The following is a 72,089-nucleotide window of genomic DNA, read 5'->3' as shown; positions in this document are numbered from 1 at the left end:
CAGGAAGGGCTTCTGCACCCCATCCTTGTCTCCCAGCTGTGAAGAGAATGCGGGTGCCTTTTGGAGACCACTGCGTTCCTGATGGCACACGAAGGGCAGGGAAGTCTGAAGTAGCTGCTGAAGCCAGATTAGTGCTGATGGGTTAGAGAGTGGGACCCCTCTGTGTGCTGGAATCCTATAGGATACATTAATCTCCTTGGGGGACAAATGAAATTAATCCTCTCTCTAGATGGCAGCAAAGTGACAAGAGTGCAGAGATTAAAAGAGATTGTGAGGTTGTACGGGTGACAGCACCATCAATCGGGTTAGGAAACCCAGCGCTCTATTCTCACCGAAGGGAAGTGGCACCATCTCAGTTTTGCAAGTCTGATGGGTTTGAGGTGCTGGAGAAAAGCTCATTCCTACTAACATTCCTCAGATTTAACTCCTTTAAATTTCAGGATTTCTGTTTATAAGAAACTATTCTCATTCGTCTGTTAAATACTGTTTATATATTGATCTCCTTGTGTCAAACTCTTCCCTGATGTTATCATTATAATTTGTATTGACTTTCATAATACAGCACAGCCGTTGGGTTCCGGGGGAAGCAGACGGTGAGATGGAGATTAGCATGCAGGAGGTTTCCTGCGAGCACGGGCAGCATCAACACCTGGGTGGGGAAGAGAAGGAAGCAGGATTGGGTCCGGGAGAGGCTGGGCAGCAATGCAGCCTCAATGCTAGCCTCAGCTGATTCTCTGGCGCCCTCCGAAGCTGAGACGAGGCTTCTGAGTTGTCCCTTTTTGTGTAAAAGGACTGGTCTTTATACCCCCCAGGTCAACCAGTCATTGATGCAAAGCTGCCCAAGGTAGGGGCAGGACCTGAACACCGTGACCGTCCTCAGCTGAGGCAACTGGGAGCTGTCAGCCTACAACTTTCTCTGGGGAATAAAACCTTGGTTTCTGAAGGGGAAATGTGGGTGGCACAGCAGAGTATTCATGGTTGACACTTAGCAGAGGCCTTCAGGATAACCTGCACCTTTGAAACTTCCACGACTCCATCAATGACTTCATTAATACCTCATCCAAAGGCATCCTTATCTCTTACTAGCACTTAACAGTAGCTTCTCCATCTTTCTCAATAATTTGCTTCTCTTCCTAAACTTCTAACTCTTCCCTCTCTTTCGTTGGCCTCTCTCCTAATCCATAACTATCGTCATGTCTCCTGAGATTCATTCTTACAGCTCTTCTTCCAGCCACTTCCCTCTTGGTTGTCTCCCTGGCTTCATGGATGATCCTCACAGGAGGGGATTCCAGACCCACACAGGTACGCTTCTCTCCCTTCTGAGTTCTAGCCTGGTGTCCCTAATTGCCTGTCCACTTCGCACTCAGCAGGCCTCAAATCAATCTTGCCTTGGCTCTCAAACCAACTCCCCTTCCTGATTTCTCATCTTCTCCCTATTTTGCTGTTTTCCTAATTGTTATGTTTGAGATTTCATATTCATTTTGAACTCCTTCATACAGCTCATTTACCATCTTGTTGTCACCAAACATTGTTCGTCAGTCAGAAATTGCTGCCCTTTATATTCCATTTCCACAACTGATATTTGTTCAAGTCATTATCACATTGCATCTGGATGACTGCAATAATAGAGATAATAACTGTGTGACTTTGGAGACATTCCTTCCATTTACGTAGCATTTATAAAGTGCCTGGCACTGATCTAAGCACTTTGTAGATAACATGAACACATTTATCCCTCATAACAACCCTATGAGGTACGTGCTATTATTAGACTCATTCTACAGATGAGAAACCTGAGGAACAGAGAGGTTAGCAACATGGCTGACATCACACAGCTAGTAAGTGGTAGCACCCAAATTATGAGCCTCAGCAGCCTGGCTCTAGAACTTGTGTTTTTAACCATTAAGCTGATGGTTGGCTGCTGGGGATATCATCTTCATCATCTTCATCATTATTTTTGCCTACGCCGCTTAGCAATCACTCGTTGCTTCCTATCTCTTGTAAGTTTAATCTGAGGTGTGTCCATCTTTTTTCCCCAAGTTGATTGAAAGCTCTCTGAGGGTGGAGATCACATCTAATTCTTTGAACCTCATTCATGTAGTAAAATTCATTGACTGAATTGTTTGAAATACCATGTCAATAGCCTCCTAATGGGCCTCTGAGATTTCACACGTGCAGTTCATTCGCCCTGTTGCACACCGAATGACCTGTTTAAAATGGAAAGTAGATTTACTTAATTCTCTATTCAAAACTCTCGAGTGGATTCCTGTAAAATCCAAAATTCCTACCATGCCAGGCTCTGCATCACCGGGCTCCTAACTCTGGGCCTCCTCTCCTGACCCCCTCGGCCTCCCTCCCTCTGGCCGCCTGGCCTTCTGGCTGTACTGATGACGCGCCAGTGCAGGCCCCCCGCAGCCCTCAAGATGCTCTGCGCTCGCCCGGAGTGCTCCTCCACACATCTTCCTCCCTCACTTCATTCAGCTCAACTGTCAATCTTCTGTCTAAAATAGTACTCTGCCCGTCATTCTCTCTCCCTCCCTCTGCTCTGTTGTGATACACAGCTCTTCTGATAGTATCGATCCCTATTGACATTATATTGCATGTTTATTTGTGTATTTTCTGTCTTGCCTTTTACCTTGTAAGGGCTCCAAGAAGCTAAAGACCTTGTCTGTCTGGTTTGACCTGTTATCCCTAGAGCCTAGGACAGCCTGGCAGATGGCAAGCCTCAACAAATATTAGTTGCACGAATGAACGGAGAGGGGGAAATGGGGCGTCTCAAAATGACCGCCTTTGGGCCCGCTGGGCTCTTCCTCCTTCAGCCAGCAGGGGGCTCTTGCACTCTCTCCAGAATTCAGCATCGTCTACAAGGACCACCCGAGGAGTTTACCTGAAATTCTGCTGCCTCTGGAACCAGAAATACCCACCTCCTCCTTTTTTCCCTCCGAATAGGATTTTTCCAACCCAGGCAAATATTGAACTTTGTGTTAGCAAACAGGTTCTGCTTTTTATGGGTGGTTCTTCAAGGATTTTTTGGTTTGGGTTTTTGAAGGGTGTAAGATCTGCTGCGAGAAATTCCACTTTTTTATCCACTCACAAAGACACATTGTCATAAGCAAAATGTATGGAGCCACTGGGACAATAGCACAGCAGTAATGAAAGTTTATGTAAATGCTTGAGCCCCGCAAAGTAAACAGCCAACTGAATGAAGCAGATCACTTATAATGTGCGTTTATATCCTTGTGAAAGGGGGTCCCTCACTGTGTTTTCTGACCACCTTCTCCCCAATAACCTGGCAATATAATATACCTTGTTGCGAACAGACTTCAGAAATATATTGGTAAATATAGCATAAATAAATCTTCTCTTACTTAAAATAGGGTGGTTTTAAAGTTTGTGTCAATTTAAAAGTTGAAAAATCCCAACTGGACAACACTGCTAATGCGCTTGAATGAGCTTATTGTCTCTTGCTCATTTCCTTTCGGGTCGATTCTGGCAGAAACGCCAACCTCATTGCCAAGACAAAAAGAACTATATATTACCACGTATGCTGTGCCAACACAAAGTAAAGCTAGTTTGGCAAGACTTAACCGTTGTTGGGAAGGTCCAGGTATCGTAAGGTTATTCATATGGCTAATATTCTGTTACTCATGTCTGTTTCTGTACAAATGGTCCTTAATTTTGTACACAAGAAAATTTGCCTCCCTCGTCAGGCAGTAGTTTCCTGGAAAAACCACAGTAACCTTCTGTAAATGAAAGAGTAAATGGATTCTTGTAGAGGAAGGAGCAAAGAAGAACTCACAGAGAAGGATAGCTTACCTCGATGGAGAAGGCTGCCTATCAGGGTATTTTTAACAAACAGAATCCCTCATTGCAATCTTCAGTTTCCAAACTGTGAATCGATTTCAGTCCAGATACTTTTTTTTCTTTCTGGGAAAAAAAAGGATTGGAACTGCTGACTCTAGGCAGGAGGAAATGAGCCTTATGACTCGTGTGGGCTGAGGAAGCAGGTAAAGGTGTGTGTTGAGTCTGATGACCTAACTCAGCAGCTCTTGTCTGAAGGATTCCTTGGAATGGAGTGCTTCTTACTCAACTGTGTTCAAATAAAATGACGTGATCTGTCAATCAGTAACGTTTCCCCAGTGTGGGCAGAGATCCTTCCAGGCAGGTAGTGTGTGGGGGCAAAATTACATCAGTGAAATAGAAACAGTTCCTGTCCTTGGAGAGCTTATGAAACTGTGCCTATAGAATAGGCACATTTGAAAAAGGCTTAAGATCATTACAAACCATGATATTAATGACCGCGACCTGGATTCATCCATTTCCAGAAAGTGTGGCCTTGATCCCATTTTTTAAAACTGAAATTGGGCTGAAGTTCAGGTATATCTGGTCTCCAGAAAGGACGTCACAGTAGATTCAGAAGTATTTAGCGATGTGGCAGCTCTCCCAAGCACGAAGGCACCACCTTACAAGTTAGACCTTAGAGGTGGTTGGGGTGGAAGTTTAGAGCATTTTAGTAAGTGGTAAATGGAAGTTCATTCATTCCAAGGCATTTACTGAGCACCTACCATGTGTAAGGCACAGTGCTAGGGGCCTCAAGTTACTTATGATAGGAAAGGGGATATGACATATACATAAATTGCTAAAATAGAGTGGACACAGAGATGAGTGTCTTGAGGGAGGTACATATGAAATGTTGAGGGAGTTCAGAGGAAGGAGGACTACACAGAGTAGCCCAGTGCAGGGGCCATGGCACGTGGATCTTGTAGAACAAACAGGACTTAAACACTTTGGAGAGAGGCGTGGCCCTAGAGCTGAATCCAGAGTAGTGACAGGTTTGTGTATCAGCCGCCCAACGAGAACTCCATATTGATAAGTCAAATGTGGGACATGGTTGAAACCTCACTCAGTATCTTCCCCCATTCATAGTCCTCTTCCTGTCTAACCTTCAGTAGTATTTCTTCAGGTTATTTTAGTTCACTCGCTTGAAAGTCATTTCTTCTAGTAGGAATGAATGAATAAACAGTGTCTATTTTCCTGATTCTTTCGTGGCCTCTTTATATACAAGGACAGTTTTCACTCAAGCTCACAAGGTCCCGGGCCTTTTTACAGATGTGGCACAGCCCTGTTCTGAACAGAATGATGGTCAAGGTGCTTGATGCTTTTGCACCGCTTGTTCACATGAGGTCCTGGGCTGTCATCTAGAAAATTAGGGACAGAAAGCTTTCTCCATGCCCTCCTGCCTAAACAGAAAGCTGATGGACACGTCTTGAAAGAAAAGAAGAAAATGGAGGAAGCAAATGAGATTTGGGTTTAGGGGCTGAAACTTCCTGTCTGAACCCTGAAGCCTCGCAGCAGGCCTGTTACCTTCCCTGGGAGACCAGGGCTCCCTGCAGACACCCCAGGTTTTGAGTGGATTCAACAGTATCACAAGGAACCTCATTTTAAATAAAATGGTGAGATGACAAGATGCTGAAGCATACTGAGAGCACCAACCAGGAATAGAGGCTTGCTCCAACACAGCTAGAAATGGACTTCTGGGGCTTGGATGTGGAAGTGACACAATAAATACAGAGTTTTAAGATGCAGAAGCAATCCAATAATAATACTGCAAAACCAGAAAAGGGTTTGACACATGTTGGATGCTTTACAAATGTCATTAGGTCATCTTTGAATGTAAAGGGTGACTTTACAGAGAGCTTGCCTCTACTGTCCACCTACTGATGATGCCCTTTGATGATCAGGATTTTCAAATAGATCAAACTGTTGCTACACTTCAACAGAATGCTAACTCAGCTGTTCCCCAAATCATATGGGTTTGTACCCATGTCATGTATTTGGAATCCCTGCAGAATTTTCCTGAATAATTTGATGGAAAACAGAAACAATTCCATTTGCTAATTGCCAGTAGACTTTAGACATCACCCTACAACCTGATTGCTGTACATTTTTATTACTGTTTCTGCATTGATAAAAATACACCCCCACTTTCATTGTCCATCAGTTGTGCAGCAATAAGACATGTTCACACCTGAATTCTTCCCAAATCTGTTTCCTAGATGTAGAGTCATAGACCGACTTGTGTTCCCCCTTGGTAAACCTATAACTACTGCTTCTACATACCTTGACTGAGGTCCCTTCCTTGCCTCCATCAGTTCTGCTCCTGACCAGCAGGTTGCTTCCTGTCACTCATGGCAGTTTTCCATCTGGATTGTGTCTATCCATCAGTTCCCCTAAACTCCACCTGGGCTAGAACTGCTGCCTCTTTTCAGGGATGCAGAAAGAAATGTGGGCTACACTCTGCATTTCCTTAGACTCAGCTAATTATGAATTTAGAAACTTGGAAACAATTACAAAACATTCTTCAAAAGAAATTAGCATCCAGGTTTACACTCCTTTATCTGTGAGAGCATTTTGTGCTACTTGTGCTGAAGGGCATGAAATCCATATTTTTGCTCAAAAAATTGAATCTATGTTTATGCAGCACCCGAATTTAATTACTCTTAAAGCTTTTTAGGATCCCAGATGAAAGATGCTACTGCAGTGTAAAGTCCGAATACTATTTATTTCCCTAGTCATCAACATTAGTTGGTTTCTCCTTTCTTGAAACCTATTTATCACTTGTATAAATATAGTATTTGGGGAGCTTCCTGCATTACATCATCTCCCGCCCTTTTAGTGCCCTTGGTGTTCATTGCACTTTCCCGGTGAGGCTGGCTGAGACTTTAATGGAGTGGCCGCTCCTGTTTTAATACCATTGGAAGCTCTTTAATGTTACTTATTGCTATCAAGATGAGAAATGACAATTATTTTTCTTGTTTTTGTCCTGTGTAGAACACTATCTTCTTTATTACCAGGGTGACCAGACTTTTCTCCTGATGTCAATATTCATTCACAAACCTTTATTACTGACTCCTGTGGTGCTAGACACTGTGCTAGGTTCTGGGACTGCTAAGCAATTCCTGGGCCCGTAACCTTCTTCAAAAGTCAGCTCAGATTGTATCTCCTCTGGGAAGTTGCATCTGGCCTATTCTCTTCCACCCGCCTGCCTTGTTAGTGTGGTGGACAGATGCTGAGGTAGCTCCCGTGATTCTGTCTCCTGGTATTCATGTCCTTCTGTAATTCCCTCCCTTTGTGTGTAGGAAGAACCTGTGACTTGCTTAACCAATAAAATATGGCAAAGAGGATGGGATGTCACTCCCATGATCACGTTCAAAAGATTGTGATGTCTGTCTTGCTGAGAGGTTCTCTCCCCTGCTGGCTTTGAGGAAGCAAGCAGCCATATTGGGGAGGTACATGTGGCAAGAAACTGAGGTTAGCCTCTGGCTGATAGTCAGCAAGAAATTAAGGCCCTCAGTCCAACACCCAACAAGGATGTAATGTGGCCGAGAAACATGTAAGCTTACATGTGGACCTTCCGCAGTTGAGTCTTTGGACGAGGACCCATCGCTGGCTGACACTTTGATTGAAGTCTTACAGAGGACCCAACTAAACCATGCTCTGACTCCTCAGCTACAGAAACTGTGAGGTAATAAACGTGTATTGGGTTTTTTTTCAATTTTATTTTTTTCAATTTTGTTTACTAATTTTTTGAGGAAGATTAGCCCTGAGCTAACATCTGCTGCCAATCCTCCTCTTTTTGCTGAGGAAGGCTGGCCCTGAGCTAACATCTGTGCCCATCTTTCTCTACTTTATATATGGGACGCCTGCCACAGCATGGCTTGCCACACGGTGCCATGTCCACTCCCGGGATCCAAACCAGTGAATCCCGGGCTGCCAAAGCGGAACATGTGAATTTAACCACTGTGCCACTGGGCTGGCCCCTTAAGTGTGTATTGTTTTAAGCTGTTTGGTTTGTGGTAATGTTGTTGCACGACAACAGGAAACTAATATACGTAGTAATTTTTCCCGCCTCTGTGGACTCCGTGTATATGCTGCATAGCTTTCTTACTGCATTTAGATTGCTTTGTTTTCTTTTTTTGCATGTCTGGCTTCCCCACATATAGTCAGGACCATAATAATAATTACCACTGAAGCACAGTAGAATTATACATTGTTATCTTTCAAATGTACAGAAACAAAAAAGGTAGCTTTCTATTATTTTCTCTAACTGCTCTCATCTCAATCTCAAGGCCCCATCCTGCTGATGGTTGTGTGCGTGGGGGAGGAAGCGTTACTTAAACTTGCCAATGAAATACAACTCTTCAAACTGTGTCCAGTTGACTTGGTCTTTAGTCAGTCAAATTCAAGAATCAATTCCCTTAACAGAGCTGTTTCTCTCCTTTCAAAGCTTTCCTCGCTTCCCGCTCTCCAAAACTGTGTCAGGTGTGGGGAAGGCTTACATGTCCTCATGGCAATGGGGGAGGATGGCTAGTTCACATGATGGTCCTGTGCTGTCGGCTGCATATGTGCTGGCCTCTGCAGAATTGCGCCTCATTCCACCCTGTCACCAGGCATCCTGCTGGCACCTGCAGGATGTGGAAGTTTGCAGCTGACATAACTCATGGCCTATCTCAGTCTCATCATGAGCTGGTAGAGTTCTTTTTTGCTGACTAAGCTCCTCATTGGCTCTCACTGGCTCTGCAGATACTCTGATTCTCTTCCATGTTCTCCAACCAATACTGGCCTGGAGTGTCTATTCTGTGGTCTCTGCAGTGGATCACTTTGAACCAGCCATGCCAGCACTATGGCAGTCCTGTTGACCCTCAGTGGTCAACTAGCTTCTGTGTTGCCCATTGGAGAGCCCACTGGATCATGTGAATTCTTTTCACGTTATGAGGGAGCAAGGAGAGCTCAGAACTCTTTCTGCCCTATCTTGGCAAGGGACTACCCTGTGAAATGGCTTTCTCCCACACTCCTGTAAAGGAAGTGGCACAAGCCTCATCTATTTTCAGCTTCTCTCTCACTCTGAATTCTAATCTTATGGCCAGTGTAAGGTCCAGGGAGGAGGCAGAGCTGAGGCTCTGAGAGATTCAGGTATAATCTTCTCTTTACCTCCTTCTCTCCAAATCTCTCTCCATATCATCACCTCTCCTGGAAGGGCTTCAGATTTCTCATTCTGTCTGGTGGGAACTCTTCCATATGTCATTTACTTTCTTTCCCTACCCTAAGTGGGACTCGTCTTTTTCTTCCCTGGGACACTAAGTGTCATGGCTTAGCCTTGATGCTACTGAGGCTGCAGGAAAAGAAATTGCTTACCAGTTAAGAAAGATGCATCAGGGGGCTGGCCTCGTGGCTGAGTGGTTAAGTTCGCGCGCTCTGCTGCAGCAGCCCAGGGTTTCACTGGTTCGGATCCTGGGCGCAGACATGGCACTGCTCATCAGGCCACGTTGAGGCAGCGTCCCACGAGCCACAACTAGAAGGACCCACAACTAAAATATACAACTACGTACTGGGGGGATTTGGGGAGAAAAAGCAGAAAGGAAAAAAAATAGATTGGGAACAGTTGTTAGCTCAGGTGTCAATCTTTAAAAAAAAAAAGAAAGACGCATCAGGAGTTTTTATTAAAAAATCATGCTGTCATGGAAAAGATGAATATATTTTGCTCCACTGAAATTAAGAACTTATGCTCATGAAAAGTTCCCATAAGAGACTGAAAAGACAGGTTGCAAATTTGGAGAAGAAATTTGCATACATATGACTGAAAAAAGGTTGGCATCCAGAATACAGAGTGTGCCTAAGAACAGAGCAGAAAAAGACAAATTATCCAATAGAAAAATAGGTACAGGGCACAAACAGAAATGCTACAGAAGAAGCATGAATGGCCTATAGACATGTAAACCGATGTTAACCTTCTTAGTAATCAGTGAGATGGAAATTAAAACCACAGTAAGATACTATTTATACCTACCAAATTGCTAAAAATTTGAAAGTCTGACAATGTTTAGTGTTGGGCACAATGGAGACTCTCATTGTGGGGTGGGAGTTCAGACTGGTACAACCACTTCAGAAAACGAGTTGGCATTGCCTAAGTAAAGTTGAATGTGTATACACCCCGTAATTCTACCCCTGGATAGAGCCTGAGAAACTCTGGCACCTGTGCATCAGAAGCCATGCAAAAGAGTGTCCACAGCAAAGATCTGGAAACAATTCAAATGGCCATTAACATGAGGATGGATAAATAAATATATGGTGGTATGTTCATACAATAGAATACCATTCAGCTGTGAAATGAAGGAGCTACCGCTACACAGGTCAATATGGATGCATCTCAAAAACACATTGTTGAGTGAAAAAAGGAAAGTCACTGCATGAAAGAGAAAAGGCAAGCACGAGTTCCTTCATCGGAAGGTCAAAAACAGGCAAAACCAAGTGCTATTTCATTTAGGATATAGACATTAATGCTGAAAAGGAGAACCAAATAATAAGACGTGGTTCAGGATAAAGAGGACCTCTTTAAGGGGAAGGAAGGAGGGAGGGAGGGAGAGGCAATCCAGGATGAGCCCCCAAGGCTTCAAAGGTAATGGTAACTTTCCATGTCTGAAGTCAGGGGTTGGCAAAGTTTTCCAGTTTCCCCGGGCCATAAGGTAACCATTTTAGGCTTTGCGGGCCATATAGCCCCTGTCACAACTACTCAACTCTGCCATCGTAGCGTGAAAGTGGCCATAGACAATAGGTAAAGAATGCACGAGGCTACGTTCCAATAAAACTTTTTTTTATGGACACAAATTTGAATTATGTATAATTTTCACATATTATGAAATTTTATTCTTCTTTGATTTTTTTCAGCCATTAAAAAATGTAAAACCATTAACCTGTGAGTCATGTAAAAATCTGCAGGGGACCATTAGAGTTTGTATATATGTATATTGTGCACGTGTGTGTATATCTATCTATCTATCTGTCTGTATACTTTTGTGTATGTTTGATATTATTTATAAGAAGATCTGTTTTAAGAATAAAAAGTTGTTATCCATCTAATCCTATCATTTATTTAACATCTGCTGTGTGCCTGGCACCGTGGTAGGGGCTGTGTGTATTATTTTTAATTTTGTTAATGGGCATGAAAGGTAGGTATTTTTACTTCTTTTAGATGATGAAACTAAGCCACATGGGGGTTAAGTGACTTGAACAAGGGCCCAGAGGAAGGAAGAGCAGACTGGAGGGGTGAACCCAGGTCTGTGCCAAGCCCACGTTCTATGTGTTCTATTACTCCATGTCCTGAAAGTGCAGTCTATGTGGTATTCCTCTCTGCACCCTTATACCCAGCTCAGGGCCTGGCACATAGCAGGCATTCTTAAACATGAGTGATACGTTGATTCCTTATGCCTCATTCTTTCTTTTAGCTAATTCCAACCATTTCGCTTGGTTAGAAATCGGCACAGATGAGGCTGGGGTTTTAGTATCTTTTTTCCAGATGTACCACCTGGGGATCTGGTTTCAAGCTACCCAAACATCTCTGGCTAACTCCAGAAAAAAGGAATTTTTTTGTAAAGACATTAAATATCCTTGTATATAGAACTGAATAGTTAGATTTTGGGAAGAATGAGGTAGTAGGAAAGAAAAGACCTTTTCTTTGTAGCACCTTCACTAGAATGACTCATTCTTGTCCTTTTCACCTCTGTGTTCCTTTGTTGGGGAGGGAGGCTGCCAGTGGTTGGCCTCTCCGGGGTCTCATGCTCACCCTTTGGATGAGAAGAGGCACCGTGATTGGTCGTCCCACCAAGGCCACATGGGATGGAGGAGGGATTAGCTCCTCAAAGGGAAGGCAGCTGTCCATTACTGCTTGGAAAGAGATGAGCCCATGTCCCTGTTACTGGGATGGAGCCTTGACAATTAGAAGGAGCAGCATTTACCCTTCACCACTCTTATAGGAGCGGCGTAGAGCACTGGCAGCAGGTTAGCAACAGCAGCCTCAGGACAGAAGGAAACTTAAAAAATTTTTTTTTATTAATAGAGTTTATTTTTTAGAATAGTTTTAGATTCAAGGAAAAATTGAGCAAATAATACAGAGAGATCCCATCTATCCCCTCCCAGTTTCCCTTATTACTAGCATCTTGCATTAGTGTGGTATATTTGTTATAATTAATGAACCAATATTGATACATTATTATTAACTAACGTGCATAGTTCATGTAAAGGGTCACTGGTGTACAGTCCTACGGGTTTTGACAAAGCGTAACGTCGTGTCCACTATTACAGTACCATACAGAATAGTCTCACGCTTTCAAAGTCCTCTTCCTAGTCTTTGTTCTCCCGTCCCTCCAGAAGCCCTAATGACTGCTCTTTTTACTCTGTCTCTATAATTTTGCCTCCATAGAATGTTATATAGCTGGAATCACACACTATGGGGCCTTTAAAAAATTATTATTAATAGACTTTATTTTTGAGGGCAGTTTTAGGTTCACAGCAAAATTAAGAAGAAAATACAGTGTTCCCATATATCCCACCCATCCCTGCCCGCACATGCACTGCCTCCCCTACTGTCCACATCTAGAGTGGTACATTTATTATGATCGATGAACCGGTGATGGCACATCATTATCACCCAGAGTCTGTAGTTGGGGTTCACTCTTATTGCACATTCTATGGGTTTGAACAAAAGTATAATGACATGTATCCACCACTTTAGTATCATACAGAATAGTTTCACTGCCCTAAAGATCCTCCGTGCTCCACCTGCTCATCTCCCCCTCCCCACCACTCCTTTTTACTGTCTCCATAGTTTTGTCTTTTCCAGAATGTCATATGGTTGGAATCATACAGTATGTAACCTTTTCAGATGGGCTTCTTTCACTTAGTAACGTGCATTTGTTTCCTCCACATCTTTTTATGGCTTGATAGCTCATTTCCTTTTAGCATTCAACAATATTCCATTGTCTGGATGTACTACAGTTTATTTATTCTCTCACCAACTGAAGGACATTTTGGTTGCTTCCAAGTTTTGACAATCATGAATAAAGCTGTGATAAATATCTGTGTGCAGGTTTTTGTGTGAACATAAGTTTTCAACTCCTTTGGGTAAATATTAAGGAACCCAATTGCTGGATTGTTTGGTAAGAGTATGTTTAGTTTTGTAAGAAACTGTCAAACTGTCTTCCAGAGTGGCTGTACCATTTTGCATTCCATCAGCAATGAAGAAGAGTGCTTGTGGCTCCACACCCTTGCTAGCATTTGGTCTTGTCAGTGATTTGGATTTTTGCCATTCTAATAGGTATATAGAAGTACCTCATTGTTTTCACTTGCGAACCCTAATGACATGTGTCATTGAGCATCTTTTTACATGCTTATTTGCCATCTGTATATCTTCTTTGGTGAGGTATCTGTTCAGATGTTTTGCCCATTTTTAAACTGGGTTGTTTATTTTCTTATGGTTGGATTTAAAAAGAGTTCTTTGTATATTTTGGACAATAGTCCTTTATCAGATATGTCTTTTGCAAAAATTCTCTCTCAGTCTCTGGCTTGTCTTCTCATTCTCTTGATGACATCTTTCATAGAACAGTTTTTAATTTTGATCAAGTCCAGCTTATCAACTCTTTTGTTCATGGATCATGCATTTGGTGTTGTATCTAAAAGGTCATCAACCACACCCAAGGTCATTTAGATTTTCTCCTGTGTTATCTTGTAGGAGTTTTGCATTTTACATTTAGGTCTATGATCCATTTTGAGTTAATTTTTTGTGAAGAGTGTAAGGTCTGTGTCTAGATTCATTTTTTTGCATGTGGATGTCCAGTTGTTCCAGCACTATTTGTTGAAAAGATTATCCTTTCTCCATTGTATTGCCTTTGCTCCTTTGTCAAAGATCAATCCACTATTAATTATGTGGGTCTATTTCTGGGTTTTCTATTCTCTTCCACTGATCCATTTGTCTCTTCTTTCACCAGTACCACACTGTCTTCATCATCGTACCTTTACAGTAAGTCTTGAAGTTGGGTCGTGTCAGTCCTTCAATCCCATGTTCCTCTCCTTCAGTGTCATGGTAGCTATTCTGGATCTTTTGCCGCGCCGTATAAAGTTTGTTGATATCTTCAAAATATTGAAACACTTTTAAACGTAAATTCTCTAGTTAGAGACAGATTCCTGCTGTCTGTTCACAGGCGCCTTTCTGTATCATACTCATTTTCACACTTTGTTGCATACTAAGAAATATTTTCTTTGGGAATCCACGTGGTTAATGTGACTTTTAAAAAAATGTAGATTCTACACCCTATAGTGTAAATAACACATTTGTACAATTGTAGTAGTTCACTGGAAAAAAATCTTATGGGTTTTTAATTGTGGTAAAATGTACATAACATAAAATCGACCATCGTAACCATTTTTAAGTGTCCAGTTCAGTAATGTTAAGTACGTTCACATTGTTGCACAACTAATCTCAATAACTCTTTTCATCCTGCAAAACCGAAATTCTAAACCTATTAAACAATGACTTTCCACTCCCCTCCCCCCGCCCCTGGCAACCACCATTCCACTTCCTGTCTCTCTGAATTTGACTACTTTAGGGTCTTCATATAAGTGGAATCACGCAGTATTTGTCTTTTTGTGACTGGCTCATTTCACTTAGCATAATGTCCTTGAGCTTCCTTCATGTTGTAGCACGTGTCAGAATTTCCTTCCTTTTGAAGGCTGAAAATATTCCACTGTATGTAAATACCACATTTTGTTTCTCCGTTCGTCTGTGGACGGGGTCAGTTTGAGTACATTTTAAAGTGGGGTTTAAGAGCTATTTGTTCACCGCACTTCACCTCGGACGCAGTGGGCACGGAGGAAGGGGGCACCGGATGAACGAACAGATCCAACTCCAGCGCCCAGAGGTGCTGCTCCTTATTGGGGGCTGTAACAAAGATGACAGACAAAATTTTAGTTTAAGAAATTGTATATTAAGAATTCAGACAGAATCAAAATAAACAAAAAAAGAAATCTTAAAGTGACAGTGTTTTGTTTTATTTCTATATTTTGAAAAAGACAGTGACATTTTGAGGGGCCGTGGGGAGGGGAGTGAGTGGTGGGCTCTTGTCCTCCTTGTGACCTCACCAGCGGTGTCTCTATATCTCTACGTAGTTTACTAACATAATTATACTGACTTACTATACGAATACATCTGAATGTATAATTAATTCTACTAGTACATCCAGGATATAATCACTTAGTCAATGACAGTTCCAGGCATGGTTTTGGAGACATGGATTTACCCAAGACTAGATTATGTCTAAATAAACAAAAACTGAATATAAAATAAAGTGTAGCCTGAATCCTTAGGATGATGATATTGTTAACTCTGATATGCTCAGTTTCGAGAGTAGCTTTTGAAAATACAACCAATAAGTAAAAATACTCAAGAGAAGAACAACTGAAAGTCACAAGATCTGCTGAATACCAAATAGGAGGACCATTGGCAATGCGATGGAGGAAATAAGATGTCGTCTGAAGTAATGACACAAGAGCAAATTCAAATAGCTCAAAACAATCTATTTTGAAAAAAGAAATCTAAACCCAAAGCACAAAATTTAAAATATTAGAAACGAAGTCTTGTTGCTCTCAGGGAATGGAAAAGGAATAAAAAAATAATCATAAATGTGGCATTGAGTCATGCCGGTGGCCCGTGGCCCCAAATTCTGTCTCTACAGTGACTCTGTGGGGTGTTTTGTAGCAGGTCGGGCCTGGTCCTGGGCTCCCAGATTATACAGTTATTGAGCTATGCTTTCTGAATTGATACAAACGTCTATTATTTCTATTTTCATTTTGTGTCGGTTTTGGTCTAATGCATACTACGCATAGTACTTAGCTTGTATTTAACCAAAAGCTAGTATTTTCAAACTTAAATCATATCCTCAGATTTAGAGAACAGAGCTCTGATCTACACATCTGTTTCTTCCATGGTTTTTAAATTTTAGTCTTAGCCACTCTCGGCTTTAACATCCAAGCCCTCTCTCTCCGTCCGCTATATAGAAATCGTCCCACTCCTTCACTGTTTGATTTCTTCTCTCTGGCTTGTCTCCAACTCTTTTACCTCTTGAAGTCTAACAGAAATCTTACGCCGTTTTTCAGTAAAGAGGAATCATGACTTTGTACCAGGGTGGGCTAACCCTACGGTTGCAAGTTCGATTCAGGGACGCAGAATGCTGCAGCACTGACGGGAGTCAGATATACTGGACTGGATTACTGGGGCATTCTTTTGACAGCTGGGTGACCTTGGGCAAGTCCTTTGGCCTCTCTGAGCCTCAATTTCTTCTCTAGTTTATGCATCATCCAGCGGAGTCACAGGATCAAATGAGACAAAGTATAGGCAAGCATACACATATGTATCTTTATTTTTTCTCATTTAAAAATCAGTATATGCTTCTTGTAAAAAAATAAAGTATAAAAGTAACATGTAATGAACAGCAAAATTTCTAGAAATAACAACTGAGGCTAGCTTGGTTATAGTCTTCTAGATCCCCCTCCACCCCTTTCTGGCAAATAACATACAATACAATTGCAAAAACAGGACCATTCCACAGCCTGTATTTTCTCTTGCTTCGTTCATGTCATACATTGTGACAGCTTTCCAGGTCAGTGCATAGAGAACTACCACATTCTTTTTCACGCCTCCATAGGATCCTCTTGGCATGGGGGCCCCATGAACTATTTAATCCATTTCATGGTGGTGGCTGTTTTAGCTTGTTTCCAATTTTTTAGCTTTTTGAAATAAAGCTGCAACAAATTGCATTGTGTTATGATAGTTTTACATTCTTGAGTGATTATTTCTGTATATTCCTAGGAAAGGAATTGCTGGGTCAAAGGTATGAACATTTAAAATTTGATGGCTATTGCTAACTTCACAAGTGTTTTAAAGCCGTGGGCCTCTCTGGAAATATTCATTACTAGACTAGGTTCTAGAAAACAAACAGCACCTGGAGGTCAGAGAACTAGACTGAGAACAGAGTAGGTTTAGGCACAAGTCACTTAACCTCTCTGTGCCTCAGTTTCTTCACCTGTAAAGTGGAGATAAGAATAGTTTCCTTCTTGTAGCATTGTTGTGAGGATTAAATGAGATAATATATGTTAAATGCTGAGAATCCTGCCTGGTGTAGAGAAAGCACTATCCAATGAGAGATGTTGCATATTATGACTATTTTAGGCCAGAACTGCGACCCTGGCGTGGGCTGTTCATCACCCCCTAGAGCAGGGCCAGACTCAGCAGGTGGCCAGGTGTCCTTGGGGACCCTCCCGGCATGAACTCTGGTGGCCTACACCTGCCTTCTTTCCATATAATCTGATTCTTTTCTTCCCTTCCGTGGCCTTATGAGTCAGGGGACAGTTTATCCAGAGTTGGGCACGTGGGGAGCCAACGAGCTTTGATCACTGGCCTCTTTCAGACCATTTAAAGCTGAGTCCAGCCCTGATCCCCATGAAGGAAGAGAGAAGGGGACTACTATTTACTGGACCCCTGCTGTGGGCTAGGCCTTATCACACTTAAAAAAAAAAAAATATATATATATATAAAACTTTTAATCCTCACTATACCCTGTGAGGTCATTATTACTATCACCATTTTAGAGATGAGCAATTGGAGGCGTGGTCATCTTAAGGAACTTGAGCAAAGCCACACCACTAATAAGTGGCAGAACTGGGATTTGGCACAGGATTGGCCTCAAAGTCCCTAGTTGTCCCAGGGTGCCCCAACTCTCCGCCCATGGGTGTACTGAGCCACATCTACAGTCTGTGTCCTGATTCAGAGTCACTTGTCGGTCTGTAATTTTTAATAGCCTTTGAGGGAGAATCTTGTCTAATATATACATATATATATATATATATTTTTTTTTTGAGGCAGATTGGCCCTGAGCTAACTACTGCCAATCCTCCTCTTTTTGCTTAGGAAGACTGGCCCTGAGCTAACATCTGTGCCCATCTTCCTCTACTTTATATGTGGGATGCCTACCACAGCATGGCTTGCCAAGTGGTGCCATGTCTGCACCCAGGATCCGAACCAGCGAACCCCGAGCCGCCGAAGTGGAACATGTGCACACTTAGCCGCTGCACCACTGGGCCGGCCCCTAATATTTTTTAAAGTTAAAAACCATCACAGATCATTTGGGGCGGTTAACAAGTGCGCTTATTCATTCGGCATCTATGGGATCACAGGAGCCATGGTGCCACTGGCCCAAGGGGCTCCTCCACCTGCGCTCAGGCCGCCCCTTTGCACGCTCAGCACCATGCAGCGGGGAGCTGTAGTGCCCTCACCAGTCTTCTTCGGACAAATGGACTTCGTCCTTCGTCATGGTGGTCATTGTTGGAGTTACATACTTCCACCAGACTGTTTGGAAATAGAACCACTCCACCTTCCTCCTTAGACCAAAGCAGAAAATTCTGATTCTCTTCCTGCTTTCCTTTACGTCATCCTGAGCAACTTTTTTGCACTGTCACAGTCAAATGGTCATAGACGCCGATGGAAGCTGTTAGGTGCCTTGGACACATTTAAAGGATCGTTTTGTATCGCCTTCTTCAATTCTTGTTTACCTTTGAAGGGAGACACTTTCTCTTGCTTCCTTTGCATGAATTGCAGTTTTTAAGCTGCTCCCCACCCCCACCTTAGCAGCCCAAAGTAACTCCAGTCCAATGAGTTGTGTCTGGTCTTTGAATGGGGGGATTTGGCCCTGTTGATCTGCACCACCCTCTTTTCTAGGCCTTTCCATAAGTAATGTTAAAACAAGCTCCAAACTTCCTGATGATGATTTTCCAAACTCTTCCTTTCGGTGCATTGAAAGAAGTATCCGGATCTTGTTGATGCTTCTCTCAAATGGAGGGAGGTCCTGGTGATCTTTTTCTTTCCTTTTCTATCTAGAACCGTGACTGCGATCATCCTTTCACACTAAACTTCCTGCATGCCTTCCTGTTTATTACCTGGAACTGTGTCTAGTGTATTGTCTTTCCTTGTAGTTTCTAAAACTCCCTATACTTGGAAGCTATCATTTAAATCTCTCTTCCACACAGGGCTGGCTGAGCTTGCCCATTAGGGGAACGGATTGCCATGATAGGTTTGGTTTAAAAGGTGCTAGGAAAGATTTCTCTCCTGAACCTTTTATCTTGCATCTTCAATCAGTCAATAAATATTTATTAAACCTGTTCTTTGTGCTTAATATAAACTGAGATGTAACAACGAACAAGAGAGGTGAGATCCTCGCCTGCCTAGAGCTTGCATTCTAGGGGGTGTTTATTGGAGAATGGGGCACGTGGGGAGATGGGTAAGCAGGCCAGGGTTCTAGATGATGCCAAGTGTGATGAAGGTACTGGAAAGGGTGCTGTGGCTCAGCATGATTGGGAGGAGTGCTTTTCTTCAGCAAAGGACTCTCTGAGGAGGTGACATTTGGGCTGACATGTAAATGATACAAAGAAACCAGCCATGTGGCCTGACCAGGTAAGGTCATTCCAGGCAAAGGGAACAGCAAGTACAAAGGCCCCAAGGCAGGACAAATTTGGTCTACTCAGTGAACTGAAAGGAAAACAGTGTGGCTGGAGAAGAGTAAGCCAGGGCAAGAAAGCCAGGAGACGAGATCAGAGAGGTGGTGGGGCCAGGTCATGTAAAGCCTTGAGGTCAAGAAAAGTTCAGATTTTACATCCAGTGCAACGGGAAGTCATTAGGGGAGAGGGCCAAATGTCTTTAAGAGGCTGCTCTGGCTGCTGTGTAGAGAATAGATTGTAGAGGGGCAATCAGGGAATCAGGGACCAGTTGAGAGGACATTTCTAGTCCAGATGTAAGCTGATGGTGGCTTAGACTAGGAGAGAGAAAGAAGGATATGGGCTTGGGGTATACTTTGGAGGCAGAGCAGGCAGACTTATTGATGGATTACACGTAGAGGATGAGTCAAGAGAAGAATCACGAAGACCACCTAGGTTTTTTGTTTGAGTGCCTGCCTGGAGCTAGATGTTACTTAGTGAGATGGAGGAGGAGGCACCGGTTGTGGGGAGAAGATTAAGAGTTTTGTTCAGGTCAGAAGGATCAAGCAGGCTATGGGTCTGGAGCTCAGCCCAACTTGATGTCCCATGAGCCAGGAGCAGGGCTGTATCATATAGAGCTCACAGCAGTAACATAATGCTCGGTCATAGAAGACACATCCTAAGAGCTTAATGAATTGAACTATCCTCATTAAAATGTAAATATGCCCCAAAAGTGAGAACTCAGTGGGTGTTGTTAGTCATTCTCACCTTAGTACGAATTTACATGTTTATTTTATAGTAACTATTTGAAAGCTGCTATTTAAAAAGGGATAGTAGAAGGATTTTAGGACAATTAGTTTCCTTTGAGGGTACAGGCTGAGCCTTGTGGGTATCCTCAGGAGGGAGGGAAGGAAGGGTACTAAAGACAAGGCAAGAAAACACAAATTATAGACATATAATTTTGCTTATGGCTGCTACAATTTCTTCATTTACAAACAAGGCATAGTCTTTTTGAAATATATAATTGCTGTCTGCTTTGTTAAAAAATACTAATTTTACATAACATTTCCAGTTTAGCCTCTTATTCTAGTAAGGTGTTCTATTGCACAGTTGCATTATGATGTTTTTAATAATGTATAGAATTTCTGCCTACAGAGATTCATAGAATGCTTTGCTAGCTTGGGGACATTGTTGTGTAATATGACAATTAAAACCTGACTAACTAGTCCTCCACGAGCTAGTGGTATAGGTCTCCATCTCAGATTTTGAGGAAATAATCTTCGATCAGCACTGAATACTCTCTCAGTGACAGGTGGGGTATTTAGCACTCAGTTCTGAGTTCTTTGAAGATGACAACTGGGCTTCATCTCAGAGCCTCTCCAGGGCTGGCCCAGAAGAGACTTAATGAATGGATGAAAAAGGCAAATTTAAAGTAAGGCCAATAATAACTGTGAAACTGTTCTGTAGGAATCAAAACTAAATAAAACGAACCAACGGCTTCCAATTTAGGCTTCTGGGTAACTGTCTACCCACGGCACCCGGGTTCTCCAGGCTGTAAGTGTGAATCTGCGCCTCCACGTTGGGTGCCGTCATTGTTACATTGCTTTGATTTTCTGAGCGGAATTAAATCTGACTCCGCCTTCCTATGAGCATGGTAAGGAGGAGTTTAATCTTGGGGATGTTTTGAGAGTCCTGCTCCCTGTTAAAAGAGAGTTTTTAAATAAAGATAAAATCACGACTTTCAAATAAATATAAAATGAACAATGTGAAGGATTTTATTTAACTCATTAATTCCTAAAGAAACAAGTAGGATTGGTTACTATCGGTTCAAAGGAAAATTCAAAAATAGCACACGTGTATAGGCCATCAGGAAGCCTGAAGTAAATTTAGAAAAAGATGCAAACCTGGTCAATAATCCACAGGACAATAATTGATTGTGTTCCACTGAATAAATTCATTTGCATTTCAGTGGACAAGAGTCATTGGCTTTACTACCTGTGTCAGTTTCCTTGGGCTGCTATAAGACAGTACCTAAGCTGCGGGGCTTAAAACCACAGAAATTTCTTGTCTCACAGCTCTGGAGGCTGGAAGTCCAAGATCAAGGTGTTGGCAGGACCAAGCTCCCTCTGTTCCCTGCGGGGACAATCCTTCCTTGTCTCTCCCCAGCTTCTGGGGGTTTGCTGGCAATCCTTGGCTTGCAGCTGGAGCATTTCAGTCTCTGCCTCTGTCATCATATGCCATTCTCCCTATGTGTCTGTGTCTCTCCTCTTCTTCTAAGGACACCGGCCATATTGGATTAAGGGCCCACTGTCCTGCAGTATGACCTCATCTTAACTAATTACATCTGCAGTGACCCTAGTTCCCAGGAAGGTCACATTCTGAGGTCCTGGGGGTTATGACTTGAACATATCTTCTGAGGGGACACAATTCAACCCACAACATTACCCATTTTCTACAGCTGCAGAGTTGTAAAATAGCTCAAAGGCGATGAAAGACACGACACCCAATAACTGTCTCTTTGCCCATTTCAGTCTTTCTCAATTTTTTCTAACACCTTTTCTAGAGTTGCTCCCAAATTTTGGGATCTTCAGTCCATGCTTGGCCCCACTGCTACGCTTGCTTAAAGGCAAGAAGCTTTCCTGTTTCTGGGCTGGCCAGGTCTTGCTAAGACTCAGAGGCCCAGTGCTCAATTCCAACGCTGCCCTAAGGTTGCCAGGTAACCAGGGGCACACTTTTGAGGTGGTGCCCCAGCCAAGGGTGCCGCAAGGGTTAGGCTAGTGTCTGCTCCTCCTGAAATGGCCGAATTCCACCCCCACCCAAGCCTCAGGGCATCTGCTGCCTGCCACATGCTCCAAGCATCTCCTACTGTTGCTTTCCTGGCAAATCTCTCAAGGTGCCCACGGGAACTCCCAGCCTCTCTCTCCTCCGGGGTGAGAGTCAGAGGGTGAGCTTCTCTTTCGAACTCATCCCTGCCACATACATTCCCAGCACCTGGACAGTGAAAACCGCGACGGGCTTTGGCCGTTGGAAGATTCTGAATCAACAGCTGAACTGCATTTGGAGCCTGGAGAACAGACTGACGAGTTTGAGAAGGTTGGTGTTGAAATGAAAAGGAGTTTCCAGTTCACCTTGGATTAAGAGCAGAGCACTCCAGTCCCAAACAGTCTCATAATAACAGTTTTATGATGTTGTCGCTTAAACTGCTCCCCTCATAGGAGCTGCCTCCTCTTCTCTCCCTCCTGCTTGCCCTTCCTCTGGGAGGCGATGGCATCCAGTTGGTGGGCAAAGGAGTCCAGTGCCACCACTTCTGAGGTTTTTTCCAACTTCTGGAGGAAGCCTTCTGGGCCTGGCTGTGCTTCTCAGCCTGTTTGCTCTTGTCTGCAGTGGGCTGTTCCGTAACCCCTGGTCGTCCTGTCAGCTAAGGCAATTGGAGTGAGTGTAGTTGGACATTTGTTGTTTAGAAATGCCTCGTCCTCTTTAGCATATTTAATCTTAGCAGCTTGGTGACATTTTTTCCCAGCTAATATGGTACTTGTTTATCTAAATAGCTTCCAACACCCCTCAAAGACCCCAAACCTCTATAGTTTAAAACAGTGGATTTTAAATAAGTGATTTTGCCTCCTTCCCCGACAAGGGACATTTGGCAATGTCTAGAGACATTTTTTATTGTCACAACTGTGTGGCTGCTACTGGCATCTAGTGGGTAGAGGCGAGGGAAGCTGCTAGACATCCTACAGTGCACCACACATGTCCCTCCCCCCAACAAAGAATTACCAAGTCTAAAATGTCAATAGCACCGAGGTAATTGAAAAACCTTGGTTTCAAAGAAAGAAAAAAGACAACTACACTTTAAATATTACAAAATAATTCCTGATCCTCATGGAAAAAGTTGAAAATACAGACATGCTAAAAAGAAAAATGTAAACGTCTTGAAATCCCAGAAACATATATTTTCTGCTAAGGGTAAGCTTTTTTTTTTCTTAAAGGTACATTAAGAATAATTTGAACCCTTTCTCATTCCCAGGAAAACTTGGAAGCAAAATATTTATTCCTGTTTGTTTGCAAAATTCAGGGGATTGAGCAAGTTGGCCCAAGTTTTTATGGACTGGTAGGAAGGAAAAGCCAAGTGACAAATAAGGACCGAAGCTCTTTCTTTAATGCCCTGGACTGATTCCAGATGCATTTCTAGATATGACATGCCCACAAAATGCAGAGCAGAGAATCTTCTCGTAGGAGTCACCAACTCCTCAGCCTCCCCCTCCCCAGCGAGCACATTCGCGGTGGAGACAGGGCTTCAGCAGAAGGAGACTGGCTACTGGCTATTTTTAAAACGGAAGGCTTCTAAAATAGTAAGATGTTAAAATAATGACCTGTGAAAGGAGAGAAGCCCTTTTGTGGATTAAAACGCCGGAGACAATGTGGCACCAACTGCGGAGTGTGTCTGAGTGACATCTTGGCCATGTGGGGACACAGGAAAGTGGGCGGCCGAGTGTACCAGGAGACTCTGTGCTGGGCAGCAGCTGAAAAGTCTAGATGAGCGTGAGCTGACGAGTGTGGTTACAGGGAGAAGCCAGCCTCTGTGAGCTCCTTTCTGCTCTGGAGGAAGTTGGAGAAAGGGGAGTACTGAGGGGACCAGACACATCTCCTCCCCAGGAACTTCTTGAGCTCCCAGTCTGTGGCAGCCTTTGTGCCGGGCTGGGTGTCAGGGGCTCAAAGATGAATCAGGTTTTTGTCTAAGGAAAGAGGACATAGAGTTCCTTGAGGCTGGGGCCACTTCTTTAGTTTCCTAAACAGGAAGTTGCCTGCTCTTGAAATTTAGGGCTGGTCCAGAAATTTTAGAGTGGCTTTTGTTGGAGTAGGTTGTATCAACATAATCAATTGAGAGTGAATCGAGGCAGAAGCCCTTGGAAGTTAATCAAAAGGGCTTTTTTGCTTGTAAAGGAAGCATGATGGGAGAGGGCAGTGCTCCTTGGGGAGTTAACGCCTCTCAGCTGAAAACGTCTCAAGCTGTGTAAATGGAAGTGGCTGCAGACAGCGATGCAGATGTGGACAAAGGCAAGTCAGCAAAGAAGGAGGGAGAAGCCGAGGCCTGAGATCAAGGATGGGAGTAGAACTAGAGCAATAGCTTGTTTAAATTAGAAATGTAGGTGACATCAGTGTGGTTTGTAACAGGACACTCTATACTTGTAATTTACCCAACGGCTATGTAATTAAACAAATTATTAAGGAAAATTTGAAACATAAGTAAAGTCCTGCCCCAGAAAGAATGGTATCAAAAACCTGATATACTCATCACCCAGTTTTAACAATTTTTAATAAATGGTCTATTTTGTTCCAGCTCTCCCTGCACCTACCCAACCCCCCAGGAATTTTGAAGCAGACTCCAGACATCGTATCATTTCATTGGTAAATATTTCTGTATGTATCTTTAAAAAGAAGTAGTATATACTTTGAGTTTGCGGTCTCGTGTAGTGCAGAGCTCTGCTCTAAACGTCTGATGCCGTCGATCTGAAAGCATACCTGCACCATCTCCTCAGAAAAGCCTTGACCTGCCCCTTCCCAGGTTGAGGTGAAGGCCCTCCATCTGTGCTTCCTTAGTGCCCTCCACACATTGTGTAGAAATTATTGTTTCTTGTCTGTGTCCTTTGCTAGTGTGATATTGACATTAAAGGCTCAGTAAATATCCATGTGCTCCCCACATTTCCCAGCCTCCCTTGCAGTTAGGTTGGGGCCTTGTGGCTACTGCAGGCCAATGACCTGAGAGTGGGACTAATCCATCACTTCTGGGCTTATGGTCAGGAAAGCCCAGCGTGCTGCCTCCATGCTTGTTCTTCCTTTCTTGTGGCCCTGGAAGCCACGTGTGAGAGGGTGATGCTCCAACATAGAGGGAGCCTGAATCCCTGGGTTATTGGAGGGATGAGAGTCTTTTTGGTCTATATAGGACTTTGTAGGAGTGAGAAACAAAGTTCTGTTGTGCTCAGCCATTGAGATTTCAGGGTGTATCTGTTACTTCAGTGTAAGACAGCATATGCTCACTAATGCAAACTAGTCTGCAGCTTCCTCTAGTCCTGGGGCTGTATTCTCCATCACTATGTCCTTGGTACCTCTCTTTGTGCTTGGCACATGCTGGATTCTCAAGAAATATTTGGAAGGAAGGAAAGAAAGATAAAAAGGAGGAAGGAAGAAAGAAAAGAAGAAAGGATGGAAAGAAAGAAGGGAAACAAGCAGGCTTGCTCTGAGGCCCCAAGATTTAATTTATAAGTTCAAAATTTCTGACCCTTTGGGAATGACAGTAGTAAAAACAAACCAACCAACCCAGAGAGCTCTCTTTTAGAAGTTTTCTGAAACTCTATCCTAAGAAGTGTATCTTACAATATTGCTTTGCTTTGCCTACTGATAAATATACAAAACTAAGCTTTACAAGCAGGCGCCTCATCAGTTCTGCACTCCTAGATTCGGGAACTTCGCTTGCATCCTCTTGTGCCCATGGCATCACCTCCTTCAGCCCTTCGTTTGCCTCTCTGGCGCCCTGCTCACTGTGTGCTTCGTCTACACCAGACACTGTTTCCAGGTGCTGGATACAGAAGTGAGCAAGAAAGGACATGATGCTTGTTCTCGGGTGGACAGTGTGGCATGTGCTTCCCGTGCACGGGAGGGCCCCATCTCGTCTAGGGGTAAGAGGGAGGGCTTTCCAGAGAAAGCATCTCCAGCAGATCCTAGAGTAGAAGTTAGTCAGCGTTGGAGTTGGAGTTGTATCTTCAGTACCTTCGTGATTGCATCTTCCGTATCATGTCATCTCAGTTCTTTTCAGTCTTGCTCTCCTCTCTACTTAGATTTTTCTCCATAGTCCTCCTGCGCTTGTGGAGCAACCGATGATCATCCCAAGTGTATTTGGTGAAAAAGTTCACAGTCTAGTTCCCAGCGTTAGTTACAGATCTCCGGGACGCGTGCCTGCAGGGGTGGTGCATGCATGTGCTGTATTAACAGCCATCAGGGTACACTGACTGCAGCAGATTCAGGAGACCCGTGCTCAAAGATGTCGCCCCTGTGCCTGGAAAGGGAATTGCTGGGAGACAGGCAGGAAGGAAGTTTCATCATAACCACTTTGTCATCTTCATTTCTCATCATCTTAGTACATGTTTCCCCAAAAACTTCACAGTGATAGAATATCTTGGACTTCTTTGTGGTCCATTTAGAAAAGATGAACGCATAGCTCCAGAAGGTGTGTCTGTGTACTTAGAGCACTGAAGATAACATCCTAAAGCGGTTACCTGGCTAGGTTTGGGTTTAGGAGATGGTTTTAAATTTTGTTAAAATGCAATGTGGTTTGCAAAATCCTGCAGCTCCCCTTTAGCGTCAGCCCGACCCCTTCAGCATGTGAGGATGAGTCTGACCAGCTGGGAGCCTCCTCCCAGATTGGACCTCAAACACTTTGACACTAGGCTGGGTGTTGTCCAATGGATTTGCACTTTTTCCTTCTTAGCTGGCTCATTCCCTGTGGCTAGAGGTAGAGATTTAATCTTAGCAAATGCCAGGAGCAAGGTGGCCTTCTCCTGGTTAAAAGAAACTGTCTTCTGGTTACCTGTGGCAGAAATAGGAGCACTTTTAAAGAACTGTCTTTTGCCTCTGGCCTGTGTTTGGGAGAAGAGGCCTATTACGTTTGGATATGTTTAGGGCTGTGGGGGAAATTCCTCCCTGGCTCCTCCCATTTAAATCCAGTGATGCTATAAAGGAACCCAGTTTCATTTCCCAACAGAGAGAGAATTTCCAGAAAGAAGGATACCTACTTCTTCTTCTTCTTTTTTTAGGAAGACTGGCCCTGAGCTAACATCCATGCCTATCTTCCTCTGCTTTATATGTGGGACGCCTACCACAGCATGGCTTGCCAAGTGGTGCCATGTCCACACCCAGGATCTGAACTGGCGAACCCTGGGCTGCAGAAGCAGAACATGCGCTCTTAACTGCTGTGCTACCGGGCCGGCTCATACTTCTTCGTTTAAAATACCTCTTACTGTGACACTGATCCTGCCCCAGTGCCGAGCACAGAGCAGCAGTGAACACTTAGTGGAAGAAAAGGAAAACACTGAGCATCATTTTTTCTCTTCAAAATTGAGTTTCTCCCAGCTACCCATTTCTACAATCTAGAATGGGAATTAGCAATGTAATAAAGTTATTTCTAGAAGAGAGAAATAAGTAATTTGCTTTATAGTGGTCTTAAATCTTTAATGGCAACATATTTTTATTTAAGAAGCATATCACTATGAATCTATTCTACAGAAACAAAATGTCCCAGTAAATGAGGATAGATGTGTGAAAAACAGCGAAAATTTGAAAACAAAATATCAATGTCTGTTGATAGAGGACAGCTGAATAACTTGTGATTCATCCATGCAATGGAATATTGTGCACCTATTGATAAAGTGAATTTGATCTATGGATATTGCCTGGGACGATGTTTGTGACGTTTTTACAAAAAAAAAAGTTTGCAGAGTACGTTGTATGATACGATCCCCTCATTTTTAAAGGGGCAAATTCCACGTCTGTGAACATATGTTTGTGTGAACCTAGTGAAGGATGGAAGGATATATCCCAGACTTTAAGTCTGGTTTCCTCTTGTGATGGTGGTGGAAGCAGAGCTGGAAGGAAGTTTATTTTTCTACAAACCACTTCTGTGTTGATTTGTTTCAATGAGCATGTTACAGCAAAAAATAGTCATGGAAAGACAGCTTAAAATTTGAATATAAGTATTAATATATGGATTGAGATAAAAATGCAACATGAATCTTCTCATTGTTTATCAATTTTTGTTTACAAATAATTTTTACTCTAATAGCTTGTGGATGTCATGAGTCGGCTTCTGAGAAGGGGAGTGGGCAGGTAGACAATTGTCCACAGCGTCAGGTACTTCTCATGCCTCTTCCCTGACCACATCCTTTCACCGGTTTTCTCTTCAAACCTCTGTTCATCCTCGAACACTTAATTTCTTCTCAAGCCTCTCAAGATGTTTGTGCAGCCTGGCGTATGCTTCCTCCCTTCTTTGCCTCTCGTACATTCAGACCTCGTTTAAATATCGTCTCCAGTATGTAACATGCCTGGATATCTCAATTCAAAATGAATTCTTTCTTCCTTTGGGGCTGCCACAATTTGTGTTTATACTTTATACACCCTGCTTGTGTATCTCTGTGCATTTACTTCTTCTCCTTCCCCCAAATGGGGCATGTCCTGTTTATCCCTGACCCTCTAAACCTCTCCCAGCACCGGCAGGAGGTGCTCATAGATGTTTCCTGAATTCAGGCTCCCTATAGCTCATTAAATCATGAGTGTCTGTATTTACATACATATGTATTTACATACATATTCTCATTTGCATCGTCATAAAATGGCAGAAAAGATTTTACCATTCTCTGTTAAGTTCGGAGAAATCACCTCGTATATGTGAAATGATTTTTCCTCATCAAATCACGAAAAGATATAAGGACAACCATGTATTTGCGCTTTTGTCTTCCAGAGAAAATAAGCATAAAAATTAAACTTGTTTTTCCATGATTTCTCAATAAATCAGAATTATGTTAAAAATAGTCTCCTGATGCCCAGTTGGGGGTCCTAGCGTTAGGTCTAAAGTCTCTCAAAGGTTCACTTGGGCCGTGTAAACCATGGTACTTTACTTCTTCAGTGTCTGCAGTGTGTTTTTGTTCATTGGTCCGGTGTGGTTTGGTTTTTCTGTGCTGCCTGCCTGAGTGATAATAGTGCCAAGCCAGCTAAGATGAGGCACTCTTTCTGTAACGTCATCCTCAGCTAATGTCATCATCCTTGATCTTCTTTTTGTCTCACACCCTACATTCAACCCATCCAGAAATCCTACCTTCAAAATACATGGGGAGGGGCTGGCCCCGTGGCCTAGTGGTTAGGTTCGCGCACTCCGCTGCAGGCGGCCCAGTGTTCCGTTGGTTCGAATCCTGGGCGCGGACATGGCACTGCTCGTCAGGCCACGCTGAGGCAGCGTCCCACATGCCACAACTAGAAGGACCCACAACGAAGAATATACAACTATGTACAGGGGTCTTTGGGGAGAAAAAGGAAAAAAATAAAATCTTAAAAAAAAAAATGCATGGAGAGTCCAGTCATTTCTTGTTCGTTTCACTGTGACCATGGACTCCTCTTATCAAGGTTTCTGCAAAATCCTCCTAACTTGTCTCCTTGCGACTATCCAGTCTATTCTTTGCGCAGCAGCAACACTGAGAGACCTTGGAAAACACATCAGGTCTTGCCCCTCCTATGCCCACAATTTCATTTCACTAGAATAAAATCCAAGTCCTCACCTTGACGGGGTGCTGCCCCACACTTGTCCCCCAACTTGTGCCCCTCCACTTGTCTCCCTGACCTTATCTCCTGTTCTTGGCCTCACTTTCCTCCTGGCCACACTGGCTCCGTCTGTGCCCTGAACACTGGATTAGTTCCCTGGATTAGTGGCTGCCGTAACAGAGTATCCCACACTGGGGGCTTAGAACAGTACAAATCTATTCTCTCATGCTTCTGGAGGCCAGAGGTCTGAAATCAAGGTAGTGGCAGGGCCGTGCTCCCTCCTCTCCTCCAGGAGAGTCTTCCTCCTGCCCCTTTCAGCCTTGGAGGCCCGGGCATTCCTTGGCTGTGGCAGCACCACTCCCATCTCTGCCTCCATCTTTACGCAGCTGTCTTCCCTCTGTGTCTGCATGTCTCTGTGTCCCCACATGGTATTCTCCTGAGTGTCTGTGTCCAAATTTCCCTCTTCTTATGAAGACATCAGTCCTTGAAGTACAGCCCATCCTAATGCCCTCATCTTAACATGATTACATCAGCAAAGACCCTATTCCCAAATAAGTCACATTCACAGGGCTTGGGGGGTTAGGACATCAACATATCATTTTTCATCAGGGAGAGGAGGACACAATTCAACCCATAACAAACACCCAGGCAGCGTCCTATTCCCCCCAGGGATCTGTTTGGCCCATTCACTCACCTTCTTGAGGGCTTTGCTTAAACTTTATCTTCTCATAAGCTTGTCTTCTCAATGAAGCAACACCTTCCAGTACTTTTAAGCTACTCTTACACCTGAGCAGCTATGGGGGGACCCCATTGCGCATACTACCTTTTAATATACTAGATAATTTACCTGTTGATTATGCACATAGTTAACTGTCTGCCCCAGCCCCACCACACCCCTCCGGCCTCCAGGAGTGGAGGAGTAAATCTTGGGCTGTTATTCACTGACATATCGCATCTCCTATCACAGTGCCTAGTACACAGACACTCAATACCTATTTGTAGAACTAATTGACTGCTCTGTGTTTTTTTAAAGAAAAAGGTAAATCTGTATTTTTGGCAGTTCACTATTTTCTAGCAGCATTGCCTATTAAAAAATAGAAAGGAAAATTTTAGGCTGATGCCTTATTGAAGCACAGTCCATGATTAAGACTTACGTAAACCTTTTCTTAGTCCTCTTTTCCATACATTTATTATTTGTTCTGCGTACTTTAAGAAATGGCAACCCACGTAGTTACATTTCTCAATCCCATACTTAGGACAAAGTATATAATAATCTTGGGTTGTGGTTTCAATTAGCATAGCAAACCCAGTACATACTTTCTTCCTGGCATCCAGATTAAAGATGCCGTTTTCACTTTCTAGCCCAGTTTTTCTTTCTGCTTTCTCTTTTTCTCACTAAAAACATCTATGGTATTTACAATATATTGGTAGGTTAAAAAAATAAGCCATCAGACAGAATCTACATTATTATTCCATGTTGGCAGTTTAAAAAGCAATGTAGGTATAGCTCATATATGTTTTTACATGAAAAGGAAAGAGTCTGGAACCATACACATCAAACTTGGGATGGAGGAGATTTTATACATTTTTATATTGTTGGGATGTTTTTTTTTAAATGCAAAGGTATTACCTTGGCAATAAAAAGATTGAGGCAAATAAAAACGAAAAAAGCCTTCCTTGAGAGAGTGAGTTTTCCATGGCAGAAGGAACAAAAGCTGTTGCATATTGAACATGTTCTTCCACGAGGAGACCTTACGAGGGAACTTTGTGCTTCTCTATTTACTGCCCTGGAAACTAGTCATCAACAGGAACACGGATCTCAGCCATGTTTCTGAAATGGGGACTGAGAGACTGGAAGGAAATATAAATCCAGCACCACCTGTGGCCATCGTGGTGGGACTGTGGATGATTTTTGTTGTGTACTTTGCTTTTGCTTTTATTTTTCCTTTTTACTGTACTAAAAACATACCCCCAGGTAGACAATGTTGACGGAGGACAGGAACGTCTGCGGCCCTGCTCTCTAGGCCCAGGGAGGAGATGGGGGTCTATGTCACGGGCTCCCACACAGGGGGTTCGTCCCTGGGCGTTCCTCCACGGAGGGACAGCCACTTTAAGGCTCCAGACACGAGCCCCCACTTTAGCCATATGGAAGTTCTGCCATCTCAGGGCTGGAGAGGGTCTTCCTAACCCAGAGAGGATTTGGGAATGGACTTAATCAAGGGATTCACCTCTCTTCGTGTTGGCTTCACAGAATTCTCCCTGCCTTGCCCAAGGAGTTATGTAGAAGGGGGTCGTGTGGGCTGGCCTGACCAAAGTGATTCTTGAAATGGCAGGGCTCAAACTCTAGAAGCGTCTGTTTCTCAGCCTCTCCAGGTAGACAGTACAGTTGGCAAGCTGGTTAATTGCCAGAGTCTGGAGCCTGGTGCCTTTGGCAGGATGAACTCAAAGTTTGATATGGAGGTTGCAGAAGCAGAAATTGAGATAGTGGTTCCCCAAAGCAGATGTGCTTCAGAATCACTGTAGCTTCCCTCACGGGGAATCACGGGCAGCTTCCCTCGCTCCACCCTCAGTCTGATTCAGCCATTTATACTATGGGTCTAGGAACTGGAATTTTAATAAGCACCCCTACGCTGTTTTTCAACACCAATCCTCCTATTCTGCACTGACTACCTGGAGTTAGCATCAGACTCTGCAGGTTTAAGGGCTAGTTCCCTCACTTCAGATGCCAGTTGCAAGTCCAGGGTCCCTAGGCCACCCAGACTTCTGTCCCATTTGGCAACAAACTCAAAGGTTCCCATGTCAACCACCTGAGTGAATCCAACATTAAGATTAAATTCCTTCCCTTGAATCGGATAATTTGTATTGAATGTCTAAGCAGAACTTCCCCCTGGAATGACGACGATTAACCACCAGCCAACCTGGGGGACACATTGGTAGGTGTGAGGATCAGGGAAGTGATCACCACACTTGAGGTCAGAGCACGTAGGCTCACAGCCTGGATTTGCCCCTTGCTCATGGCGAGGCCTTGGGGTGAGTTGCTTGCTTGAGAGTTTCACTCAGTTTTTCGTTATTTCAACCACCTACCACGGAGAACCTCTCCTAGGCCGCCGGGCACTGCGCTGTATGCTTCCTGAGCGATCGCACTTCATCAGCATGCCATATCTCTATAGATAGTTCTCTTCTCAATTTATAATTTTATAGTTGAAAGAAAAATCACATTTCTGTGTCCTCCTTGGCAACCTGTACCCTTCAGCCTCCAGACCTCCTTCCTAGGGTTCCTGACCTCTGAACCCTGGAGCACAGTTATTATTATTTATTCTGCATGACCTCTGAGGCCTTAGAAGCCTTAAAAGGGAATCAAGCTTGAACGACATTTTAGAGTTGGAAGAACGTCAGAGATGGTCTAGTCCACCTGCATTCAAATACGGACTTGGAGCCAAGGTCCCAAATCAGGGAACGCGAGGAGACATTTCCAGAAAAACCTCCTTCCAACGCCTTGAGCCTCTCTTCTGCTTTGGCATTGCCTCACTGCCTTTGGGTCGAAGTTGTGGCCCTCAGAGGGCAGCGTTCATAGGGAACGCCACCAGATCCAGGATGTTCGCAGAGGCTGGCAGCTCTGAAATTTCCATCCAGACACTGAGGACTAAGGTGGAATCAAACATGGTTCCCGCCAGGTGTCTTCATCTCAAGCCGATGCTCTAAGTTGATCCCTAACAGAATTTTCCATTTCTCCATCAGGTTAACCAATGTAAACCAACCAAACCTATGTGTCCTGGGAGCAGGGAGGGGAATAGAAAGTATCCATGCATTTGTCTGAGGAAACCCTCGAATGATCCTGAACTGGAAGTGAGTTATGAGGTTCCTAGCCCAAACGAAGTGTTTCTCTTCAACTCTCACCACTGGTGAGGATAGAAGACCAGAGTTGAAACAAGGCAGGGTTAAACTACCGCCTGGCTAAACAAAATAAAGACACAGTGTTTAACTCCCACTTCTCAATGTATAAGCATTTGTTGTTATGTTAAAAAAACAAATCCTGTGGGAAACACAGTCACAACGGGGCCAATTTGGATAGACTGCACTTCCCCCACCCCCCAGAACAAAACCAGCCAACAACAACTAAAATCCTACAGCTGGAATGCGTTCTGGATTTCTAATCTGAATATTTACCCATGATTACACGGTTTTTTCACAGTGTTCCCATGCTCATAAGCATACATGTAAAATCAAGGCCCCAAATCCCTTAAATAAAACCTATTTCATGAGTCACATTCTTTATCCAATTCAAGCTTAGTGGCTTGAAGAAAAAACAGTTGCTGACTACAATCTGAATTCAAAGTGAAGCCCTCCACTCTGGTTGCATCACCGAAGTCTGATTTTAGGAACAAGAAGGCACGTTCTCCTGCGTGTGTGGGCTTGCACAGGGGAGAGCTCTGATAACGTGAATGTTCTTTCTGTTTGACTTGGGAAGTAGTCAAGCGACCTTTCTGTTGTGTTGTCGTTAGCAGCAGATCTGCCCTCCAGATTAGGTATGACATAAGCTGACATTAAAATTCATTTTGCTTTCCCAGGGTCACCCAGGTTGCAAGCAGGAGAGGGGATGTATGGAGCCACATGAGGAAATAGCACATTGAGGATCAAAGACATTATTCGCAGAATAAGCCTGATGCACAGTAGGACTCCGTAGGTTTGGAAAAGCATGATTCTTGGGTTGACCTGAATTTTGCCTCGGGCTTGTGCTAAGAAATAAGAGACTCTCTCTGCAACAGGCGCTGGAGAGATATAAAGCGTAGATTTGCTTCAGGGCTTTTCCTTAGCACTCTGTGCCTGGACAAACACAAAACTGCCTTCCTTGGCTTCCAGCCCATGTGGAGTGGGGAAGCATCCTGCTATACTGGCAAGACATCAACCGGAGTCTGCAGGGGAGTGAACAGAAAGAATGGCCTCTTATCCACGTCTGGAGAGAAATCACTCCCAGGGTTTGAGGTCTGCTGCACTCCACGGGGAAAAGCCCTGATTGGTAGGTAAGAGAGCCTTCCCCGCCATTCTTGTCACGTTACCTCCACCGTCCAAATGTCACCCACACTCTAGAACCAAACCAAAGCCTTCGCTAAGGGCCAGGAAGGAGGTAAGCAAGCGGGTCCTCATTTGTGGCCAAAGCGGTGGGACTTTAAAGAATGCTGATTGTGTTACAATCTGACCTTGAGAGGTTCCCCACCACGACACAGGCACATCTGGATGCTCAGTGAAGTGAGCAGTTACCAGACTTCCAAAGTCTTCAGAGCAAGGCGGGAAAGGGAATGTGGAAGCTGCTGGGGTCAGGCAGCATGGAGTGTGGGGCTGAGAGAACACAGGTGGGTCCCAGCTTACGACACTCAAGTTCAATTCAAAACAGCAACAGTAGCAGCAACAACACTGCAGCTGTTCTGTATGTGGCCCCTGCTCTCAGTTCAGACGGTTATGTCTTAAACTGAGGTTGGTACCATGGAGGGTTGGGGCAGCAAATCTGGTCACTGCAGGATCTTGCATATTTCATGTCATAAAACATCATTAGCCCCATGTTCTGCCCACACCAACCATCAAGCAGCCCCAGACACTGCTTACTACCATGCAGTAAAACAGAATCCGTTACCAATATAATGAGGGTTGCCTGAGCATCTATTATATGTCAGGCCTTGAACTAAGTGTGAGGATTCATTGAATCTTCCCAACAAGCTTGTGAAGGTGGCACTTTTACTAACCCAACCTTATAGATGAGGAGACCAGGGCTCAGGGAGGTGAAGTGACTCGTCCAAGGTCACACAGCCAGTGCATGGCAAGGCTGTGACTTGAATCCAACCCAACTGATTCCAGACCTCATGTTGTGAACCATGGCTGTGAAGATGAGTTTCCCACGCATCCTAGAATGTAAAGCGATGTCTCCAGTTTATCCCATGCTAGGCATCTCTGGTATGTAGGCAGCACGTGGGGATGGGTCCACATGTCCAGGGTGGCCCCATAGCTCCACTTGCAGAGAGCCTTTTGATGTTCTTCCCAGAGGGAAAGGCTGATCTCCTGCAGCGTTTCAGAGCTGCTGGATAGTACATCCTTGAAGTCAGGGTCCAGGCGTGTAGTTGATGCTTAATAAATATTTGTCAAATGACAGAGTTGCTTTTCCATCACACAAAATCTCACTGGTCCCCTAAGTCTCCTGGAATGGGGTTATTGGCTGGCCTTTGGGGGAGTCACAGGATGCTCTCTGGAGGCTTCCCTGATAAGGTGAGGTGCTTGAAGATGGCCATGCAGAGCCAGGGTGGCACAGGAGGGACGAACTCCCCAACTATCCAAGCCACACTCTCACCCAACAGCTGGCTTCATTCGAGCAGGAAGCTGGTAAAGAACTAGAGCAGACATGATAAAGTTCCTGAAAAGCCAAGATTATCCCTCCTTTTCCTCTAAAGCCAAGAGGAAGAGGACTAAAGGCTCTTCAACCCAAGAGGAGGGGCCAAATCAAATGAATTCTGAATAATGTAATAAGGACTCGTTGAGTACAAAAACAGGTGGGAGATAAAAAGTGTGTTTAAATGTACATTCTGCATGCTCAGCTTTGTCGGCTGTAAGTGATCTACGTAAGCAACAACCAAGTGGACCTTTGTTTTAAAACTAAGAAATATGTTCCCATTACTAGGTAATGCCCTCCATATCAGTCAGTATTTTCACACAAGTACAGCCCAATTTCACAAAAAAATCCAGTTTTAAAATTAATGAAATGTAACTAAAGCATTAGCAGAGGAAATTGCTTCCGGAAACAAGAAAATGCAAAGAAGCATTTGCAGTGACTTCTACGGCAAAAAATACAATACGAATGCAAAATACTTACCATGTGGTTTAGCGAAACTACACCTTAGATATTTAGTTAAAGCAACCTGTTAGAACAAAGTAAATTCCCCCAGTACTTATAAATGGGTAGATTAAGACACTTCACTGGGAACCAGGACATTTCACACAAGGGCAGGAATCCTGTGGAGAGGCATGGGACATGGCCCCAATCCCTATGGAAAGATTCCAGAACAGGGAAAAGACGAAGCTGATTGCTTCCTCAGGCTTCAGTGGGGCGAAGGGACTGAAGTTTCAGTAATGCAGGTGTGAATGCTTTGTTTGCCTGCAGTGTGGTCTGGGTGCTGGGCACTCTTTTTCATAACTGAGTAGATCTGAGTGTCTGATTCTTCATTTTGTTGCTATTTGAACAGTGCATGACAATGTGTCATGTCTTCCCCAGTGTTGGTTTCCCCCTGCTGACTCATGAAGAATTTGCTTTGGTTGACTCTGACCCCATCAATTATTTTTGGAACGACATTGGGCAGGCACTACACTGGGGGAAAAATGATTACTCTGGCTTTCTCCACCACCCTCTCTGTCCTGGATTATTGCAATAGTTTACCCTTGCTTCCTATGGGCTATTCTTATAGAAAGATTGTACCTCTCCTGTGCTTTTCACCCGGCAGGGGCTCCCCATTTCCCTTAGAGTAAAGGTCCGCAAGGCCCATCATAAAGCATCACCCACCCCCGACCTGTTTCCTGCCATCCCTGGGCTCCAAGCTCCCTCCACTCCAGCCACACTGGCCTCCTTGCTGGGCATTGACCACACCAGGCCCACTCCTTCTTCCCATGTCCACCTGGCTTGCTCACTCTCATTCTTAAGTCATTGCTCCCCTGCTCCCTTCCTGATCTTTCTTACTTTCCACTTTTTCCAAGACACTTATTATCATCTAACACACTATATAATATACTTATTTGCTATGTTTATGTCTGTCTTGCCTCTGGGGATTCCAGCTCTAGGAGGGCAGTGATCTTTGTTTTATCCATGACGTGTCCCACCCCCTAAAACAGTACCTGACACATAGTAGGTGCTCAATAAATATTTGTTGCATGAATGAATGAAACAAACACACAAGTAACCACCCTCCCACCACCATGCACACACAGATTGTGTGTTTTCACCAGCCACAATGCTGATTGCATTTCTCAGAACCAGAATCATCGCTGGCTCTACGTTTTACAATCAGTGGTCACACAATTCCACCATCAAGATGCTCACCAAGGGTGGTCAGGCTGAGATTATAGAAAGAAGGGAATAATACAAACATGTTCCCTATCCCCTTAGTGTGGTTAAATTGAAGACGGACATGCAAAACGGATGCAGATAACCAAGGAACGAAGGCGCTTAATATAGAATTACCTACGAAGTAATTGTATCTTAGATAGTCGTCTAGCACACAGCTCTTAAGCTCTAGCTTTTGCTATAATATATCCTGAATCTTACTTCTGGCCATTGCCTAAACCCCATCCCAACTGAATGAATGACTATTACCCAGATTAGGGACTCGAAGGAGGGACCCTGGTGCGTGCATCTCCTCTTTAGCGGGGCGCTAATATTGCCTTTATCACATCACATACCAGGAAGTGGCATAGCCTGGTGGCTGAGAATGTGGCTTCTTGAGCCATATGGCCTGGATTCACATCCTGTCCCTGTTACTTATAAATTATGTGACTTGAGCACCTTACTTAAGGTCTCAGGGTCTGCTGAGATCCTCCGGGCTTCCTCAGGTTGGAAATCAGCCTCCCTTGTCTGAGGTAATCCCCGTGAAGTGCTCAGAGCAGAGCCTGCATGTGGTAACCCCCAATCAGTGTTAATGGTCAGTGCTGTTGTTACTCAGGAATCCGCGACATAACCTTGAACCTCTTTGTCTGACCTTCAAGTTCCCCATCAGTTCACCCTCCCTCCCACCCTTATTTCCCAGGATCAGCTCTTCATTATGCCAGACCCATCTCTCCCTGCTTAGCCTGGACTCTCCTTGTTTTACTCCCTCTTTCCTTTTCCTTTTTGTTCTTGCTTCTTGTACTGGCTCAACCCTGGAGTTTTCTTCCTCCTTCATTCTCTCAGTCCTTCCAAATTGAACCCAAATCTCAGCTCAGCCTCCATCCTCATCTCCTGCCCGGCTCCTCCCACTCCCCCATCTCTCCTTTCTCTGCCAATTTGTGGAGCTTATCTCCTGGCATACACGTGAGCGCTGTTGATTGGAAGTCAGCCAGACGTTTACATGCCTCTTTCAAGGACCTTCTGAGAAAGAACATTGGTCCTGCAATTGTCAGCTTTGGCTGAACTTTTATCTTCATTCTTGTTTTCCCAGGTGCAGCCAGGCCTTGGAAAACAGTCCTACTTAGCCCAAAGGTGGAGGAGAGGGTTTAGTCCTTCATTCAACAAATATTTATGGAGCAAAAACTAAATGCTTGGTATAGAACCAGACAAATATCATTCCTTCCCCTCCAGGAGTTCACGTCTTCTGGAGATGACCCTGAAACATATATGAAGTTCTAATGTGGTGCTATGTGTAAGAGGCAATGGTAGCCTGGCTTATCAGGATGAACATGACTTTAGAGGCAGCCTCCCTGGGGTTTGAATACGAGCTTTGCCACTAATTGGGTGTATGACCTTGGGCAGGTTGCTTAACCTCATAAAGACTCAGTTTCCTCATCTGTAAAATGGGCTGACAACCCACACTTTCCAGAGTTAATATTTTCTATTTTTCTTTACTTTCTATTGCTCTTAGGCTTCTACTCTGCGGAGTAGCCTGGGGAGTGGGTGGAACGGAGGAGCCAGATGCTTAAACTGGCCAATGATGGGATCTTCCTCTCTTCATGCTCTAGGGCTCAGTGTGAAACAGCTATCTCTGGGCTAGAAGCTCAGTTTTTCAGGGTCTCTTCCCTTATCTTCCTCTCCAAGATGGAGTCCGGGTCTAGTGCAGGGGTCTTTCATCCACAGTGATTTTGTCTCCCAGTCGTCCCGTTTGGTGATGTCTGCAGACGTTTTTGATTATCATGAATAGAGTAGGGGAGCTACCGGCATCTAGTGGGTAGAGACCAGGGGTGCTGGCAAATATCCTACAATGCACGGCACAGCCTCCCTCCGTGAACAATTATCTGCCCAAATGTCAACAGTGCTGAGGTTGAGAAAGTCAGGTCAAGTGTAAATTGTACGAGATGTCATGACATGAGGTCCCCCTGCTGTGTTCTGTGGCTGTAGAGTTTCTCTCAGGTCAGTCGGCCAGGCCCGCTGCTCTCCGGGGCTCTCCGTCTAGGTTCTCACTGGCATGGCAGACCTCTCTGAATTTCAAGTTTGACCTCTCTGGTGGGGTTGCCTTAGTGCCTCAGCTCCTTGGCGGGAACCGAGGGAAGAACAGAAACACTGACTCAGGTCCCTTCTCTGCCTAGCTTTGCTGGGCTGCCATTGTTACTCTGCTGTGCCTACCTTATTCTGGCATAGGGATACCCAGTAATGGGAGCAGCCTCCCGGAGTTCCCCATGAAAAGTGAGTTTATAAAGACCTCTTGCCTTCCAGCTTTCCTCAATCCATCTACAGCCCGGCTCCAGCCTGTGCCAGGATTTCTGTCCAGAGTCAGGGGAGGGGGCAAGACTCATGGGTCTGACTGTTTGCTCCCCCTACTTCTGCTCCATCTTCTTTCTTTCAGAACTGGAAGGCTTTCTTTGACATCTCCATTCTGTCTGGTGCATTCCTCCCCCTGGGTTGTATTCTTGTCCTCCCAGGATGTCATTTCCTCTCCCTCTTTCCTGGAGTTGTGGAATGTCAGCACGGAATGTGACTGTTGGAGTGGAATAAAAAACCACACCATTAATATTTTCAAAATATTATTCTTGTTACATAACATACGTGGCATATATTCTTCCAGACCTTCTAGCATAGTCCTAGACCATCACGTGCCCTCCATGAGTGTTAGCTTTCCCCTCGCCGTGGGAACAGAGCAAAGGAAGTGATGGGGACGGCCGTTTCTCAACATACGCCTGGGAACGAATTGTTCCTAGACTTCTCCTGGAAACTCGTTCTTCACTTCACTGAGTTAGGAAGGGTGCCCTGGGATGACGTCACCTGGCTCGCTCCTAGACTTTGAGCGGCAGTGGGGCAGGTCAACACCTGTGCACTGTTTGTCTGGTTTATCTTGTTTTCTATGGGAAAAGCTGCAGCTTTGCACCCTTAATAAAGAGTATTAACAGCAGCCACTTCAGGACGGGGGTTGAGACTTTGGCCATGAGTTTTATTTAACAATCATGCTCTGCTTTGCTTGTGCCAATCCATCTTTAGGAAACGTGTCCCAAGAAGTCAATTGCACTAATCTTACTGTGGACTCCTAAAATCTTAAAATAAGAAAAGATATACATATATACATATATATATATATATTAAGAAAACACTGTTTCATTGCATTATAATTTCTGATTTCAGTAAATATGGTTTGGCAAATTAATTTTTCTTCCATAAAGTGGAAAAAGAAATGAAATGGTATCAAATGTAAAAGAAAAATAATGTTTTCCTTCCACAAATCATTCAAAAGAAAAAAACTTTAGGACTTTACATTCTTTTAATGGTTTTTGTAATTTAAAACTCCTGCTTATACCACTTTATCTTTATGAGGGTGATTAAGAAAAGCGTAACAATGTTCATTTTATTGTAAATTATAATTTTATGAACATCAGAAATGCAAACTTGTGTTCATGTTTATATGTCAACATACTTAAGTGCCAGCAGATGTTCTGTGATCAATAAGGCACAATTTATATACATTATCCTGAAGTGTCCTTGGCTGGAAATGTTGGTTGGCAATATCCAAATTAAGGCTGAATATGAATGATGATAATCAAGAAGAAGGGTATCATCAATATGGCTATTGTGGCAAGTTTTATTTCAGCGGGAGAAGTAAAGTAGCTATTGATTTGAATTAACTTGGTGAGCCCAAACATAATTTTAAATAAACTTGTGGGTCCAATTGGGAGTTTAATGGTGCTAAAATTAACTTTTGTGTTGCTAGGGACATACAATTGCTAACACTCGCATTATTTTGCATAAAGTTTGCTCCTGGAGTAAATTTAGACCCAATAAAATGTCTGAAATATCGCATTTGCATTTGCAGTTAGCAAATAAAACATACTAGACTTTTCTTCTGATGCCTAATCATCTCAATGAAGAACAGAGACTAATGCAATTTATTAAATATGTTGAATTTGGGTTGCTATCTCATCTTAAGTCAATTGTTCCCATTCCTGACTGCTATTAGAATCGTTTGGAGGATTAAAAAACACAAAGCAACAACAACAACAACAACAACAACAAAACTCCGCCAGACAATTGAATCAGTCTCTTTGGGGGTAGGTCCTGGACATCAGTATTTTAAATATGTATACTAGGTATTTTTAATGTGCATCTGGAGGTTAGAACTTCTGCCCTAATATACTTATATACCATATATATATATAACCATATATATAATATACCTAATATACCAGGTGAAATATACCTGATAAATAATCTTTTTAAGGAAAGCTTTAAGTTGTTCAACTAGTTTACAATCAAATTAGTTTCTATTATAGTTTTATTTGAGCTAACATACAAGTAGTGTTTAAAAAAATTAATGTGTGATTTTACACATTGAAGGAGGGTGTAACTTAGATTTTCCCTATGTGTCCAGAGTATTCACAAAATCGGTCTGATTATGGGTCCGATTATGGTCTTCTGGAGATAGTTGAGTTAATCAATCCATCGAGATGATACGGAGTGATTTCTGAGGGACTCCTTGAAAGAGTTAAAAGAATCCTCAATCATGAGTCTAAAGAATCAGGTTTTGAGTCTCAGTCCTGCTGCTTCCTGGTCCTGACCTGGGGCTGTGGTCTGCAGATCCCCAGCGTCACCCAGGGACAGGTTAAAAAAGCAGAGTCTCAGGCCCCATCCAGACCCACTGAATCCGACTTCTGCATCGTGACGAGATCCCCAGGGGATTCTGGGCACATGTAGAGCTAGTCAGTGGTCCCCTCTGAGCCTTGCTTTCCATATCTTAGCAATAGGGGATCCTATCTCCTCTGCTTTCCCCACAGGGTATTTGAGAACCAAATGTATGATATGAAAGCATTTTCATACAGAATGTTTTTAATTGTGGTAAAATATAGATAACATAAAATACATCACTTTAATTATTTCTAAATGTACATGTACAGTTCAGTGGCATTGATTATATTCACATTGTTGTGCAATCATCATCACCATCCATTTCCAGAACTTTTCAGCATCCTAAACAGAAACTCTGCCCATTAAACAATAACTCCCTATTCTTCCCTCCCTCCAGCCCTTGGCAACCACTATTCCACTTTCTGTCTCTGTGAGTTTGACTACTCTAGATTCTTCATATAAGTAGAATCATACAATATTTGTCCTTTTGTGACTGACTTGTTTAACTTAGCACAATGTCCTCAATGTTCACCTATGTTGTAGCATGTGTCAGAATTTCCTTCCTTTTTAAGGCTGAATAATATTCCATTATGTGTATATACCACGTTTTGCTTATCCATTCATCTGCCAATGGACATCTGAGTTGTTTCTACCTTTTGGCTACTGTGAGTAATGCTGCTATGAACATGAGTACACAAACATCTATTCGAGTCTTTGCTTTCACTTCTTTTGAATATATACCTAGAAGTCAAATTGCTGGATCATATAAAAATTCTATGTTTAATTTTTAGGGGAACTAGCATACTGTTTTCCACAGCAGCTACATCATTTTACATTCCCACCAGCAATGCACAGGGGTTTCAGTTTCTCCATATCCTCGATGGCACTTATTATTTTCTGTTTGGTTTTCTTTTTTAATATAATAGCCATCCTAATGAGTGTGAAGTGGTATCTCATTGTGGTTTTGATTTGCACTTCCCTAATGACTAGTGATGTTGAGTGTCTTCTTATGTGCTTATTGGCTATAAAGTATTTAATATCATATAAGCCGTTGCAATTTTGAGATTATTATATTGAATTTTGAAAGTACTGACTGCTCAAGAAATCTTACAGATGTCCTTCAGCCGTTTTAGGAGTAAATTAGTCAGATTTTCTTTTGGGAGCATAAGTGAGCTGTAAATATTATCTGAGAGTTGAATCATGCAGTCTGAAAAATATTGTAGTGTTTGCCCCAGTTTCCTCCTCTGTAAAATGGAGGATGCAATCCTACCTCATAGAGTTGTTTTGAGAACTAAATGAGATAACATGCGTAAAGTAATTAGGGAGTATACAAGAAGTGTCCTCTGTTATTTGCTCTTATTGTACAGAGTGGGAGCATCATTATGCCGTGGTTTGAGAAGAGGAGGTACCCAAGCTGGGTGATGGAGAAGGCACAGCATGACAAGAGGCAGAGGAAGGAGAAGAGAGAGTATTTTGAGGCCACGAGGCCAGTGATGAGCTGTGTGTGGTGCCCTTGGTGAATTTGTTCCCAGAAGTGGAGAGTAGTGGGAGGTGCAGCTGGGAGGGTGGGTTGGAACCAGATGGCAGGGTGTGGAGGGTGAGTCCACCAAGAAGTGTGGGCTTGTGAAGGCAGTGGGGAACCACTGAAGGTTCTGTGTTGGGAGTGACACGATCAAAGCCGGCCTGTGTTTAATGTTCTTCCCAGGCAGGCATGACCCTCAAACTATAATAGCAGCACCTCGTACCTGAGGCTTTGATCTTGACCATTACCGCTGTTTACCTTTTGGGGAGTACCTTGGATATTTACAAAGTGCCATGTAATCAGTTTCATTAGTTAAGAGATAAGATTAATTAGATTTTTGAGGAAAGCAACTGGACTTGGCTTTGAAAAACTCAGGCTGCAAAGGAAGCAGTGTTAGAGCCTCAGCGGGTGGTTCTCTCTGTAAGTCTATGGGGTGTAACCTCCTCAGTAATATTGCTAGTATGCGGAACACCATACCAGAGTTTCCCCAAAGGGATAAACCTGCCTTTAAGAAGATCACGGTCTCGCCCAGGAGGGGTGGTAGTGCTGTGTTAATACAGTAGGGAGGATTTTCAAATATACACTGTACAGTCCTTATGGAAAGTGCTGGGCTGGGGAAGCAGGGAGGGAGTATGAGGGAGACCATCTTCCACCTCACTGCGTTTCAGCAGAACTGGCAAAGAATGACTGTGTTTATAACAAATTGTCCATCTTTCTTCTGTCTTTAATGAAAACAATATAAAAATTATTAATGACTTTCTTTTACTTTAATTACAACATATCAAACTAGAAGGGAGAACAATAAACAAACATGTAAAGTATTTATGTTTCCATTGAGTAGACTAATTTAAAGTAACAGGTTCTGTCTTAAGGAATGGTTATTAGTAGCTCTTGGCAAATGAAAATGTCATTTGGATTCTAAACATATGTTTGATTTTTATAAACTGTGCTTTTCTTATCTAGAAACCTAGTACAGCCTATATATACGTATATATACGTGTGTGTGTGTGTGTTTTTTTTGAGGAAGGTTAGCCCTGAGGTAACATCTGCTGCCAATCCTCCTCCTTTTTTTTTTGCTGAGGAAGAGTGGCCCTGAGCTAACATCCATGCCCATCTTCCTCTGCTTTATATGTGGGATGCCTGCCATAGCATGGCTTGACAAGTGGTGCATAGGTCTGCACCTGTGATCTGAACCAGGGAACCCCAGGCCGCTGAAGTGGAACGTGTGAACTTAATCTCTGCACCACCAGGCGGGCCCCTGAACCCTATATTTTTTATGATATGATTCTATAATTAAGGTATTAGAAATGGTCATATAAACCAAATAAATGATTTTAATCAAAGTGCCAACAAGATAATCGACAAATATGCCAATTTTTCTTCACTGCTGTGGAGAACTCCAAAGTGTTCAATTTTACAGGATATCCCACAAACAGTTATACACACGCCAAAGGACGGCCACTGGAGTGATGAATTCAAGGATCATTTCTGCAAAAGGCACTCTTTGAGTATGAAACTTACACTCTGGTAGATATCACTTAAGGTTCAATTAGAAAAACAGAAACGACCTTAGATATTTCAAGTGGGAAAGGATTTAGCAGCCGGAATTAGATGCTTATAAAAAGAAGTTGAAAAGGCTGACGTTGTGAATGAAGTCAGCGGAGGCACCTGCTTGCTTTCAGGTTCACCACCGCAGGCTTAGCGCAAGACGTTGCTGCCTCTCTCCAGATCAGGAAAACTACAGGAAACTGCTGCCCAAGGTCACAGCTGCACATGCCGTCCTGGGGCACCCAGGCTGATAACTAGGAAGAGAAACTTTGCTGTGAAACTTCACATCTGCTAAAGCCGGAACTTTCAAATCTTGTGCAAGGTCATACATATTATTGTCAGAATGTATTTCTTATCAAGACCCACGAAAGAAATGGGGTCTGGAACACGTCGTTACCAGGCTTCCAGTCCTGGGATATAGGGAAAAGCATTAAAAGGAGTGAGGATGAATGCGGGTTGCCAAAAAGTAATATCCCAAAGAAGTATGGGACATTATTCTCATTTTACAGATGCAAAGACTGAGGCATGGAAGTCAGTAAATTGTCCAGAGTCTCATAGTATGAGATTCAAAACCAGGTCTATCTGATTTCAGAACTAGAGCTTTTTAGCAATTATGCTGGGAAGCATTTATCACATGGTAGAGAGCCCCAAAACCTCATTTGCTTCGTTGGCTTTAACCCTCATCAGATCACATTCTTTTGGACTATATAATTTGAAACAGACCGTTACAAAAAGGATTATTTTGGCAACTTATTTGGTGATATTTCCAAATTTGCTAACCTTTTCAACTCCTTCCAGAAAACGTGATCTGGGTAGCTCTTACAATTACGGCAAGCTCCCTAGATACAAAGTCTGGGTTTGGTGATATTTTAAGGCGTGGGGTGAAGAATTATTTGTCCTTCAACTCATAAGTGCAGGCTTAAAGCCAAATTATACCACAGACAATGTCTGTGAAATCTCAAAAACATGTCCAATTTTCCCTATTCTTTGAGTTCCATATTGATCTTGGCTTAAGATTAACTTATATGCAAAGGAACAACATTGACATTTACTGATTATGACCACAAAAACAAAAGCCTAAATGGAAAGAATGTATATTCAGTATAACTCATTTATTTGTTCATTAACAAACATTAATTACTGTGTACCTTGCTGGGTTCATTCACTCATGCAAAGACGATTCCTTGTGCTTTATACTGGTTATTCTCCATTTGTTCATCCTACTTCCTCTTTCTCATGTTCATACAGACCTGTTCTTCTCCCTTCCCTGCCCTGTTCTGTCCCCTCAGGAGGCTGATTCCTGCATTATCTGGGCCCCTTGCTTCCTGGCTTCCACTGGATTTTGGTTGATGGGAGGAACCAACCGGCCACTGAAGGGCAAGAGCAGAGAGGTGTGGTGCTGTTTCCTGCCTGCTCCCTTCCTACGTGCCTCCTTTCTAACGGTGGGTGTCTGCTTCCACAACTACAGCTTTTGTTGGGGAGCCCACACCCCTACATTTCCCACTCTTTTTGGGTTCCTCCCCTTGTCCCTTCAGCCATAGGAATGATAAAGGCTTTCCACTTTTGCTGGGTCCTGAGGGCCTCACCATCCCTTAGTTATTCCAGTAATCCTGCCCTCTCTTCTGGAGGAGTCCCTTCTTTAAATTTTCTTCATTCAAACCATCTAGAGTATCGACTGCTGACTCTCCTAAAAGTCCACCAGAATCATCTGCTGATCAAACAAAGCTGACTTTACTGTTTACTATAATAAGGGAAAGCATCACTTGGTGAGGTCTTAGTAATGTCGCAGAAGGAGAATATTCATTGCGTTTTGGAGTCTGAGTTCAAGTGGTTTAAGATGGATCTTCAAATTCAGGAATCTGATTAGAATTGGGCAAAGTTTATGATAAATTATTTGGGGTCGGTGGACACAACAAAGAGAAGAGGATTTTGAAATGAGACTTGATGAGTAAATAGTTATCTGATAGCCAAGCAGATTTGCCCAGTTGAGTGACCTACTGTCCTGAGAAGTGGGCCATTTGCTCAGATGAACAATCTATTGTCCTGAGAAGACGCTGGTTGAGCAGCCTATTGTTCAGATAAATGAGTGTTGGAGGATCTTATTGGGTTAAGGCCTTATCTTCCTGGGCCAGAATTTCCTGAACAAACAGTAAAGTCATGTTGATACAGAGGCAGTAGTGTTAGTCCTAATAATTAAGCCATGGGGCTTCAGGCATCTGACAGGCAACATAGTGCCCACTTGTGGTCATACTTCAGCCTGAGCTGGAGGACAGATCATTTCTGGGGGCACAATCAATCCAGATCTCCACCTGCTGGAGTTCTGATCGTGCACCAGGTCTCTGGGGATGGTCGTTTCAACCTCTATAGGCGCTAGGTTTTCTAGTTCTTATTGCTAGGTGATCTTTCGATGGACAATGGCTGTACAGCAGCGGTAAATACTCGAGATCACACATGGACACCTTGCAGCATAGACAAACACTAAGAGAAGGACTTTGGTCAGAGTTTGTAGTAAACTTCTGTGCCAGGAGCCAAGAGTGCCTAAATTAAACCAAGAGAACAGACTCGTCACTTATCCGAAGAGCCCTCAGAGCAAGATATGGAGTTATTAGCCATATCACCTAATTTTACAGGTTTTCTTTGGTTTGCTTCCCAGATCTTTTCTGGTAACAGCAAAGATCCCAGAGAGTTCTGTGAAGATGGAAGGACAACATCCTCCCACTAATATAACCCTGTTTCCCCTCGAGAGGCCAGTATTATATTTAAAGCAGGTCTGCTTGGCCGATGATGGGAGACAACCAGGTTGGGATGAAATGTTTTACTTGCTGAAGTGGGAGACCTAAGGGGCTGTAGTTCAGCTTGGAAATAAAAATTGGATTTGATTAAGAAGCTGTTTTCCGGGCCAGCCCCATGGCTGAGTGGTTAAGTTCTTTCACTCTGCTTCCACGGCTCATGGTTTCGCCCATTCGGATCCCAGCCTCGGACATGGCACTGCTCATCAGGCCATGCTGAGGTGGTGTCTCACATGGCACAACCAGAGACACTCACAACTAGAATATACAACTACGTACTGGGGGGCTATTTTCAACATGGGTGCCTTAGAGACTCCAAAGTGAGTTAGAAACTGTTTCTTTTTAAAAAAATTCTAATATTTTGTCCTAATGTTTGGTCTAATATTTAGCTCCTTTAGTCCTAATACTTTTAATTGGCCACATGTTTATATTTTTCTTTATCTAAATTTTTAAGGCATTTTATACTCACTTCTAATATGACCAGGCTAATAGTAACGTGATAGCATTTTATTATAATTATTTGTTGACTGGTCTGTCATCTAGCTGGGCTGTGAGGTCCTCAAGAGCAAAACGTGTATCTCAGTCATTGGGTATCTGTGGCATTTAGCACGATGCCTAACACGTACTCATACGTCTCAGACAGAAGGCTCACCTAAGTCTCAGGTAAGGCAGCATGTTACCAACACTTTTCCTTCCTCTCTTCCCCTAACCCAGGTATTCTCTGGGGCTCAAGAGCAGGCTGGGTTCTTAGCCTGTGCCCACCAAGGAGAAGGAATTGGGCACTTTCTTGATTCCCTGAAATAAAACCATAAGGTACCCGTGAGAAATGAATGTTTTCTCCAAGGTGATTGCTGTTGTCGGTGGTGAGGGCTCACTGCATCGTGCTCTGAATGTCTCCATTAGGCTGATCTCCTCTCTCCAGCTCTGCCTCCTCTCACAGCCAGTGCCCGCCCCTGCTCCAAAGTTCCGTCCCATCAGCTTTGTTGGAGAACCCACCCCAGCATGGCCCCTCACCCATTTTCCTCTCCTGCTCAACAGCCTCACCTCTTCACGCCTTCAGCAAACAAGGAAACTTCTAATTACCAGGCCCCTCCCTCCTGACAAAGCAGCTAAAGACTGTAAATAACTAATGAATTTTCCCCATTCACAGGGTTTTTCCCGTCTCCTTTAGACATCTAATTGGCCTTTCCTCTGCTCGAATAATCCTCCTCTTTCCTCTTCCTTCTCTTGTCAAATTGCTGCTTACCTTTGGAGACAGACATGGGTTACCACACCTCCCCAGGGAGACTGTCACAGCTGGGACAGCCAACATTCGTGTCCTGCTTACCATGTGCCAGACACTGTTCTCTAAGTGCTCGAGATGCATTCACTCTTTTAAATCCTCATAGTGACCATTTAAGTAGGTGCTGTTTTACAGGTGAGGGAACTGAGGCGCAGAGAGGCTAAGCAACCATCCCAAAGCCCCTCAGCTAGTAAGGAGTAGAGCTGGTGGTCAGTCTCTGGCTAGTCTTTCATCACCACTCTGGTATGTTGCTCTCTGAACAGCAGCGCTGAACACAATATGCAAATCTGTGATGTGTTTGCTAGATCTGTGGGTGAGTGTTTTCCACGGACTGTCAACTCCTGTTGACAGGGATCTTACCCTCTTTCTCTGAGTGTCATGCAGACTTGTGCTGGGCTGGTTTCACAGAAAGCTCTCATAGACGTTTTTTCAATCGGGAAGCAGGGTAGTGAAGGGCGAAGGCTAGGATCTTCAGAGACAAACAGGCCTGGTTGAACACCGGCTCTGCTGTGAGCTGGTTAGATGTATGTATTAGTTTCCTAGGGCCGCTGTAACAAATGCCCACAAACTGGGTGCCCTAAAGCAACAGAAATTTATTCTTTCACAATTCTAGAGGCCAGAGATCTGAAATCAAGGTGCCAGCAGGGTTGGTTCCTTCAGGAGACTCTGAGTGAAAATCTGTTCCATGCTTTTCTTCTGGCTTCTGGTGGTTCCTGACAATCCTTGGTTTCCTTGGCTTTCAGCTGTGTCACTCCAGTCTCTGCCTCTATCATCACATGGCCTTCTTCCCTATGTCTGTGTCCTCTTCTCTTCTTATAAGGAAGACACTGGATTTAATCATTGGATTTAGGGCCCACCTTACTCTCGTTTGAACTCATCTTAATTACATCTGCGAGGACTATTTCTAGACTGTTGATCAAATAAGATATGTGTGTGTATGTGTATATACATACGTCATCTATCTCTATCTATCTATCTATATACCTATCTGTCTATCTATCTACCTATCTATCTATCTAGATTTATTTTAAAGAATTGGCTCACGTGATTGATTGTGGAGGCTGGCAAATCCAAAATCTGCAGGGCACACCAGAAGGATGGAGACTCAGAGAGGAGTTGATGTTGTAGTTTGAATCCAAAGACAGTCTGCTGGCAGAATTACCTCTTCCTTGCAGGAGGTCAGTCCTTTTCTTAAGGCCTTCAATTGATTGCATGAGGCCTATCCACATTATGGAGGGTAATCTGCTTTACTCAGGTCTACTGTTTTAAATGTTAATCTCCTCTAAAAAATACTTTCAAGGCAAAATGCAGATGTGCTTGACCAAATATCTGGGTAAGCCATAGCCAAACTGACACATAAAATTAACCACCACAGTAGGGGACAATATTCAACCCGCTTCTTGCCCTTTTGGGAGCTCAGCTTCCTCTGCTGTAAAATGGAGGCGATCATCCCCACCTCATAGTTTTCCTATAAGGATTATGTGAGGGAAGGCACAGAAAATGCTGAAGTAGACATTTAGAATTTGTCTGTTCAGCACCTCGCTCTGCTGGGAATAGCAGCCCCTTCATTTGGGGAATGGCTTGCTTCACCAACGTGGGGTCCTAGAGAGTGTGGCATCTTCTTACTTGTCCTCTCTCCCCAGCTGTGAAGAAAACCCCAGTCAGTGTCTTACGTCTCTGCCCACCTCCATCGGGCAAACAGGTGGACACCCCAAGCGGTGCCAGTCACATCTTCCTGGGGATTTTTCAAACTGAAGTTGGAGGCAGACTTTTGCTCCCTAGCGATGGAACAAGGACGGTGGCCATGACTTGCTAGTTATGGTTCCAGCCACGGGAAGAAAGTTGGTCTGTGCAAAAATAATTTTTGTTGTTGTTAATCGGCTTTATTGAGATAAATAGACATGTAAACTGCACATATTTAAAGTGTATAATTTGATAAGTTTTGGCATATGTGTACACTCCATTAAACCATTGCACAATCAAGATAGTGAACATATCCATCACCCCAAAATTTTTCTCATGCCCCTTTGCAATCCCTCCTTCTTGCCTTCTTCATCCCTAAGCAACCACTGATCAGCTTTCTGTCACTATAGATTACTTCGCATTTTCTAGAGTTTTATATAAATGGAATCAAGGAATTCACTCTTTTATCAGGCTTTTGTTTCACTCTACTTAATTATTTTGAGATTCCTTCATATCATTGCTTGAATCAATAGTTCATTCATTTTCATTGCTGAGTAGTATTTTTTGGTATGGATATAGCAAAATTGGTTTATCCAGTCACCGGTTAATGCACATTTGGGTTATTTACAGTTTTTGGCTATTACTGACAAAACTGCCATGAACAATCATATACAAGTCTTTGTATGAACGTATATTTCTTTTCCTTTTGGGGAAATACCTGAGTAGAATGGCTGGATCAAAAGGTGGGTGTTTAAATTTTTAAGAAACTGCCAAATTCTTTTACAAAGTGATTGTACCTTTTTATGTTCCCACCTACAGTGTAAGAAAATTCCTGCTCCTCCTCGTCCTTACCAACACTTGATATGGTCAGTCTTCTTAATTTTAGCCATTCTAATAGATGTGTAGTGGGTATCTCACAGTGATTTTATCTTGCATTTCCCTAGTAACTAATGAGGTTGGGCATCTTTTCATGTGTTTATTTGCTATCTGTTCATCTTCTTTTGTGAAGCATCTGGTCAAATTTTTGGTCCACTTTTTGTTGGGTTGTCTCTTTTCTTATTGCTGAGTTTTGAGAGTTCTTTATATATTCTGGATATAAGTTCTTTATCTGATACGTGCTTTGCAAATATTTTCTCCCCATCTGTGGATTGACTTTTCGTTTTCTTATGGAAATGCAGCAGTTTTTAATTTTGATGAAGTCAATTAATCAATTTGTTCTTTCATTGATTATACTTTTGTTGTCCTATGAAATCTTTGCCTATCTCAAGGTCAGAAAGATTTCCTCTGTTTTATTCTAGTTTTATAGGTTTAGGTTTTACATTAAGTCTATGATAAATTTTGAGTTAATTTTTACATATAGTGCAAGGTATTGATATGTGTGGGTTTATTTCTAGACTCCGTATTCTTTTCCCTTGATCTTTTTGTCTATCTTTATGCCAAACGCACTATTTTGATCACTGTAGCTTTATAATAACTTTTACAATTGGAGAGTGTTATCCCTTTAATTTGCTCATCTTTTTCAGACTTATTTTGGCTATTTTAGGTCCTTTTCATTTCTATATGAATTTAGAATCAGCTTCCCAGTTTCTGCAAAAAATCTTGCTGGAATTTTGATAGGAATCACATTGAACTTATAGATCAATTAGAAGAAAATTGACATCTTAATAATACTGAGTCTTCTGATCCATTCTCTATTCATTCAGGTATTTAAAATTTTCCATCAGCAATGTTTTATAGTTTTCAGTGTGTAAGTCTTATTATTTTTTGTCAGATCTAGCCCTAAATATTTCACACTTTCAGGCTGCTGTGAATGGTATTGTTTTTCAATTTCAGTTCCTGATTGTTTGTTGCTGGTATATGGGAGTACAATTGATTTTTGTATATTGAATATAATGCATTCCCAGGGTGAACTCCACTTTGTCATGATGTATTTCCTTTTAATATATTATTGAATTAGATTTTGTAAAATTTTGTTTAAAATTTTTACCTCTATGTTCTTGGGGAATTTGGGTCTGTAGTTTTCTTTTTTTATAATGTCTTTGTCTAATTTTTTTTTTGAAGAAGAAGATTGGCCCTGAGCTAACATCTGTTGCCAATCCTCCTCTTTTTGCTGAGGAAGATTGGCCCTGAGTGAACACGTATACCCATCTTCCTCTATTTTATATGTGGGATGCCTGCCACAGCATGGCTTGATAAGCAGTGCGTAGGCCCACGCACGGGATCTGAAATTGAGAACCCCAGGCCTCTGAAGCTGAGCACACGAACTTAACCACTATGCCACTAGGCTCCCGCTGGTTTTGTTTAATTTTGATATTGGGGTAATGCTGTCCTCATAGAATGAGTTGCGAAATATTCTTTCCTGTTCAATTTTTTGGGAAGAGTTTGTAGAATTGGTATTATTTTTTTCCTTAAATTTTTGATATAATTCATCAATGAAGCATCTGGGCCTGGAGTTTTCTTTGTGGGAAGACTTTTATCTACAATTTCAATTTTTTATATGGACACAGTGTTATTCAGGCTATTTCAGGGCTATTTCTTCTTGAATAAGCTTTTGCAAAATGTGTCTTTCAAGGAATTTTCTATTTCTTCTAAACTGTTGATTTTATAGGCATAAGTTGCTTATAATATTCCCTTATTGTCCTTTTAATATCTGTGTAATATATTGTGATGTCACTGCTCTCATTCTTGATATTGATAATTTGTGTTTTCTCTCTTTTGGTCCTGATCAATCTGGCTATAAGTTTGTCAATTTTATTGATCTTGTCAAAGAACCTTTTGGTTTTATTGGTTTTCCCTACTGTGCTTCTGTTTTCTTTCTTTTTTTTTTTTAAAGATTTTAGTTTTTCCTTTTTCTCCCAAAGCCCCCCGGTACATAGTTGCATATTTTAGCTGTGGATCCTTCTAGTTGTGGCATGTGGGATGCCGCCTCAACATGTCTTGATGAGTGGTGCCATGTCCACGCCCAGGATTCGAACTGGTGAAATCCTGGGCCGCCAAAGCGGAGTGTGCTAACTTAACCACTCAGCCACAGGGCCGGCCCCGTGTTCTTCTGTTTTCTATTGGGCAAAATGAATTTTTTAGAGGCAGAGGTAAAAGGAAGAGCAAAAAATATCCTGATGGTTTTTGATAGATTCTGATCTCGATTCTGATAGATTCTTCTTTTTTTGCTTAAATTTGTGCTTAACACACAGCAGATGCTCAGTAAGTGGTGGCCCCTCTCTCCTTTGTTTTTGATTTGCCTCTTAATTTTTTAGGGAATTGGCTTAATATATACAATATATCCCACTGGCCATTCCCTATTCAGTATTTTGATTGAATAGGTTAACATTTACGAGTGTATTTCGTGCTTTTCACGGTTACAGGATTACCTTGAGCTAACCTTGGTCAAATCTTTTACCACAATGTGCTTTAATTGTCCAGTTTTTAAGATGAGGGAGCTGGGATATTTTTAGTGTTTTCAAACTGTGGGTTTTGATCCGTTAATGGGTGATGAAATCAATAAGGTAGGTCACAACCAATTTTTAAAAAATGAAATAGAACAGAATAAAAATATCAGACGGCCTCACACAAAGTAACCGTAAGTATTATCTGTGAAAGTATTTATGGCAGGTGAGGAGACACAAGCTAACAAAACCGTGGGTTAGATAATCTCTAAGGGCCATTCTCTAATTCCCGTAATGAATGTGTTTCACACTCTCACGGCATAGTGTATATTTCTGCATGTTTCTGAAGAATGTTCTGCGTGTAAATAAAAAAGATAAATAGTCCTGTGATTTGGAATGTTCAGGTTTCAAGGAACTAGAATGCTTCACCAGACTGGCCCTTCTAGAGTTTTACCACAGAACTTCTATTTTAAAACGTACGGTGTTGGAGCAGGCCCAGTGGCGCAGCAGTTAAGTTTGAACGCTCCACTTTGGTGACCCAGGGTTTGCCGGACTGGACCTGAGGCACGGATCTACATACAGCTCCTCAGGCCATGCTGTGGTGGCATCCTACATACAAAACAGAGGAAGATTGGCACAGATATTAGCTCAGTGACAATCTCCCTAAGCAAGAAGAGGAAGATTGACAACAGACGTTAGCTCATGGCCAATCTTCCTCACCAAAAAAAAAGTGCCATGTGATTAAAAGCATGAAAACCATTATAAACATGGGTGGTTTTATTTTTAAAAATTTCTTTATTTAAAATTTAAATTTTTTATCTTAAAAAATTTTAAACATTTTTACTTTCTTTTGAATTCTCTTCTTATTATTGTTCATGTGTACGTGTACATCTTAACTGGTTATTTTTAAAAAGCATGTATTTATGTTCAGGGTCACAACATTTTCTTGTAAAGATTTCTGTGTAATGAAAATTGACCTACTTTGGGTTGTTACAGCTATAGAGTATTGAACTGTGTTAATATGTAAATAGCTTGATTTAAAACAACATAAAAATTTATACCGTCAGGAACTTTTGTGTTGACTATCTCTGATAAAGAGGTAAGTGTTTTCCTTGGTCAAGCACTATGCTAGTTTTAACAGCTGGCAATTTATGATGTTAGCTGAGTAAAGTGTTTAGAAGAGCAAGGATTGACGACCCTACCATTAGAGCCATGCTAAATGGTTTCTGTCAGTAAAGCTGAATGTCAAGCTGGGACACAGGCAGTGTTAGGGCTGGGAGATGAGGGCTGTGGCCAGGAGAACTGAATAGGGAGGAGAGCAGACCCTAGAATCACAGTGTCAGAGCTAGAAATGATCTCGAGTATCTCCTCATCAGATTCAACAGCTAGGATAGGAAACGGGCTCAGATAGGAAACGGGCTCAGGTGGTGACTTTCCTGTTTATATAATGCAGGTACCAAAACTTGGATCTTCCGACTGTATAATATTAGCTTGATTCAGAAGTTTTCATCAGTGAAGACCCTGCAGACACCAGAAATGCAGAAGAGGCAAGAGAACACACAAAGTATGCAATCTAGAAGGTTCAGACATAGGTCAGAGAGTGGGCCATTTTTCATGGTCAAAGGGGAGAAGAGGTTGGGAATAGAGAGATCTCTCAACCCAGAAAGTAGGGACAGTAGATGTAAGACGACCAGCAGTGAGCTCAGTGCCAGGCAAAGTGTGTGTGTTTTTTTAAAAATTTATTTATATTTGAGGAGGATTAGCCCTGAGCTAACATCTGCCACCAATCCTCCTGTTTTTTGCCGAAGAAGACTGGCTCTGAGCTAACATCTGTGCCCATCTTCCTCTACTTTATATGTGGCATGCCTGCACAGCGTGGCTTGATGAGTGGTGCGTAGGTCTGTACCTGGGATCTGAACTGGTGAACGTGGGGCTGCCGAAGTGGAACATGTGAACTTAACTGCTGCCCCACCAGGCTGGCCCTAGGCAAAGTGTTTTGGAACTAGATGCTCCCCCTGTACTAACAGGAGCTGGGGTCACGGCATGTGCCCGTCCAAGTCTGCAGGGCATCCTTTTGCCATAGAGACAAAAGCAAGGAAAGTTTGGGATGGCGGCATGGAGCAAATTTCTTCTATCATATAGGGTTGCCAGATAAAACACAGGACACCCCATTAAATTTGAATTTCAGATAAGCCGTGAATAAGTTTTAGTGTGTTTCATGAAATATTATAGTAAAATATTATGTATTATATGCACATATAATATGTATTATATATGTAATATACAATATAGTATATATTACATTATATGTGTAATATATATTATGTTCTTATATAATATTATATATTATATATTATACATGTGATATATATTATATTATATATGCATATAATATAATAAAATAAAAAATTATCTGTGGTTTATCTGAAACTCAAATTATTATGGTTTCTCTGGGCATCTTCTGTTTTTATTTCCTAAATCTTGCAACTCTACTATCACGGTCAGAGTAGCAAGAAATATGATCACTTTCTGGGGTGGTAGAGGTTCAAAATCAGGGTTTTTGGAGCTGTGTAGCACTCTCTGATATCCTGACATCCTATATGCTTGCACACAACAAGTATGTATACAAACCATTGGTGGTGTTTCACCTTTCCAGTTGAATAAATAGGTTGTAGTTTTACGAAGCACTTCTTTCCTAACATGGTCTTGAGGCCGAATGTTCAGACTTTTATGCATCTCTCTAAGTTCCCAGTAGAGTGAAAGTTCACAAACGGGTTACCGAGCCTGCAGACGGGAAAAAATTATTCCCAGTGTGGAGAGGCCATGGAGTGATCAAAGCTTTGCAAGACAAATACTTCCTGCCTGCGTGAGGAGCAGCTGCTGCACATTCGGGACGGAAAGCTGGCTTGCAGTTCACTGGCACGCCGCTCCGTTGATGTAAAAACATGCATTTTAAAAAAGAGAGAGAGTAGTTTGCTCCAAGTTATGTCTGTGCTCTTTTAAGTTAGCTCTAATTATTTTAAAGAAAATTGATATAAAAAAACAAGCCTAGGGAAAACCAAAATGTCCATCTAAAGGGGCGTGGTTGAATAAATCATTACATATTTACAACCGGGGAAAATGGGTAACTATGGCTATCAAACGTGAGGAGATAGAACCGTAAGAGCTAAACTACGCACTGAACTGCACTAGATAGCTAAGGGAAAAATATTAAAGGGTAATGTGTATAATAGAATTTGTTTTGGTAAAAAGAACGAAAACAAGAACTAAAATTCCACCAAGTAAATATATGCGTATATTTGTATATATTTTTACAAGTACAGTGTGGAAGGATCCCCATCAAACTGTCAGTATTAATCAGCTGCGGTGAAATGGGAGCCGGTGGGAAGGTTCTTAGCTTTTTGTTTGTACCTGCTCTGTGTTCTCTGACTTATTACAAGTGCATACTACCTACGAAATTAAGGAAAAATTAATATCAAATAAAATGTTAAAAATTATAGGACTTGTAGATTTAAAAAAAAGCACCGAAGGGCTTCTTTCCACGGCGGGCTCCCTACCAAACCCCTTCTCCCTCATTCCACTGTATGTATTTAAAACATAGTTCAATTCACAAAATTTTAGTTGACAAACGATTTTTCTAGGAATGAACTTCTGTGATGTGGTATACTTATACCTTTTATCCAAGGAAGCTAACCAGAAGTAGGATTTTGGCTCAGTGGGGAAAAAGCTAGATGTTATGAGAAAACTGAGATGAGTTAATGGTGACAACCAGCTTTACCAGGAATCCCAGTACAAAAGCTCCAGCCCGATTATCTGTGCAATTGTGGAGCAGAAACTGTGCACATCTCTGTTGCAATGAAGACACAGTACGTGTCTGCATATATTTGTAAAGCCTTATTTTTAGGGATGTGTCCAATCTCTGCTTGCATCATTCTTTTATTCAGCCAACACCTCAAGTCCCGATTTTTGAGGTCCCTAATCGCAATACTGAGCAGTGTACTAATTTGGTGTTTAATAGGTTGACTCTTCACTAAGCCTCTGTTCTAGAAAACTCTATGTACTTAGATCTCAGAACAAAAAAGTATTGGATGCTTTTTTATATCTTTGTATATTTTATGTATTTTTTCCTCGTATGTTCAACAACTACCATAGATCCTTTTTGGAATGAGGTGCATAAGTAAAAATAAATATAAAATGTATAACAATGCCGTTGATGGGGAAAGGGCAGATGTTGGACGTGGTTGATAGGTAAACAGAATGAGTGTTATCCCCTTTGTAGCTCCCTTATTTCCCAGCTGACCTGAAGTATTGAATTGGTTTCCATCTAACAGGTGATTATGGGGAAGAGGAGACTTTCTTCTTCTAACTGGCTCTAGATCACGAAATTTTTCAGGCACCCATCCCATCCATAACATTGCAAGGAGGGAATATCAATACCAAAATCAAAAGTTACCGTGAAGAAAATGAGACAAAGTGTATGAATTGTTCCAAGGTCCTTGGAAACGGCTGGATCCATCTAAGGAACAATCTCCGTTGTTAATTAGCAGCCCTGTTTGCTTCAAAAACAAATCAAAACAAAATGCTTACAGGTATATATTTAACAGTATTCTATTTTGCACTAATTAAAGGTACTTTTCAGTTATGTGAGCTCTGTTAAGGCATACGAAGACTCTGGGTTTCCTCCAGATCAAGTGCTTACAGCTCTAGGAAGGAACTCAATGCATTGCAACGCTGTAAACCGTGCAAAGCAGAGTGTCTTGTGCTTTGCTTTCCTTCCAAATGTGAAGAGACTTGACCAAACGTATTCCATGTGCAAAAATGTCTCCCGTCCGTGATGGCCCCTTTCACCCTGAGGGCCTTTCTACAACCTCCTGGAGGCCATGCCACTGGACCACTTTCCAGCAGACCCATACAATTTCTAGACATTTTGAAGCCACGGGGAAAAAATTATTCTTTGGACTGGAATTTTTGAAATATATGCATCTTTTTAAATGCACTTTTCACATCTGAAACCATTTTATGGACACAAGGGGATAATACTGGAATATACGTAATTTTATTTCCTCCTAAAGTTTGGTATTTTTTGAGACTGAAAGAACTGAAAATGTTTTTGTGAGAAATGTGAACTTTTCTTTTAATCACAAAGTCCAAGAAAAAATTTAACTTATTTAATTGTTCCATTTTTTCAAAAAAAAAAAATCGCCTTCAGGAATTCTCTCTTTTGTGAGAAAAGAAGGAGTTTGAGCAAGGACTGCCCTCTTTTAGCAGAAGGTCTCCTGGGGTTGTCAATATGAAGCAAGCCACACCTTCTTGTCGCTCTGTCTGCTCCCTCGCTCTATTGTTCACTGGTCTGTATTCTGTTCTGCCCCCTCGGGGGGTGGAAGGAAAGGGCGATAAATCCATTACCAAAACCATCTTACCATTAGTCAAATAGTACATACACACTCAAGTCAAGAAAAAAGAGCAAAAGAACTCTGTATGTCAGCTCATGCCTATTCCAACCCATAAGGGTCTCCAAGGCAGAGATTTGAGAGGGTCTCCTTTGCTCTGTTCAGTTCATGCAAGCTCCTCAATGATTGTGGCATGGAGCTGCCATATATAATGTGTGATACCCAGAATTTCAGGTAAAGAATGAATGCATGGCATGTTTGGGCCATGTGCTAATTTAGTATTGCATGCATTCACTGTTTATCTGAAATTCAAATGTGATTGGGTGCTCTGTATTTGTATTTGCAAAATCTGACAACCCTAGTTTAGGGCCTTTATTCTGGACTCTCGAGACCACCCCACATTTCTTCATTCACTCTCTCACTCATTTATTCAACAAACACTTATGGAGCATTTACTCTGTGCCAAGCTCTGTTCTAGAATCTGTGGAGTCAGCCCTAAACTAGATAGGCACAATCACCACACTATTCTACAACTTTCTAGGTTTTAAAAGTAGGTATTAAGGGGCTGGGCCAGTGACATAGTGGTTAAGTCTGCACACCGTGCTTCGGCAGCCCAGGGTTTGCAGGTTTGGATCCCCGGCATGGGCCTACACATGGCTTATCAAGCCATGCTGTGCCAGGTGTCCCACGTACAAAATAGAGGAAGATTGGCACAGATGTTAGCTCAGGGACAATCTTCCTCACACACACACACACACACACACACACAGGTATTAGAAAAGAAAGAAAGAAAGGAATCAGCAAGATGACTTCAAATGATGACAAGTGATATAAAGATAATGAAGAAGAGTGAGGCTGGTCCAGGTGGTCAGAGAATGCCACCTGGGAGCGTTTACACTGATCTGAGGCTTGAAGGATGAGGAAGAGACAGCCGTGGCAGGTACTGAAGAGAGAGCAATCGGGCAGAGGGAAGAGCAAGTGGAAAGGCCTTGAAGCAAGAATGTGATGGGATGTGTGAAGAACAGAAAGGAGGCCAGTGTGGCTGCATTAGTGAGGTAGGGAGCAAGTGGTAACATATAAGGTTGGGGAGGAACTCAGGGGGCCATATCACAGGGAGCATTGTTGGTGCTGGGGAAGGAAAGCCCCCAGGGGCTTTTACAACTTGATTTATGGATTTAAAGGATCAGTCTGGCTGCTCCAGGGAGAATGTATTTTAAGGAGGAGGAGAGTGGAAGCTCAGAGGCCTTTTAGGAGGCTGTGTCCCTACTGGAGGATGATGGTGGAGGGCACGAGGGTGGGGGAAGAGGCTGATGGATTTGGAATATGTCGAAGAGCCAACAGGACTGCTGGGGAACAGTGTGGTGAGCGGGTGCACTGAGGATCCAGGATGATTCCCTGCAGCTTCTTGAAGGAAACATTCCTTCTCTCTTCTCCCCTCCTGTTTGTCCCTTCCGTCCTCCCTCATTCACTGGCTGTGTCCCTGCCCAGCCCAACCCTCCTGCCACCGCTCTTCTGCTGGCCTCCGGGCCAGGTGTTCCTGCCTGGGTTCCAGAACTGCCTTTGTTGTTGGTTGGGGCTAGGACTGGGGGAGAGGGGCGGTCAGGAAGGAGAATGGGGAAGGAGTCCTTCACCACAGGTCACCTTCCTCTTGGCCCGTCTTCTGGATGTTATTCTAACTGTGCTGGGTCTTTCTCCCCTTCAGCTATTCTAACTTCAATCTATCATTCCAGGCTCCAGGAAGGGGAAAGGAAGCATACTTGTCTGGTTTCCATTTCTCCAAAGGATAGCTACTTTTGAAGTAAAAATTTCAGACAAGAGTGAGATACGGGTCCCTGGGGGCGCTCTTCCCTTGAATCCTAAGCTGTGGTAGTCCTGTTTGGATCATGATTCCAACCAAGAAATTTCTTTGTCATTCTCAAGAGCAGGAAGACTGCTAAAGATGGTAAATAAATCTGCTCAAGGAAATAATGTATGTTGCAAAGAAAGAAGCAAAGAAGGAAGGAAAGGAGAGAAGGAAGGAAGGATGGAGAAAGGAAAGGAAGGAGGGAAAGGGAGAGAGAAAGAGGAAGAGTGAGCTTTCCCAGAATAATATCTGAGCAAAAATTTACTGCTTTATTTTCTTAATCTAGTGGTGACCAACCCCCCCTACCCCACACAGACATAAAGCAGAACTAGTCTGAGAGCCAGTACTGATTCATATCTGGGAAAGAGGGAGGCAGTGGCTTCGCAGGGAAGAAACAAAACAAAATGAGGAAAAAACCAAAATCACCCTAACTTGGGTCTGATCTTGACTGTAACAGCTGGCATTGAGGCCCCAGGAGGGCGGGCTGCCTGTGGCTCCCCATCCTTGCAGCCCTGTGGTTGGAGAGGACAGTCCAGGGCCAGCGTTCAGTGCATGTAGAAGGAAAGTAGGAAGGAGCCAAGAGCACCTCTCTGGGCCCCATTACCTCATGTTTAAGGGAAAGGGTTGGACCGAATGAGCTCAAAGGTCCCTTTCAGCTCCAACACTACATTCCCACACCTTTCTGTTTTCTCTCTGCCACTTCGCTCTCATGAATTTCTCTGCAGCCAACACTGCTTTGAAAACTTTCTTCCTTTTCCTTGCCTCTCTTACACGCTTCATGCGTTGACCAGAGTTCCTAGTGTTTCTCATGTCTGGTGTTGGCTGCTTATTCTATTTAGACCTTGGGGAGGACGGATAAATAAAGCAGTTGCTTGGTGGGTCAGAGTCTTGTACACTAAAATCTTCATATTAGCGTATAATCAAATACCAGAGAAAAGATCTGTGAAATTTAGATTTTTAATACTGGTTCCAAAAATGCAGCAGACTGTGATTATCACGCCAAGCCTCCTTCTCCATGAAGCCACAGAAAGCCGCTTTCAAAGACAGTGACTACCATGTTCTGTGTGGCTTGGGGACTGGCAGCTGGCCAGGAAATGGCTCCCTCCCCACCATTTACAGAACTCAGGGTAACTGCATATGTGTTACTACAGAAATGAATCAGTCCTCTATTGCCTGCCCTGGGCCTAATCCTTATTTGCATATTGAAAAAAAAGAAAGAAAAGTAGAGTATTAATCAGGAAAAGTGTTATCCTACCAAGGCGATTTCAGCCAATGAGGATTTTTTTTTCCACAGACACGAAAGAGGATGGTATTTTGGAATAGATCACAAAAGAATTGTCCAGCTATTTTTCCAATTTTCCCCTTCTTTTTCAGAGGAAAACTTGAATATAAATGAAGTAGAAGGATAACACGCACAGAGATAGCACCTTCTGACACTGTTGCCACTGGATGGACCAGTCAGAATGCTTCTGTCTGCAAGTAACAAGGAACTCATTTAAATTAGACTTTAATAATATACTTGTTTATTTAACATGAAAAACATAATTTTAACATAAAAATTCTGTGGATTCAGAGGCTCAATTGTGTCACCAGGGACACAGTTTTTCTCTATCTTTTTAGTCTGGTCTATTTTCTTAAGCCAGTGGTCTTCAAGGTCCCGAAATGTCTTCCATTGTTCCTGGGAGCACACTATGATGACAACATCCATGGCAGAAAAAGGAATGTCTCTCTTGTCTTCCGTTCCTCCTTTAGAGAGAGGAAAACCATTCCAGCAGCCTCGCAACTGACCCCCATTTTCACTGGTCACAATGACATCACATATACATACCTTCTTAAATCCTTGACTACAAATGGAATGAGACCACATGACTGATTTAGACCTGTACTGCCTAGTAAAAATATAATGTGAGCCACACATATAATTTAAAATTTTCTATCAGTCGCATTAAAAAAAATGGAAACAGGTGGTTTTAGTTCTAATAACATATTTTATTGACCGCGTATATCCAAAATATTATTATTTCAACATATAATCAATACAACAAATTATTAAGGTTATATTTTACATTCTTGTTTTTATACTAAGTCTTTGAAATCTGGTGTATGTTTTACATTCACAGCACACCTTGGATTAGCCACACTTCGAGTGAGCAACAGCCACGTTTGGCCAGCGGCTGCTGTCTTGGACAGTGCAGGTCTAGATCGAACAGGTCTAAGATTTATTGCCGGGGTGCTGAGAAGTGGTCCAACCTCCCCTGGAATCATGGCTGCTCAGAGGAGAGTGAACAAAATTGGGGTGATCTTAGCAAGGGAGCAGGCAGGAAATGGCCACCAAGGTGGCAACTGAGCTCATCTTCTCTCCAACCTTCACCTCTTCTCGTATTCTCTTGTTTGGGGCAACTGTACCACTACCTACTTAGTCACCAAGAGAAATAAGGAATCATTCTGCACTCCTCTCTTTCCATCTTTCCTCTGACACCACCACTCACCATGTTCTGTCAATTCTGCCTCATGAATTTCTCTTGAACACATCTTCACCTCTCCATCCCGTCTGCTGTGGCCATGATTCAGGATTCTCTATCACAATCCTACCTGTATCTGATCATGTCACTGACTTCCCTAAGGCTCCTCAGTGGCTCCCCAAGCTTTCAGAACACAGTGCAGACCCTTTAGCACAGCACATATCAGCAGGCTTGGCCTCATTCCCACAAGCACTCTCCACTGTGGCCATGTGGAGCTGTAGTTCTTGGAATGTCTTTGCTGATTTATGCCTTGATCCTTTTTTACATAGATTCCCTACTTTGGACCACTCTCTCCTTTCTCCTTCTTGCTTTCTGTTCCATCTTCCTCTTCTTGGGAGCCTTCTTTACCCCTCTTCTCTGGAGTGGGATTAAGCACTGTAAAACCATGTGCATCCTCTGCTGTAGCATGTGTCAAACCGTATTGTGCTTGCCTTACCCTCTCTGCATTAGATGGTGAGCTCCTTGAGGGCAGGAGCTGTGCTCTGATCTCTGTAACCCCACTACAAAGTGCATAGTGCCCACCTGGCACATAGCGAATGCTTAGCACACCACCTGGCAAAGTAAAGGCTCCATGTCTATTGAATGAACGGATGGATGGATGGATGGATGAATGGGTGGATGAATTCTATCCACCTTTCCAGTCTTCCCCCATCCATGATTGGAAAGCAGCCCTTTCCAGCTTCTTGTTTTTGGGAACTACATGAGTTTCTTAGGGCTGCCATAACAAAGTACCACAAACTGGGTGGCTTAAACAACAGAAATTTATTGTCTTACAGTTCTGCAGTCTGGAAGTCCAAAATGAAGGTGTCAGCACACTTGGCTCCTACTGAGAGCTGTGAGGGCCGATCTGTTCCACCGCTCTCCCAGCTTCAGTCGCCTCAGCCTTCCTTGGCTTCTAGATGGGCGCCTTCTCCCTGTGTCTTCACATTGTCTTCCTTCTGTAGATGTCTGTCTGTTTATAAGCAAATTTCCCCTTCTTATAAAAACACTAGTCAAATTGGATTAGGGCTCACCCTAATGACCTTATCTTGACTTGATCATCTACCAAGACTCTATTTCGCATTATGGTCACATTCATAGGTACTTGGGGGTTAAGACTTCAAAATCTTTTGAGGGGACGCAAGTTAATGTATAACAGGACTCAGAGTTGAAGGCCAGATGTATTTATTTTCTATTGCTGGGTAACAAATTACCACAAATTTAGCAACTTAAAACAACACACACTTATTGTCTCATAGTTTCCATGGGTCAGGAGCCCAGGCACGGCTTAACTGGGTCCCCCATTGGTTCTCACAAAGCTCTAATCAAGGTGCTGGCTGGAAGACATTCTCCTTTGGAGGCTCAGGGAAAGATCTGCTTCAAGCTCATTCAGAACGAATTCAATTCACTTCCTTGCGGCTGCGTGACTGAGGGCCCTGGCTTCCTATTGGCTGTCAGCTGGAGGCTGTCGGCAGTTCCCTGCCACGTGATCCTCTCCGTAGGCAGTCCACGAGGTGGAAGTTTGTTCTTCAAGGCTCGCAGGGGAGCGTCTCTGCAGCTCCAGCTGGAGTTGCTCACTCTCCTATGCTCTCTTTCTCACTCTCTCTCCTTCTCACTCCAATCATAGGGGGGACATATTCTATTGCCATATTCTATTGGTCATAAGCAAGCCACAGTTTCCTCCCACCCTCAAGAGGAGGGAATTACACAGAGGTGACTCATTGGGTCACTTTAGGGTGTGGCTGCCGCAGTGGGTGTTTGCCTTTCCTGCTCTCCCCAACTTGCCCATTGCTGCTTTGCTGTATTTCAGTCTCTCAGATTCCACAAAATCTGCTAAGAAATGGGGGGTGATAGGTTCATGCTCAAGAGACTCCAGTGGCCCCAGAGGAGAGCGAATTTAAAAAATTCTAATTGAATTGATTTTAATTTAATATGAGATTGTGTGAAGTATTTAAATGCAACATTTAAATGGCACTTATTAAAAAGCAATGTTTGATATTGAAATAACTATATAGACATAATAATAATAATGATAGCTGATATCAAGGGCTGACCTGTACCAAGTACCATTTTAACACAACTTAGCATATGATATCTCATTTCATCCCCACAGCTGACCTACATGATGGGAATTTTTATTATTCCCATTTTACAGAAGATGAAACTGAGGTATAGAGGGGCTAATGGATTGTCCCAAAGTCACACTACAGGTAGCAGCTAGTAGACACGAGGTTCAAATCTCTGACTCCACATGACTGTTTGATGGCGAAGTCCAGATACTTAACCATTAAGCTTGACTGGCTGCCCCTGGAATGGTTCTTCTCAAAGGTTAGTGTGAACACCACAGCATTTGCCTCTGTGATTTTCTTTTCCTCAATCTTTCCTTCTGACTGATGGATTCTTCATGAATGATTAATCCATTCAGTCAAAAGATAGAAAAAGATACAACTTACAAGGCAAAAGGGACAAGTGTGTAATTAGATATTTCTCAGTTGGTACTGGAGAGATTCAAATGGTTCTCTACAGCGAGACATCTTTAGTTTTCACTTTATTAAACCTCAGCCCTCCTGGCTGTTTTGCCTCTGTCCACTCAAATTTGACAATAGTTAAGAGTACTGACAGTCATACCACTCAGTAGTCTAAATGTCTGTGAACATATGAGAATATTTTATTTTATTTTAGAAAAATGAAGGCAAGAAGCAAGAATTAGAAGTCACAATTTCCACAAAGATGTTTCGACACTAGAATTTTCTGAGAGCACTTTGTGTTTGTGAAGTATGCGTAGTGATCACCCAGGTGATTGAAGATTCACTGATGCCCAGAAGATACACAGCATGAAGAGCAGCCGGGAGCACCTCCACGTTGGCTGACTTTTCCCAGGCGCTTGGGGTCCTACCTGGAAATCTGTGCTTTGACTTGGAGCCTAGTTCCTAGTGTGAAATCTCACAATGGAAGGAATCCGCCATGAAAATTCTAAGTGAAATTCTAGTCTTTTAAAATCACTTGTATACCATTTCTCTGAATGATATTTTCTGATTCATAAAATTTGAGTAATGGGTTTGTTAACTTCTTACATATTGTGGTTACAATGATATAATTCAAACTTTACTTAAGGACATGAAACTCTTGTAAGAAAAAACAAAAAAATGTTTTTCTTGAAACAGTGGCTGGGGACTTTCTCTTTTCAGTTTGATGAGGTGTCATTTCAGGTGCTAAAGACTTTATATACTCATTTGTATATCCCCTGACAATTAAAATGAAGCTAGATAACACATTTAACAAGAAGAAGAAAATGAAATTATTATCGTGTTTATGCAACATCAAAAAAACTGCCTTTTGATGCTAAAAGACACAGGTGTTATCATCAGGCATTAGGCAGTGCCTAAAAGTTAATATCATTGTTGACTTCATTTCCCAGTCAAAGTGGGATCACCTTTCCTTTCGCCTTCTCCACCCACTCGTCATTTATAAGAAAAGGGAGGTAGTTTCTAGATTGCAGTTGCCATTTTCTTTTATCGTGTGGTTCTGAGCTTGTCCACCTGAGACCTGTTTCTCCTTTCCCCCACTTCAACTCCATATGCTTTTTTCCTTTTATGTACTTAAAAAAAGTTTATCATGAACCTAATTGAGTCTTTGTAAATTTGAGAGATGAGGCACAAGAAAAATGTAGAGGAATTAATCAAAAGACAAGGCTGATCATTTTTTTCTTTTTCTGAATGTCAGCTTTGAAAAACCCTTCCTGCTAAAGGCCAGAATAAATGTTAATGATTCAGAAGAAGGAAGAAACAGTTGACACATTCATTAATTAGGTTATATTTGTAGCTTTACAGTGAAAAACACACATTAGCTTGAGTGAGGTCCTTGACTTGTCACAATTTTTTCCTCTCAAAATGCACATATCTTTTCTTTTTGCTGATTTTTTAAAGTGCTATAGTGCACTCTTTCTCAATCCTCCTTGAGTTTCAGAATCACTTTAAGAAGCAGTAAAGCCAGTAGTTTAGTGGTCCCAGTATTTCTGATTCAGCAGGTCTGTGGTGGGACCTGAAGTTCCTGATTTCTAATGATACAGAATGACACAGCTCCAAATGGTACAGAAGAACATCAAAGAGAAGGTTATGGATCCCTTAGAGTACTACCGCTAGAGGCAAACCCTGTTCACTGTTTGGTGACATTCTTTTAGTCTTTGATACACTCATGGGGCAGACACTGCCAGCTACCTGGTCTATCCCCTTGACTGCATTCAGGGCAGCAAAAGTACTCAACTGAGAAACCAAATTGCGCAGGTTCCCTTGCAACTAGCCATGTCACAACAGTCACACGACACAATTTTGGCCAATGAAATGTAAGCAGAAGTGTACATGGGAAGGGCCTTCTGGAAATACTATCCTCTTCCTGGTTAGAGAAGAGAGAAGATTCAGCTGCCCTGTGCCTTTTGTACTTTGCCCTTCCCTTTTCATCCGGCCTGGAGCTTAGAAGTGAATCCTGGAGGAACAGCTGTCATCTCGTGACCATCCATGGTGGATGGTGGTAAGGAAGATACTAGGTGGCTGGGTTTTGGAGCTGCTGCACCAGCTCTGTCTATCTTCTTCATGTGAGAGAAATACTTTCCATGTCAATTCATATATACCTTCTACTCTTGTTTTAATACCTACTTGTTTTAATATCCACTGTTTGGATATACTATAATTGAATTTTTAAACCAATCCTTCCCTGATAGACATTCAAGTTCTAATTTTTCCTTATACACATGGAAAAGAACGCAATTCATGAGGTTTGTTCTGGGAAGCAGAAGACTTGATCGTCTCTGCTCCTTCTGCTTACGCTGAAGTGTGCTCCCTTCCTGTCTCAGGATGACCAACTGTAGGAACAGGGAAATAGGCACCTGTAGGATATGGCCTGGCTTTTCCGGCTTGAATAAGGAAATCCCAAAAATTGATTATATTGTTCCCCAAATCTGGTCATTTTAAGAAACACTGTATATGTCAGTCCAGTCCAGATAAGTTTAGTCTCTTTTCACAGTCTGGCATAGAGAGAAGGTCAGAAGGACAGGCCTCTTGGCAAAGTCCAGTCTTATCTCTCATAGGAGCAAATACTTGTACAAAAGGACACACATTTGCCCCCAAAACTATTTTTCAGAGATGGTTTAATTTAAACCCATGTAGAAAGGACTTTTAAGAAACCCGCAACTCTCCAATGACGTGATATTACTTAAAATGAACCCAATTTCCCTTACTAAACACACTGCTGTAATCTAACTGCATTCAAAGTTAATGGCAACCTCATAGGGTATTCTAAAACAATGGATGGGTATTGCTTTACGTTTGTGTAAATAAGGGGATCATTTTGGTAATTTTCCCCCAAACAGAAGGAGCTGCCTACAAAGGCAAATTGATCTCTTTTCTTCAGAGGAAAAATTTGCCAGCAATTAAAAATGAAATGAAACTTCTTTAGTTTCAAAATATTTTAAGCCCCTCTGGGCACCCTAATAAACTTATAACCAGTTTCTGTTTTTGCTTTGGCTTCTGTGAACTCAAACCAAACTTGCATCCCGCTATTGAATAATCATATGAGACCCTATGACACAAGATTCCATAGACTAATTAGCCCTTAACTACATGTAGGGAAAAAATTTGAGGCTTTCAAATGGGCAAAAACGATTACTGGATATCCTTTCAAAGGAATGCGAAAACCGCTGGGATTATCTGATCCTATAGGAATGTTCACCCTGTTTATCTTTAACTAGGCTTCTTTCACAACTCCTTAAAAAACCTAAAGAAAACTGATAGCAATGCAAATAAGTCATGTCCAGCAAAACACAAATCGTTTGTGTGCAGAGTGTAATTGCTTATCGCTCTGTGGATAGACTACTTTTTGCACATGCAGATGTTCATTTCAACATCTCTTTGCTTCATCTATAGTTTGCAGTTTTTTAACTTCTCTTTGGAATCAGTTGTAATATCTTACCGGTTCTCTTATTTAATTAATCTTCCATGTGTTTTTTCTATATTTTTACGGGAGTCATGATTTACCTTTTTTTGAAAATCATTTTTTTAAACTGCATCAAACTGTACAACCTTTCTTTTCTCTTCATTTTTATTTCATTTCACAAATAAAGTACACTTTGTAAATTCCAAAAGTAATACACGTTCTTTGTAGAAAAATTGGATGATACAGAAAAGAATACAGAGTGAAATTAGAATCACCTGTAGTCATACTATTCACGTAAAACCACTACTAATATTTTGAATTATTTCCCTCTATTCTTTCTTTTTTATAAGTTAAAAGTTAATTTTTACCAAAGTAATGGATATATGTAGTTTAAAAAAGTCAGATAGTACGAAAAGGCTTTTCATGGAAAAGCAGAAGTCTCCTGCCCCATCCCTCCCTAAGCCACCAGTTCCGCTTCTCAGAGAAAATCACCTTCAACTCTTTGGGGCTCCATCCCCAGATGTTTATCTCCATGTTTAGAAATAACATACTCATCTTGCTATTTCTTTAATTTTCAGTTTTAGATATGGACTATAGACTTTAACAGCTTAGTAAAGGAGGACTGAGCCCTCTCCACTGCATCCTTATGATTTTCCCTCCCCCATCTCCAAAACTCAGCTATATGATAATTTTTAGTCGTCAAGAAAATCAAGAGTTAGCATATACATCATTTTGCCTATACAGATATTATTTACTTCTGAGCAAGCAATAACTACAACTATGTCCCTTTTCTTATACATCCTTTGTTTTTCCTGGAGTTAAAAGCTGCCTACCTTTTTATCTTCCTGATTTCCTGTGTCTTTCCTTTCTCCCTCCTAGTGCTCTGTATCTCTACTGCATGCCTATCAATAATATTTTTTATGTACTCAATTGTGTCAATTCCATTTTTTTCCCCAGGGGTCTGTCTCCTGAAATCTCCTATCCTCCATTTTTAGGAGTGAATACTTGTAGCGTAGTTATCATCCTGTGTCTTCCCTTTACTATCATCTAGAAAATTCCTCTCTCTTTTTTGTGTTCAATCTTCTGTTATCCGTATTCCACATCTTCAACTTTCCTGGTTCTGTTTAAGCAAACAGTCTCTTCCCGAGAGAGGAATATAAGGGAACTAAAATTCTGGATATCCCGTACGTCTGAAAATGTCCTCACACTTGGTTTGTAGCTTAATTGGTATAGAATTCTAGATTTGAAAATATTTTTTCTCAAACTTTTAAAGATATTACTCCATGGTCTTCTAGTTTCTGACGTTGCTGTTGAGAAGTCTGGAGAAAGAACTAAGTTAGCACGTATATAACATTTTTCATGAGCCAGGCTCTATCTTAAGTGTTTTATATTTATTCTATATATAAAGGAGGGATTCTTGTTATCTCTATTTCAGAGATAGAGAACTGAGGCAAGAGAGGCCAAGTGATTTACCCAAAGTCATGCAACTAATAAGCTGGGTTACAAGCCCAGGTGGTTGGCTCCAGGCTCTATGCTCTTAACTACTACACTATCCTACCTGCCTGCAATGTCATTCTTTACCCAGTGCTTTCTATGTGACCTGTATTGTCTTTCTGGGAGCATTTAAGTCTCTTCTTAGTCTTGGTGTTCTCAAATTCACAATGATGGTCCTTGGTTGTGAGCATTCTTTCATTTGTCAGGCTATCTTCTCAGTGGGTCATTACTGTGGAGACATGTTTCCTTCAGTTCCAGAAAATTTTCTTTTATTATTATATTACTATTATTATTTGATAATT

At 42.5% G+C, this 72,089-nt stretch overlaps 1 long non-coding RNA gene across 1 annotated transcript; it reads left to right on the top strand.

Annotated features, from left to right (window-relative positions):
• Positions 1 to 20,568: 20,568 nt before the first annotated feature.
• LOC103552130 (uncharacterized) lies at positions 20,569 to 70,501 on the top strand. The gene is made up of 4 exons (XR_545170.2): positions 20,569 to 22,446; positions 24,692 to 24,759; positions 34,224 to 34,672; positions 67,048 to 70,501. It is a non-coding gene; the product is annotated as an uncharacterized lncRNA (long non-coding RNA).
• The last annotated feature ends 1,588 nt before the right edge of the window (positions 70,502 to 72,089 follow it).

This window comes from Equus przewalskii, chromosome 4 (genome assembly GCF_037783145.1).
Source record: "Equus przewalskii isolate Varuska chromosome 4, EquPr2, whole genome shotgun sequence".
In the NCBI taxonomy this organism is placed as follows: Eukaryota; Metazoa; Chordata; class Mammalia; order Perissodactyla; family Equidae; genus Equus; species Equus przewalskii.
This window is presented reverse-complemented; position numbering and strand designations above follow the sequence as displayed.